General features: G+C 46.7%; 1 protein-coding gene across 1 annotated transcript; it reads left to right on the top strand.

The window, feature by feature from the left end:
* Positions 1–45693: 45693 nt before the first annotated feature.
* LOC110086718 (bactericidal permeability-increasing protein) lies at positions 45694–67271 on the top strand. Its single transcript, XM_078391743.1, has 16 exons — positions 45694–47000; positions 47980–48094; positions 48190–48318; positions 49862–49931; positions 51630–51826; positions 52382–52445; positions 54044–54104; positions 54197–54288; positions 56031–56204; positions 58484–58543; positions 60542–60709; positions 62489–62577; positions 63478–63520; positions 64943–65003; positions 65136–65212; positions 67188–67271. The coding sequence occupies exons 1-16, from the start codon at positions 46772–46774 to the stop codon at positions 67269–67271; spliced, it is 1713 nt and encodes a 570-aa protein (XP_078247869.1). The 5' UTR covers positions 45694–46771.
* Positions 67272–71414: the final 4143 nt, after the last annotated feature.

The following is a 71414-nucleotide window of genomic DNA, read 5'->3' as shown; positions in this document are numbered from 1 at the left end:
GAAAACGAAAAGAAAATGAGAGTTTAAAAAAACCCAGTTTTCCCATTTTCTGTTTCTGGAGAACGGACACCAGATCCGTTTCCTGTCTCTATGCATGAGTAATGCAACAGCCTACCTCAATGGGGGTGGAGAGGCTTGCCCTCTGTTCTTTTCTCCCCATCCTTGTTCCCTCAGGCATTTGCCCCTTTGCTGGTCTTCGCTGATAGACCTACCAGAAAGAGCAAGATGTAGAGAAAGGTCCAGCATGAATGAGAGGAAAGAAAAAATAGCTTTCCCATTTTCTTCTTCTGCAGAACAGACACCCGATCCGCTTCCTGTCTCTATGCATTTTGCTTACTTATGGAAAGCAAGCCCATAGCAGCAATGCCACAACCTACCTTCGCCTGGGCGCTGGAAAGCTGGGGTGGCCTTTCACGGGCAGCAAAGAGGCGCCTGAAGCATCTCTTGATGGAGTCACAGAGGTTTTCAAGGAATTCAGAGAGGATGAAAATCTGGTAGCAAAATGTTATGAACAAAATGATAAGAATGAAGAGGAGGTATCGGAGGAGGGTTGCAAGGGCTTCCTTGAGAGTAACCGGACGCCTGCGCTGGGTCTGCTCCATCCTTGGATCAACACCGCTGCCGGAGCGCGGGTGACCCACCAAATAGATAGCAAAGTACCTCCTCATGGATCGAAAGGTGTTCTCAAATAAAGGAAAACTCTCCAGGAGTTTCCAAAGGAGAACAAAGTGATAACATAATCTCATGAAAGCGGTAACAAGAAGAACGATGACATATCTGATCAGGGCTGTCAACATTTTCTCAAGAGCAACCAGGAGCTTGCGCCAGGTCTTGGCCATCACTGGATCAAGACAGCTGACTGAGCGCCTGTCACTCACCAGATGGAGGGTGGCTGTCCTGGACCAGAGGTTTAATTAAGGTGATGAACTGCATCACAACGTGACATCACAAAGAGGGGTCAGGGTCCTATTGCCCCTGTACCCCAAATATGGCAGGGCCTGTTGCCTCTGCGCCCCAAAAATGGCATAAAGAAAGAAAGAAAAACCAGAAGTTTATTAAGGTGATGAACTGCATCCCAACGTGACATCACAAAGAGTTGCCCCTTCACCCAAAAAATGGCAGGGCCTGTTGTCCCTGTACCCCAAAAATGCCAAGACAGGGCCTGCCTTGTTTTCCTGACTGATCCCAAGTTGGAAACAAGGACACAAGTAGAGAGAAAGCCCTTGTCTCTGCTTTGGAACCATCGTTTCTCAAAGTTCTTTGGACTCTTGCAATGGAATCCTGCCTGGGTCAGGCCAGGTTGCGAGAGACCCCGGTCAGGTGGTCTCCGAAAGAGGAGTCCAGGAAATGTTTGTAACCAAAATCACAGTAGAGACATATCTTTGTTTTTTATTTTTTAAAAAAAGTTATTTTAAATATTTAAATACTTTGCCTTCCTTCTGAAAAGGGCCGTTGGTGGCTTAGAAAATTAAAGGACTGCATGCTTGTGTTTGTGTGCGCGCGTGTGTGTGTGCATGTGATCTCACTGGATACCAAAAACCAGCATCCATACTATGGGATACCTACGAAGCTTTTTGACTTTGCAGGGATCTCAACCGGTCTCATTCTCTTCCAAATCTAATATTCAAACGATTATACTCTACCCTGGCTCAGTCAGAATTGACATATGATTCTATACCCGGAACACCTTGGCGCGTATCCTGTTGCAAAGCTATCTGGAGAACGCCGGAAGAACATCGACAGCGCCGGTAGACTGCCACTGAAAAAAAGTCCCTGCTTCCGTTTCGAGGTACCTCATTGCACACCCCCTGTGCCCATCCTAAAACCCGAGGAGCGACTCTTTTATAAATAGCCAGTGAGTCAGAAGTTGGGAGCCTGGCTCTCCACTGGGCAGGGACTGGGAGGCTACCACAAGGAGGCTTTGATGGGGTGGAAGACCAGAGAGTTGTGCCATGAAAGGTTTGATGCAAGGACAGCAGCTGCTCACGAGCATTGCAGTGGCACCTCTCCTGTATCGTTCCTGTTGCCCAACACGGGCTACGCAAGGGGAACAAAACAAAATCCCAAATCCACAAGGGCTCCCCACGGTTCTCGTTACGGCCAATTATCATTCTATGAAACAGTGCACTAATGTTTTGTGTTCCTTAGATCTACACTGATGGAGAAATCTGAAAAATTTGAAAGCTGCGACATTGCTGTGGAATGGTTGTTGCGATATGCTGTCAAGTCACACCTCCAACTCATGGCCACCGCTCCGAATGAGCGATCTCTAGCATGCGCTCTCTTCAACAGCCCTGCTCTGCGCTTCTAGACTCAAGCCTGTGGCTTCCTTTGGGGCATCACTCCATCTCGTATGGGGTCTTCCTCTTTTCCTGCTGCCTTCAACTTTTCCCAGCATGAGGGTCTTTTTCTGCCTTCTCATGATGTGCCCAAAGTAGAACCGCATCTTCCGTTTTGTCCTGTTTGCTTCCAGACCAACTTGTCAATCTTTCTGGCAGTCCAGGGCAGCAGCAAAGCTCTCTCCTGGCACCACTTTTCAAACGAATCAGTTTTTTTTCCCTGACAGCTTTATTTCCTGTCCAACTTTCACACCCGCACCTGATGAGCAGAAATACAACAGTTTGGCCTTAGTCTCCAGTGACACCTCCTCGCACTTGAGGATCCTATCTCATGTCTTCATGGCTGCCCTTCCCCTTCTAATCCTTCTTCTGCTCTCTTGGTTGCCCTCTCCCTTTGGATGGATGATTAAACCACAGATTGCCGTAAGGAATATCAACAACCTCAGATATGCAGATGATACCACTCTGATGGCAGAAAGTGAGGAGGAATTAAAGAACCTCTTAATGAGGGTGGCCGGGTAAGTGGGGCTCGTCAGCCATGGAAGGCAGCCCATCTAGGAGAAGGGAAACTCCTATTTCAAACCTCCACTGCCTTGTGGCTATATCCACTCATGGAAACAGCTTCAGGAGTTAACCTCGAGGCAAAATTCGGAGCTGGAGTCCCGAAGGCAGCTTGTGTCGTTCTGCCAACTCCTGCAACATCGCTGGATCCAGTTGTATTGGCTCTTGCCTTTCCATTGGACCATGTCAGCAATGTGGAGAGGGGGGATCTGCTGCTTGGGTAACAGCTTATTACTTTACCCAGGCTTCATGCTCTGGAGAGGACACTCCTCAATTCAGAGCATGTTACCATAGTCTCTTGACTATTTCCCATCACCTCCTGGGAAATAGAAGGGGAAGATATGGAGGCAGTGACAGATTTTATTTTCCTGGGCTCCATGATCACTGCAGATGGAGACAGCAGCCACGAAATTAAAAGACGTCTGCTTCTTGGGAGGAAAGCGATGACAAACCTTGACAGCATCTTAAAAAGCAGAGACGTTTATTTATTCATTCATTCGTTTGTTTGTTTGTTTGTTTATTATATTTCTGGCCCACCCATCCAGTCACATAGACTACTCTGGATGGCCAACAACATATCATCACCTTGCCAACAAAGTTCCGCATAGTCAAAGCTATGTTTTTTCCAGAAGGCGATGTATGGAAGTGAGAGCTGGACCATAAAGAAGGCTGACCGCCAAAGAATTGATGCTTTCGAATTGTGGTTCTGGAGGAGACTCTTGAGAGTCCACTGGTCTGCAAGGAGAACAAACATATCCATTCTGAGGGAAATCGACCCTGAGTGCTCAGTGGAAGGACAGATCCTGAAGCTGAGGCTCCAATCCTTTGGCCATCTCATGAGAAGAGAAGACTCCCCGGAAAAGACCCTGATGTTGGGAAACTGTGAAGGCAGGAGGAGAAGGGGACGACAGAGGACGAGATGGCTGGACAGGGTCATCGAAGCGACCAGCATGACTTTGACCCAACTCCGGGAGGTAGTGGAAGACAGGAGGGCCTGGCGTGCTCTGGTATTCTCCCTCAGACAATTGCAGGAGAAATGCAGGGAACAACAACAGCCACTCTTTGTGGCCTTCATAGATCTCACAAAGGCCTTTGATTTGGTTAGCAGGGACGGACTTTTTAAAATACTTCCCAAGATTGGATGTCCACCTCAACTCCTTAACATCATCAGGCGCTTTCATGAGGAAATGAAGGGCACTGTAGTTTTTGATGGCTCAACATCAGATCCCTTTGATATCCGAAGCTGAGTAAAACAAGGCTGTGTGCTCACGCCAACCCTGTTTGGGATCTTTTTTGCTGTCCGGGAAAACGAATGGAACGAAGCACAGAATTACCCAAACACAACATGTCTGACTGCAGCTCCCATTATTCCCCAGACAGAAGTCTTGTGGATGATGGAATTTATACTCCAATGTATCTCTAGGGTCACCAGGGTGCACGGGAGGCAGCTCTACCCAGTGAGCCAGCCTGCCTCATCCTTGAGGTGAGTTGGCAGGTAGCTCCCCCCTGGTCACCCGTGCAATGTCTTGTCAGGAAAGGAAGGCTGGGCGGGAAGGAGGTCACGCCTTGTCCTCACTGGCCTTTTTCTTTCTTTCTTTTTCCTGATTCCATTCCAGCTTCCATTGTTTTCCTGGAGATGCCCAAAGGAAAGAGGTGGGACGCCAGGGCTGTAGGTCGGACAAGCCGCTCCACGCGTGTTCTGGGACGAACGTGGCATGGCCTTTAGTCCACCCCGAGTTCCTCTGCAGGACTGGGAAGAGCCGATCCGGGCCGACATCCGCCATTTCTGGTCCATCCGCCAGGACGATGAGAAGTTCACCGGCAGAGCCGTGGCCAGGATCCTCCACGGCATCGATAAGAACTGCGAGCCTCTTGGGTGTGGGTGTGGGTGTGTGCGTGTGCGGTGGCTCCTTTGAAGATGTCGGCCACTCTCGTTACAGGAGTCATCCTCTCGGGCGCTCCTCTCTGCTGCGCCATCCAAGACGCAGGATCAGGTGCGGACGTGGCTCTGGAGTCCACAAGAACCATAAAAAGGGTCGTTGGCCGAGCCCCTTCCAGCGGGGCCTGTCAGAGAGGATCAGGGCCCTGTGGCCGCAAAGCCCACGAAACGGGTCAACCGGAAGAGGTCGGCCAGGCAGGGCCGGAAGAAGGGCTGAGGGAGACTTTCTGAAAGCTCTTCGAGAAATGACGGCGCTCTGGAGGTCGATTCCCGCCAACCGGACTTCTCTCTTAGTCGGCTGAAACGTTTCGCCTCTCCTCCATCAGCCGCCTCTTCAGTCTGAGGAGAGTCGGAGGGTCTCTCCGGGAATCTCCAATGGACTCTCCTCAGACTGAAGAAGCTACTCGGAAGAGGAGGAGAGAAAGGCTTCGACCTGACAAGAAAGAGGTCCAGTGGCCAGGACTCGCCTTCCAGGGAACCACACAACGTTTACATCCTTCTCCTTCCACTTAGAAAGGGACTCTGGGGTAGCTGTGTGAGGAGAATAGAATTGCTGGTTTTACTGCTAGTTTGATGTGGGTTTTAGGGTTACAGTGTTGGACTAGGGTAGGGGGAGGCCCAGGTTCACATCTCCGCTTCGGCATGAAATTCTCTGGGGGACCTCGGACACATCACTCACTCTTTCTGTCAGCCTGACCCCCTTGACAGGACGGTTGCGAACACAAAGGCAGGGGAGGAAAGCCAGGTACGTCTCTCATGGAGAGACAGGTGAGAGAGAAACGGGATTCATAAAGTAGCTTGACGGTTCATTAGTCAGACTCCATTGGACAGTGCCCAAGCCATCCCTAACCACACACCCCACACTGCCATGGTTCAACGCATCCCCTTGGCACTTCCTTCTAAAAAGGGTTCATCGTGTTTTTCTAAGGGAAGACAGCTATTGATATGTATTTTGAAAAATCTTAAGAAGGAAGCTGCTTGGAAGACTTCTCTGTGCACGAGACAGCAAACCAGGAAATACTGTGAATTAAGGCACGCCGAGTTCCTGAAAAGCAGGGAATAAGATCCCTGGACGCCGTGTGTGTTTCGGCTCTTGCTTGGGAGAGATTGGCAAAAGGACCGCAGGCTGCCCATGGATAGGCGTTCCTCAGGAATAAAGGCAGCATAAGAAAGGAAGGAAGTCAGTCCATCCGTCCATCACTCTCTGAGCGCTAGAGGTACCTGTAGGGTCTGAAGGGAAGGGAAGTGGCCGGTGCTGGTGAAGGGCAAAAGCTCAGGGCTGGGGCAGAAGAGAGGTCTGGAGGCACCCTCGGAAAGGGCGGCCCCATCCAACCTGCCTGGGGCCAGGCTCCTCCGATCCTCTGATTCGCTGCTGCCTTCTCCTTGGAGGGGAGAAGGGACCACCTGGGAGCCTTTCCGTGCGAGCAGGTCCCTCTTCCTTCCCAGATGTTGGTCCAGTGCTCGAAAAAGTTAGGTTCTTTTTGGGAACTCCAGTTTCCAGAATCCCACAGTCCGCAGGGCCCCGGGGAGCAATGCCGAGTTTGGCCTCAGGAGGGGAAGGTCTCTGTCCTTCCACCAAGGACCTTGTTTTCTCTGAAGCAGAAGAAACTGGCTGGTACCTTTAGCCCCTGAAGCCCAAGCCGCTGACCGTTTGGAAGCTCACCGGCGCGTTGTCGCTTTTCGTTGAGAAAGACCGAAACGCCTCTGTCCGGACAGGAAGCCCATGCTCCCCTGCTCAGGTTGAGGGCAGAGACCGGCGTTTCTGGAGGAAGGACCTCCGGTTTGACTTCAACCAGACTATGCGCTTAGCCACGGAGGCGATTGTCCACTGGAACTGAGTTGAGCCGCCACAGACATGACGAGAGACTAACTCCTATAGCAAAGACGACTGTCCATTGATGGAAGAGCTGTAAGGGCTGCTGTGTCTCTCCGCCGAATTTCCTTTCTTCCGCAGAGCAGATTTGAGTCAAAATGGGGAATGAAGTCAAATTCCCTTTTGCCCTGAAATAAACCGGGTTTTGTTTTTACCTACAGACTTTTCTACCGTCTGTCTCTGAAGCTTTCTTTTTAATGTTAAATATATATATTTTTAATTCATTCTAGCCTCTTCTTGACTTGGTAAAGGGTGTCAAGAGCCCTTCCTTACATTGTGAATCAGGGGCTTTATTAATTTTACTTTCGACTTGCTTGTTTGTTTTTTTACCTGTTAGGGGGATTGCAACACCTGTTCCCGAATGACAGTCCTTGGTGGGAGGACGGAGGTTTGAGGCAACCAGGAAGGCTTAGGACATGGGGAGGGATCAATTTCTATAGGGGGGGCACATGAAAAACCTGAACTGTGTTCGGGGGGGGTGAACCAACTTTAATAAAAAATAAAATGAAACAGTGATGTTATGATTGTTTTTATTTTAAACTTGTTAATCTTCACAAATACTGCACCAAAGAGATTTTTTGTGGTATGTTAAAGATAAGCAGCTGATCAGCTTTAGAGAAAAAGCTATAAATGGTTTTGATGTCCGGCGGGCCGGACAGGAGCGGCTCGCGGGCTGTATGTGGCCCTTGGGCTGCACTTTGGCCAGGCCTGGCTTGGGATGAAGCGTGACAGAGCTAATCCCCGTTTGGAAGGTGGACCGCGAGCTCTCCTCCCGCCAGAGCCGGGACGGCAGGGCTGCGTGTATTGCTGGGAGGAACCGTCACCCAGGGGGGCTGGTTGCCCAGCTCAGAGAAGGGCATCGGATGGTTTATATCCCATGGTCCTCCTCCTGCAAAGCTGAATCTTGCCCTCCTCTCTGCTCCTGACCCACATCCTCTCCCTGGATGGGTTAGTAAAATATTCAGTCTAGCCCATGTTGTAATCATTGGCCTTCCCCGTTTTTGGAGCAGGAATTGAATTGCAATCAGACTGACCAGTCAGTGGACTCGTACTAAAGCTCAGGAAAACAGAAAGGTGGGCGTGAGATGGATGGACCCCCCCTGGCAAAAGACACCGCCATTGGGGGGGGGTCTTGATTGAAGCCCCTCTCTGGCTCAGGAACGGATCCGGGCTGGGTCCTGGGGTTTCCAAGGGGAGGGTGACCCCCTCCAGCCCTGATCTCTGGGCTGACCCACAGCACGCCCCCTCTCCTCCCCCCCCCGTCTGGTCTGGACAGCTCCCGGGGGAGGGGGCAATAGAATGGGCGGAGCTACCTCCAGAGGGTTCCTCCAACCCCCCCAACAAGACTGCTTTGCTTTCCATGCCAGTTCTGGGGGTCAGGACAGATGGAAATCAAAATATATATATATATTTTTTTTTTTTGACTAGGCCACGGATTTGCTGTCATTAAGAAACATTCTGTCTTCTCGTTCCTTTCATGAAGTTTATTATTTCCCTGTGATTTCTCTTTGTCTTTTATTCCTTTTTAAAAATCGATTTTATTTTTATGGTGTTGATGCCTTATTTGGTGGTTGATCTAAAACATCAAGCCCGTTTCTGGAATCAGTTGAAATCAGTCCAATGTGGAGACTCCTGGCCTCTCTCTCACCCCCTGGGGTGCGTCTGGAAAATCCCAGGGAGTTCTTCAGCCTGATCCACCGCGATGGAAAACACGAGCGTTGCAAGGGTGGCCACAGCCAAGGAGCCTTGACTCGAGACCTGCATGTTCTGAACCTCTGGACTCCAGTGGACTCTGAGGTTTGCACTCTGTACATGCTCCAGAAAAGAGAGATACCCCCCCCCGAAAGCCACACAGATCTGCATCTTCATGAATATGGATCACAACAAAGGTTTTTATTGAAATACATCAGTGGTTAACATGTGATTACTGTTGGAAAGCAATCTCTTATCCAGTAGTAATAATAATAATAATAATAATAATAATAATAATAATAATAATAATAATAATAATAATAATTAATAATTAATAATTAATAATTAATAATTAATCATTATTAATAATAATACGATATGGATTTGGCTCAATCTTCGGAGTCATGTTTGTCCCCCTGCAAGGGAACCTCAGGGTGCAGAGGTGAGAGGCGATGGAGGGATTTCCTGATTCCTCTCTCAGTCTCTGAATGCCGACCCCACAGCAGCATCTCTTGTCGTATTGTGTGCTTGGATTACAGGGGATTGACTGTCCGAATCCTGGATGTCTCAGACAACCCAGATAATGTGGTTGCTGACCTTGAGCCAGGCATCCTGGAGAGTGAAGTCAAGTGGGCCTTAGAAAACATGGCTAACAACAAGGCCAGTGGAGGTGATGGCATTCCAGTTGTGCTATTTAAAATCTTAAAAGATGCTGCTGCGAAGGTGGTACACTTAATAAGCCAGGAAGTTTGGAAAAATCAGCAGTGGCCAGAGGATTGGAAAAGATCAGTCTACATCCCAGTCTCAAAGAAGGGTAGGGCCAAAGAATGCTCCAACTACCGTACAATTGCACTTATTTCACACGCTAGCAAGGTTATGCTCAAAATCTTACAAGATAGGCTTCAGCAGTATGTAAACTGAGAACTCCCACACGTACAAGCTGGATTTCGAAGGGGCAGAGGAACTAGAGACCAAATTGCTAACATGCATTGGATTATGGAGAAAGCCAGAGAGTACCAGAAAAAATCCACTTCTGCTTCATGGATTATGCAAAAGCTTTTGACTGTGTGGACCACGGCAAACTATGGCTTGTCATTAAAGAAATGGGAGTGTCTGATCACCTTATCCATCTCCTGAGAAACCTATATGTTGGACATGAAGCAACAGTTAGAACTGGATATGGAAGAACTGATTGGTTCAAAATTGGGAAAGGAGTACGACAAGGCTGTATATTGTCTCCCTGGTTATTTAACTTATATGCACAATACATCATGCGAAAGGCTGGACTGGATGAATCCCAAGACGGAGTTAAGATTGCCGGAAGAAATAGCAACAATTTCAGATATGCAGATGATTCCACTCTGATGGCAGAAAGTGAGGAGAAGTGCCAAAAATGGTCTGAAACTCAACATCAAAAACAAACAAACAAAAACAAAACAAAACAAAACTAAGATCATGGCCACTGGTCCCATCACCTCCTGGCAAACAGAAGGGGAAGAAATGGAGGCAGTGACAGATTTTACAGTGGTACACCGACTTAGAAAATTAATCCATATTGGAACAGTGGCCATAAGTCAAAATTTTCGTAAGTCGAAGCACCAGTTCCCTTACGAATGCATTGAAAAGCAATTAATCTGTTCCTGCCCCCCCCCCAAATACCCCTCAAAAAGTAGAAATAAAACACTGCAGGCCCCTGGGCCTCCAAAAACAAGAAAATAATAATCCAAAAATAAACATTGGAACAACTCCCACGCTGGAACTGCAAAAAACAAAAAACAAAAATATTAAGCACCACACAAACAGACACCCCCAGCGAAAACCTCCCAGCCAAAACCCACCCAGAACAACTTTTTTAAAAGAAAAAAAGGAGCAACTTACTGGTCCAAAGCCTCCCGGGGGGTCCCCCACCGCCGCGATCGGCGCCTTCGGAGACCTCCCGGGGCTTCCCCACCACCATTGGAGACCTGGCGGGGGTCCCCCGCTGTGGAGAATGGTCCCTTTGGAGGCCTCAGGAGGCTTCCGAAGGCACCTATCGCAGCGGCGGGTGACTCCTGCCAGGCCTCCGATGGCGGTGGGGAAGCCCTGGGAGGCCTCCCTACCACCATCGGAAGCCTACCCGTGGTCCCCACCGCCGCGATCGGCGCCTTCAGAGGCCTCAGGAGGCCTCCAAAGGCGGCGATCAAGGCGGTGGGGGACCCCCGGGAGGCTGAGCTCTTTGCCACCAATGGTTTGAATTTCACGCCCTCGACCTACGAACGCCCCTACTTACGGACATTTCAACCTACGGACAGCTCCGGCCACAGAATTTGCATCGCCTTACAGCTGGAGCTGTCCGTAGGTCGAAATGTCTGTAAGGACGTTTGTAGGTCGAGGTATCACTGTACTTTCTTGGGCTCCATGATCACTGCACATGGTGACAGCAGCCATGAAAATTAAAGACTCCTGCTTCTGGGGAGGAAAGTGGTGACAAACCTCGACCGCATCTTAAAAAGCAGAGACATCACCTTGCCGACAAAAGTCAGCACCACAATTCAAAAGCATCAATTCTTTGACGGCCAGCCTTCTTTATGGTCCAGCTCTCACTTCCACACATCGCTACTGGAAAACCATAGCTTTGACTATGCGGACTTTTGTTGGCAAGGTGGTGTCTCTGCTTTTTAAGATACCGTCTAGGTTTGTCACCGCTTTCCTCCCAAGAAGCAGGAGTCTTTTAATTTCATGACTCCTGCCACCATGTGCAGTGATCACGGAGCCCAAGACAGTAAAATCTGTCACTGCCTCCATATCTTCCCCTTCAATTTCCCAGGAGGTGATGGGACCAGTGGCCATGATCTTAGTTTTTTTGATGTTGAGCTTCAGACCGTTTTTGCACTCTCCTCTTTCGCCCTCATTAAGACGTTCTTTAATTCTTCCTCACTTTCTTCCATCAGAGTGGTATCATCTGCATATCCAAAGTTTTTGATATTTCTTCTGGCAAACTTCATTCCGGCTTGGAATTCCTCCAGTCCTGCCTTTTGTATGATGTATTATGGAAATAAGTTAAATAACCAGGGGGACAATATACAGCCTTGTCATACTCCTTTCCCAATTTTGAACCAATCAGTTGTTCCATATCCAGTTCTAACTGTTGCTTCCTGTCCAACGTATAGGTTTCTCAGGAGATAGATAAGGTGGTCAGACACTCCCATTTCTTTAATGACAAGCCATAGTTTGCTGTGGTCCACACAGTCAAAGGCTTTTGCATAGTCAATGAAGCAGAAGTAGATGTTTTTCTGGAACTCTCTGGCCTTCTCGGTCATCCAGCACATGTTAGCAATTTGGTCTCTAGTTCCTCTGCCCCTTCGAAATCCAGCTTGTATGTGTGGGAGTTCTCGGTTTACATACTGCTGAAGCCTATCTTGTAAGATTTTGAGCATAAGCTTGCTAGCGTGTGAAATGAGTGCAATTGTAGGGTAGTTGGAGCATTCTTTGGCACTCTCCTTCTTTGGGATTGGGACGTAGACCGATCTGTTCCAATCCCCTGGCCACCACTGAATTTTCCAAACTTGCTGGTGTATTGAGTGTAGCACCTTAACAGCATCATCTTTTAAGATTTTAAATACAGTAGTTCAACTGAAATGACATCACCTCCACTGGTCTTGTGGTTAGCCATGCTTTCTAAAGCCCAGTTGACTTCACTCTCCAGGATGTCTGGCTCAAGGTCAGCAACCACACTATCTGGGTTGTCCGAGACATCCAGACAATTCTGATATAATTCCTCTGTGTATTCTTGCCGCCTCTTCTGGATGTCTTCTGTTTCTGTGAGGTCCCATTTTTGTCCTTTACCCTGTCATTCTTTGCACAAAATGTTCTCTCTCCAATTTTCTTCAACAGATCTCTGCTTTTTCCCTTTCTCTTATTTTCCTCCATATCTTTGCACTGTTCGTTTAAGAAGGCCCTCTTGTCTGATAATACTAATGATAATGATGATACTACTACTACTAATAATAAGATGATATGGGTTTGGCCCAATCTTTTGGGTCATTTCTGTCCCCAGGGCAAGGGACCCTCATCCTGTGTGTACGCAGGGAAACTCGCCCCGTGTGCCTCTCCAACAGGAACTGAATGGGCACCAGGAGCCTGTCCTGATGTGCCGGCCTGATGGAGAGGCTTGCTCTTCCAGGGACTAGCAGCAGATGATGGAGGGAGTTTGCTCTTCTGTTACATACACAGTCCCTGTTGGGGTCTGCCTTGTGGTTCTCTCTGACCTTCTCCTCCTCCAGGGCATCTGAAAGACCCCCTTCCTTCTGGGACTTCTCCTCTCCTGATGTGACGGTTGAGGTTCACCGTTCGCCTGCTGCACGGAGGCAGAACTGCAGCAGGGAAAGCGGGCGATGAATCCCCTTTTCTTTTCTTTTCCAGCCGCCCTCCCTGCGTCCGGGGCTTGATGGCATCCCGCTGGAGTCTCCCGTCTGCGTCTCCAACAGGATCTGAATGGGCACCAGGAGTGCGCCCTGATGTGCCGGCCTGCTGGAGATGTTTGCGCTTCCAGGGACTTGCAGCAGAGACAGCAGGTGATGGATGGGGTTTCCTCTCCTGTTCCATCTGCAGTTCCTCTTGGAGTCTCCCTTGTGGAGGGCTCCCCATCCATGGGTCTCCCAGACCCTTTCTTCCTCCAGGGCAGCTGAAACCCCCGTTTCCTTCTGCCACTTCCCATCTTCCTCTCCTGATGTGAAGGGTGAGCTTCCTCGTTTGCCTGCTGCTCAGGCGCAGAACCGCAGCACAGAAAGCGGGCGATGAATCCCCTTTTCTTTTCTTTTCCGCTCACCCTCCCTGCGTCCGGGGGTTGATGGCATCCCGCTGGAGTCTCCTGTGTGGAGGGCTCTCCGACCACGGTTCCCTCCAACCCTTTCTTCCTCCAGGGCAGCTGAAACCCCCGTTTCCCTCTGCCACTTCCCATCTTCCTCTCCTCAAGCGAATGCTGAGATTCCTGCTTTACCCCTCCACTCTTGAACAGGCCTTTGACCCGCTTGCCTCTCTCGTTTTTCCTCACGGGCTCCATGAGTTGGCGTCCCTCAGAGGTAGCGATGTCTCCCCCTCCGGTGACCACAAACGATGGGGAGTGAACCTTTTTGATCATGGGGCCTTGGCCGGCAGCATTTCCTTCTGGGGATTCCTGTGTTTCCCCCAGAGGAGATTTTCGATGCTTCAGGGGAACAGCCTCCCGATGGACTTCCTCCTCTTCACTTCGCCTCTTCTGTTTTTCAATCTCAGCAGTCAGGGCCTGTGGGGACCTCGGAAGCCACATTCTGTGTCCCAAATCCGCTTCGGAAGGAGTTGCGGGAGGCAGAAAGGGTCTCAAGGACTGAAGAACCCGGCTTGTCTCAATCCTTGTTCCCTCAGGCACTTGCCCCTTTGCTGGTCTTTGCTGATTGACCTGCCAGAAAGAGAAAACGAAAAGAAAATGAGAGTTTAAAAAAACCCAGTTTTCCCATTTTCTGTTTCTGGAGAACGGACACCAGATCCGTTTCCTGTCTCTATGCATGAGTAATGCAACAACCTACCTCAATGGGGGTGGAGAGGCTTGCCCTCTGTTCTTTTCTCCCCGTCCTTGTTCCCTCAGGCATTTGCCCCTTTGCTGGTCTTCGCTGATAGACCTACCAGAAAGAGCAAGATGTAGAGAAAGACCCAGCATGAATGAGAGGAAAGAAAAAATAGCTTTCCCATTTTCTTCTTCTGCAGAACGGACACCCGATCCGCTTCCTGTCTCTATGCATTTTGCTTACTTATGGAAAGCAAGCCCATAGCAGCAATGCCACAACCTACCTTCGCCTGGGCGCTGGAAAGCTGGGGTGGCCTTTCACGGGCAGCAAAGAGGCGCCTGAAACATCTCTTGATGGAGTCACAGAGGTTTTCAAGGAATTCAGAGAGGATGAAAATCTGGTAGCAAAATGTTATGAACAAAATGATAAGAATGAAGAGGAGGTATCGGAGGAGGGTTGCAAGGGCTTCCTTGAGAGTAACCGGACGCCTGCGCTGGGTCTGCTCCATCCTTGGATCAACACCGCTGCCGGAGCGCGGGTGACCCACCAAATAGATAGCAAAGAACCTCCTCATGGATCGAAAGGTGTTCTCAAACAAAGGAAAACTCTCCAGGAATTTCCAAAGGAGAACAAAGTGATAACATAATCTCATGAAAGCGGTGACAAGAAGAACGATGAGATATCTGATCAGAGCTCTCAACATTTTCTCAAGAGCAACCAGGAGCTTGCGCCAGGTCTTGGCCATCACTGGATCAAGACAGCTGACTGAGCGCCTGTCACTCACCAGATGGAGGGTGGCTGTCCTGGACCAGAGGTTTAATTAAGGTGATGAACTGCATCACAACGTGACATCACAAAGAGGGGTCAGGGTCCTATTGCCCCTGTACCCCAAATATGGCAGGGCCTGTTGCCTCTGCGCCCCAAAAATGGCATAAAGAAAGAAAGAAAGACCAGAAGTTTATTAAGGTGATGAACTGCATCACAACGTGACATCACAAAGAGTTGCCCCTTCACCCAAAAAATGGCAGGGCCTGTTGTCCCTGTACCCCAAAAATGCCAAGACAGGGCCTGCCTTGTTTTCCTGACTGGTCCCAAGTTGGAAACAAGGACACAAGTAGAGAGAAAGCCCTTGTCTCTGCTTTGGAACCATCGTTTCTCAAAGTTCTTTGGACTCTTGCAATGGAAGCCTGCCTGGGTCAGGCCAGGTTGTGAGAGACCCCGGTCGAGTGGTCTCCGAAAGAGGAGTCCAGGAAATGTTTGTAACCAAAATCACAGTAGAGACATATCTTTGTTTTTTATTTAAAAAAAAGTTATTTTAAATATTTAAATACTTTGCCTTCCTTCTGAAAAGGGCCGTTGGTGGCTTAGAAAATTAAAGGACTGCATGCTTGTGTTTGTGTGTGCGTGTGTGTGTGTGCATGTGATCTCACTGGATACCAAAAACCAGCATCCATATTACAGGATACCTACGAAGCTTTTTGACTTTGCAGGGATCTCAACTGGTTTCATCCTCTCCCAAATCTAATATTCAAACCATTATACTCTACCCTGGCTCAGTCAGAATTTACATATGATTCTATACCCGGAACACCTTGGCGCGTATCCTGTTGCAAAGCTATCTGGAGAACGCCGGAAGAACATTGACAGCGCTGGTAGACTGCCACTGAAAAAAAGTCCCTGCTTCCGTTTCGAGGTACCTCATTGCACACCCCCTGTGCCCATCGTAAAACCCGAGGAGCGACTCTTTTATAAATAGCCAGTGAGTCAGAAGTTGGGAGCCTGGCTCTCCACTGGGCAGGGACTGGGAGGCTACCACAAGGAGGCTTTGATGGGGTGGAAGACCAGAGAGTTGTGCCATGAAAGGTTTGATGCAAGGACAGCAGCTGCTCACGAGCATTGCAGTGGCACCTCTCCTGTATCGTTCCTGTTGCCCAACACGGGCTACGCAAGGGGAACAAAACAAAATCCCAAATCCACAAGGGCTCCCCACGGCCCTCGTTACGGCCAATTATCATTCTATGAAACAGTGCACTAATGTTTTGTGTTCTTTAGATCTACACTGATGGAGAAATCTGAAAAATTTGAAAGCTGCGACATTGCTGTGGAATGGTTGTTGCGATGTGCTGTCAAGTCACACCTCCCACTCGTGGCCACCCCTCCGAATGAGCGATCTCTAGCATGTCCTCTCTTCAACAGCCCTGCTCTGCGCTTCTAGACTCCAGCCTGTGGCTTCCTTTGGGGCAGTCTTTTTCTGCCTTCTCATGATGTGCCCAAAGTAGAACCGCATCTTCCGTTTTGTCCTGTTTGCTTCCAGACCAACTTGTCAATCTTTCTGGCAGTCCAGGGCAGCAGCAAAGCTCTCTTCTGGCACCACTTTTCAAACGAATCAGTTTTTTTCCCCTGACAGCTTTTTTTCCTTTCCAACTTTCACAAAAATACAACAGTTTGGCCTTGGTCTCCAGTGACACCTCCTTGCACTTGAGGATCATATCTCATGTCTTCATGGCTGCCCTTCCGAGTCTCATCCTTCTTCTGCTCTCTTGGCTGCCCTCTCCCTTTGGATGGATGACTAAACCATAGATTGCCGGAAGAAATATCAACAACCTCTGATGTGCAGATGATCCTACTCTGATGGCAGAAAATGAGGAGGAATTAAAGAACCTCTTAATGAAGGTGAAAAAGGAGAGCGCCAAAAATAGTCTGAAGCTCAACATTAAAAAAAACCTAAGATCATGGCCACTGGTCCCATCACCTCCTGGCAAACAGAACGGGGAGATATGGAGGCAGTGACAGAGTTTACCTTCTTGGGCTCCATGATCACTGCACGTGGTGACAGCAGCCATGAAATTAAGAGATACCTGCTTCTTGGGTGGAAAGTCATGACAAACCTAGACAGTATCTTAAAAACCAAGGACATCACCTTGCCGACAATGGTCCGCATAGTGAAAGCTATAGTTTTCCCAGTAGCAATGTATGGAAGTGACAGCTGGACCATAAAGAAGGCTGACCGCCTAAGTATTGATGCTTTTGAATTGTGGTCCTGGAGGAGACTCTTGAGAGTCCCCTGGAATGCAAGGAGAACAAACCAATCCATTCTGAAGGAAATCAACCCTGAGTGCTCACTGGAAGGACAGATCCTGAAGCTGAGGCTCCAATCCTTTGGCCATCTCATGAGAAGAGAAGACTCCCTGGAAAAGACCCTGATGTTGGGAAAGTGTGAAGGCACAAGGAGAAGGGGATGACAGAGGATGCGATGGACGGACAGGGTCATTGAAGCAGCCAGCATGAATTTGACCCAACTCCTGGAGGCAGTGGAAGACAGGAGGGCCTGGCATGCTCTGGTCCATGGCGTCACAAAGAGTCTGACACAATGACTAAACAACAACAATCAGAAAGAAGAACAAAATTTGGCCAGCTGTTTCAGCTGGGAATCAGGTGCTAAACTCAGTCTGAAGATGGAGACCACAGCAATGATGGCTTTTCTGTTCTTTTGTGTTTCTTTTTGCATTTATTTTTTTCCTCCAACATCAGCGAATATTATGCCTCTGAATCCCGTTTGCTGGGGAGCAAGAGCAAGAAGGGTGTATTTGCACTCCACGGACTGCTTGTCGGCTTCCAAGAAGTGTAGCTGGTTGGTCAATGTTGGAGAAGGAAGATGACTTTTGCCTTGACCCATCCGGGCCCCGCGTCTGTTTTTCATGGGCTTCTCATGGGCCCCTGGTAGAATCAAAGCATGCACTGCCACTATAAGACCAATTTCCATTACCCCATTCTGGCGCCCACGGCATGCTGAAAGAGGTAATAATGACTTCGAAATGTGGGCGTACGTTCGGAACAGTGCAAGCTATTTAAAACAGGCAGGACCATCGCTCCTCTTGAAATGAATTTTTAAAAAAACCTATTAAGAGAATTTATGTCCTGCCTGACTGCTAAAAAAAAAATAGTCACAGCATTCAAAGCAGCAGACGATAAATTCATTTTAAGCGCTTTTTAAAATGCAATAAAACAGCAGTAATAACATTACCAAGACAAAAAGGAGTGTGACGGATAAAGAGGCGCCAAAAGTTGGGGTAAAGCTGTGCAGAGAGTGAAAAGCCAGCCAATGGAGGGGGACTGTTTTAAACCTGAGGATGGATCGTGAAACGTCAAGGTCCTCTATTCTAGACCGTCCATGGGGGAGAGACCCCAGGAATGGGGCGCAGCTGTCAAAGCTCATCAGAGTTACTTTCTGAACTACAACTCCCAAGATCTTTGTCAGCCGCTCGGGTCAATGAAAATGAATGCTGGGGGTTGTCATCAAGAAAGTAACATTTCTGAGTTACAGAGCTGGCCTTTTAAAACCCCATCACCTCCGGGGCAACTAATAACAGGATGCAAAGCCGAGTCTCCTCTCTATCAAATTTTAAGCTGCTGGTGCGACTGAGCTCCAGAGCTCCCTGGGTCTAATAGTTAAATGAAATATTGTAAATGCAATGATGCATGTTCCTGTCGGAATCTGATTTGCAACCTTGCATGCTGGCTGTAGTGGGAGTGTCTGGAAGGAACCTTTTTGGGCTGGGTGGCTGCCAGTCTATCCAGCACTAACCAATCATTTCTATCAGCCTTTGAATTAAAAAAAAAAAAAAGAGAGAGAGAGAGAGAGAGAGCCCTGCCTATCTGCTCAGAGCTTTTTCTCTTTCTTTCCTGGGTCGGTGGCAGTTGTTTGTTGGCTGTTGATCTGTTCGGTTGGCGGTTAAGTATGTGCATGATGACGAAAGAAGCATACACAGGTCTGAAATTTCAAGCAAGTAAATGCAGTACTTCTGCTCTTCTCCTATAAATGTCTCAGAGTGAGTTATTGAGACTTTTAAGTTCCAATTAATGAGAAAGGAGTGGATTCTGTGGAGCTCTCTGGGTCTCTGTACTCCATAGTGACTGCTGTTTCTCCAAACTGCTGTCTTCTTAATTTCAGGATACAGAGAATCCAGTCGTGGGAACAGATACCACTTTAAAGCCCTGGGTGGGTGGGTGGAAACAATGCTTAAGGCCCATTGCAAATAATTTGTCTTGTCATATCCTCCCGTGGTCATAAATTGCAGTCAACCAATCACCTAGATCAGTATGAGATCCAGTGTGGCAGAGAAGAATGGGCTAGGACTTTGGAGACCTGGGTTCAAATGTTGTCTTGGCCATGGAAATTCACTGGTAAAACCACTCCTTGAACAGCTCACATCCTTCAAAAACCCAGCAGGCCCACCGTAAGTTGGAAATGACTTGATGATGACAGCAGCTAAATCAGAGTGGGTAGAACTTATATTTTTGCCATCTGGAGAACGGCAACTCTGTGCCTTTCCAGGTCTCTCTTTCTAAATCAGACCCAGGAAGCCGAGGCCCCTTCTTTCAGGTTCTTCACCCACTGGGCTAAAACACTGAACTGTTAAGTCACTGAAATCCAAAAACACCAGCAGAGCTTCAACAAAAAAGAAGAAAGTCTAAAACTCCACAAAACTTGGCTCCCAGCACTGAAAATTACAGCTTGCAAAAAGTCAACGAACTCTACCCAACCACAAGGACTCGTGATCACTGCACACAAAAGACCAGCTAAGGATACCCATCAATCATAGACCATCTCTCCCCTTTATCACAACAATACACCCACGACAAAAAAAAAAAAATGCCCTGATCACCATAATCACCCAATCCCCTGAAAAGGACAAAAAGCTGATCCCACAGCTATAAATACAGTACTAAACTATTCTACACACTACACCAGAGCACAGACAGAATTCTGAATCCTGTTCTCTGAAGATGCCGGCCACAGAGACTGGTGAAACGTTAGGAAGGAAAACCTCCAGAACACAGCCAAACAGCGTGGAAAACCTACAACCACCACTAAAACACTTTATGGTGTCAATCTGGCAAAGGGTGACACGAGATGAGGTGTACCCTTTGATGCCCTGGATCTCAGCCATATAGGGCTTCATGTGTAATAACCAGAGATTTTAAATTGTTCCTGGGAATAATCTGGGGTGGTTCGTGGACCACGTAGGGGGATTTTTCTCACCCTTTGGGGATTTTTCTCACCTTGCTGCCATCACAAGTTACCAGTCCAGGTAACCAACACAGCTCTTCCAAAACAGCCATCTGTTTTGGAAACCGTGTTCCCATAAGGCTTGCAATGTGGGGCAAACTGGATGGACCCACAGTCCTTTCAAGGCTGCCGCATGTACAACACGTAATAGCGATCCAGCATCAGTTTGAGCCCGACGTGTGTGTCACGGTGGCTGGGTCAGATCTTCCAGGAAATAAACACCCGTGGTGCACGGTCAGCTTCAGTGGCCCAGAGTTTAGACAGAAGCATCTAAGCTGATCCAGCAGACCTCCGAAAAAGGAGCCCCGTGTTTTTCCCCATCCAACCCGCTGCAGAGAGATGCTTGTTGAAGCCTGAAGCGACAGATCGCAACCCTGAGAGTGCTTTCAAGGTAAGTGAGAGATTTATTGATGGCTGTGAGGTTCCCACCTCCAAAATAACAACAGGCACCACCAAATGGCCACCCCATATCTGTTTGGTTGGGAGGCTATGACGAGCCAGTCAATAAAACGGTTTTTAAAAGAAACAGTTTAAACGCATTCAAAGAGCATTAAGCATCCAAGATGCTTTATGGATTGAAACCATTCCCTCCGTGATGCTAAATTAAATCCAATTGGTAAAACAGATGAATTTCCTCGACATTGAAGACATTATATTTTCAGCCAAAAATCTTCGTGACAGACACGCCCCGCGACTGCCGAAGAAGCGAAACCTTCTTTTTTCCTCCTGGATCTTCCCCTCAATTTTCAGGAAATGAAGCCAAGTTACAGAGCAAAGCATGCCGCGGGCAGTTGGCGGAACAGAAGGAGAAAATGCGAACCATGGTTCCGGCTAGACGTGGAGGGGTTCCTGCAGGAGGTCCCGATGCCCCCTGGATCCAGAGGCGAGAGTGGTCCTAGCGAGGGATGAGGACTCGGACCACAGGGCTCACGGTCAAGTGGGACTTAAGTGGCACCAATGATTTGACTCAGATTTGACCTGTTTTTTTCTTTCTTTTTCTTTCCAGCATCTCAGGCTTGACTCATGATTAAGAACTCACCCACCTCTCTTTTTTCCTGGGGGGGGGGAGAGAAGCTTGTTTTTAACAGGGACTCAAGCTTGGGGACTTGGTATCAAAGATACCAAGCAACAGTTATAAATGGATAGGGAACAACTGATTGGTTTAAAATCAGGAAAGGAGTACGACAAGGCTGTATATTGTCCCCCGGCTTATTTAACTTATACAGTGGTGCCTTGCTTAACGATTACCTCATTAAACGACGAATCCACTTGACGATGAGGTCTTTGCAATCACAAAATGATGTTTCAAGGGGCAAAATTCACTTCCCAACGATCGGTTCCCTACTTCAGGAACCGATTCTTTGCATTACTACGTTCAAAACAGCTGATTGTCTGGTTTCAAAATGGCCGCCCGCTGTCTAAAATGGCTCCCCACTGTGGTTTAAGATGGATTTTTCGCTGCACAGGCATTGGAAAATGGCTGCCCTATGGAGGATCTTCGCAGGACGCTGAGGTATTTAGTCCATTGGAACGCACTGAGCAGTTTTCAATGTGTTTCAATGGGCTTATTTATTTCTCTTGATGAGGATTTCGCTCTACAGCGATTTCACTGGAACGGATTATCCTTGTCAAGTGAATGCAGAATGCATCATGTGAAAGGCAGGACTGGATGAATCTCAAACCAGAATTAAGCTTGCCAGAAGAAATATCAACAACCTCCGATATGCAGATGATACCACTCTGATGGCAGAAAGTGAGGAGGAATTAAAGAACCTCTTAATGAGAGTTAAAGAGGAGAGCGCCAAAAATGGTCTGAAGCTCAACATAAAAAAACCCTAAGATCATGGCCACTGGTCCCATCATCTCCTGGGAAATAGAAGGGGAAGATATGGAGGCAGTGACAGAGTTTACTTTCCTGGGCTCCATGATGACTGCAAATGGAGACAGCAGCCACAAAATTAAAAGACTCCTGCTTCTTGGGAGGAACGCAATGACAAACCTCGACAGCATCTTAAAAACCAGAGACACCACCTTGCCAACAAAAGTCCGAACAGTCAAAGCTATGGTATTTCCAGCAGTGATGTATGGAAATGAGAGCTGGACCATAAAGAGGGCTGACCGCCAAAACATTGATGCTTTTGAATTGTGGTGCTGGAGGAGACTCTTGAGAGTCCCCTGGACTGCAAGGAGAACAAACCTATCCATTCTAAAGGAAATCAACCCTGAGTGTTCCCTGGAAGGACAGATCCTGAAGCTGAGGCTCCAATACTTTGGCCACCTCATGAGAAGAGAAGAAAAGACTCCCTGGAAAAGACCCTGATGTTGGGAAAGTTTGAAGGCAAGAGGAGAAGGGGACGACAGAGGTGGAGATGGATGGACAAGGTCATTGAAGCAGCCAGCATGAATTTGACCCAACTCTGGGAGGCAGTGGGAGACAGGAGGGCATGGCATGGTCTGGTCCATGGGGTCACGAAGAGTTGGACACAACAACTAAACAACAACAAAATCAAAGAGTCAGATGCAGACTTGGGACTTGGGACTCTGACCCAAACAAAGACTTGCCCACATCCCTGATTATAACTTGTCTTTGCTCTGCTGTTTTAGCAGCTCCTCAGCGTCCCCGGCTGTGCTCTGACCTGGAATGTTGGTCAGAAAGGTTGCCACGTGTCTCCTAGGGCTTATGAAAGCTCAGGGAGATACCTTTGGGGGAGAACCCATCATTAGGGATGGAGAGAGTTTGATGATGGCGTCTGAGGTGGCTTGAAGCTCTGGGCCATCCTCTCTGCTCATCCCCAGTTGGGGCCAACGGCACAACCCAAGGGTGGATTTAGGTACGCTGGGCAAGGCTGAACCTTGTACTCTGAACAGTATTTAATGTGGGTGACCCAGAACCCTCCATTGATCCATTTTGTTCAGTTTATTGATATTAGTACATTCCCGATCTTCTTACAGCCATAAGCTTCTACAGAAAGAGAGCAACCACATTCTTCTTTCATTTGTTTGATTAAGTACTGTTTATACAAATCGGCACATGCCAATGTTTCATCTTCTGCGGTAGGGATAATTCATGCATGCCAAATGTGCATCGAAATTGTGAAATCTGTGACGAATGCATTTTTTTTTTAAATAAAGGATGGAACGCTTAGTGGAAGGAAGGAAGAACTGAAGAGGCCTCTTCTGTGGGTCGCCATTTCATATAGTGCTGGCGCTAAATCCCCAAATTGTGGGCAGACGGCCACCTGGATTCTCTGTGTGTGCCTTTGCAAAGATGAGATGCGTTAGGGAAGGCAGCCCTCTTAGGAAAAGTAAGAAGGCAGCAGGAAAAGAGGAGAACCTCATGTGCGATGCATTGACTCCATAAAGGAATCCGCCACCTTGAGCTTGCAAGGCCTGAGCAGCGCTTGGAAGGGTGGGATCTTTCAGAGGATGTCAATGCACAAAATCGCCATAAAGGGAAAGCAACTGAATGGCTTCTAACAGCCACATGTAGCCATCATTCAGAGTATGGGGTTAGTAAATTCTTTGTCTGTTCAAAGGGTTACGTAGGGAGGAAACAGTTTCTCAACGGCGTTGGTTCTTGAACAAAATGTCCCAAGCTCGGTGCGCTCTTGACATGTGCCTGCAGAAGAACACACCCGTTGTACTTTTTTTGCACACGAGCTCCAGCTTTCTAAGAACGAGGGACCTTTCCTAAGAACGCAGTCCCTTTGCTTCTGTGTGCAGCCCTTCCGGAAACCTCAGAAGCCAGAGAGGTCTTTTCGTCGTTCTCCTACTACAAGGAAGTGGATAATTTGTGCAAGATTGCATGACGCTGTGCTCTCTCTCTCTCTTTATTTATTTATTATTATTTTTCTGTGCACAGTGTGTGTGTACGTCACTGTTTCTCTTACGCTGGAGGCAGAGTGTTCATCCACCACCCCATATGTTCAAAGCAAACCAGAAGGGCCCTGGTGTTGTGTGGGTCTCTAGACGGCCAACATAATCAATGTTCGGGAGACCCGCAGATGCCGTTCTTGGTGGGGCTGGCCTCTCTGCTTTGAGCTGGCAGGAGATCGGCAGCGGAAGACGGTCCTGCTGCTCCGGAGCATCAGGTCTGAATGGCGAGCAGGGCTTGAAAAAGCCTGCCTGTTTGATAGGTTACCTTCCTCCCAACAACAGGATTCAAGGCAGCTCCCAAACTTAAAAGAAATAGAAGTAAAAACATAATAAGTCAAGGATTCAAAAAGAAATTAAACTATGCACTAGTTAAAATAATGACTGAATAATTAAAAGCAAGTAAACATAAAAGTTATCTTAATGTGCCAACCACGTGATGTGGCTGCAAAAAAGGCCAATGCTATTTTAGGCTGCATTAATAGAAATATAGTTTCCAAATCCCGTGAGGTGTTGCTCCCCGTCTGTTCAGCACTGGTTAGGCCTCACCTTGAGGATTGTGTCCAGTTCTGGACACCACACTTCAAAAAGGATGCTAACAAATAGGAGCGAGTTCAGGGGAGGGCAGGAAGGATGATGAACAGGGGCCTGGAAACCAAGCCTTATGAGGAAAAGCTGAAAGAACTGGGCATGTTTAGCTTTGAGGAAAAGAAGACTGGCAGGAGATAGGATAGCATTTTTCAGATATCTGAAAAGCTGTTGTACAGAGAGTGCAGGACACGCAACCATGGGCTCAAGTTACAGGAAGCCCAATTTCCAGCTGAATATCAGGAAAATCTTCCTAACTGTTAGAGAGCAGTACGACAGTGGAACCCATGACTTCGAGAGGTGGCTGCCATGCTGGAGGCCTTGAAGAGAATATTGGGGAATCCTCTGTCCGATCTGCTTGGATTTGGATTCCTGCCTTGAGCAGGGGGGGTTGGACTTGATGGCCTTCGAGGCCCCCCTTTCGATTCCAGCCTTCTAGGATTCTGTAATTCTATCATAACCCTAAGAAGGCAGTCCTGATTGTTAAAAGTCAGCCTGAAAAGATGGGTCTTCAACTGTCAGCAAAGGATAAAAGGGAAGGGGCCAGCTTCCTCTCCTGTGTTGGATTGCAATTCAGTGGAGAGTGCAATTCTAGATGAAGAGGGAAGTCTCACATGTATTGCCAGAACTGGCCACTAGAGGGAGCCAGAGATTGTGCTATGAATTCTTGTTCGTGAAGACTCCTGTATTTTTCTGTGTATAAAATGACACTTTTTTCTTAAATAATTTGAGAATAAATTGAGGATTGTTTTATACATGGAAGGCAGCTCTTTACCGCTGCCTTTTGCGAAAGCACAGGGCTTAGCTAAAAGGAAGGGGAGTTGTTACTCCCTTCCTTTTTGCTAAGCTCCGTGCCTTCTCAAAAAGCAAGGAAAAGTGGCAGTCACTTTGACAGCCGCTTGCTTTGCCTTTTGCCAAGGCATGGGGCTTAGCAAAAAGGGAGCCCTTTGATCCTTGCTTGTAATTTGGGGTTAGAAAAGGGGGGGAGCCATCTTATACTTTGGGTCGTCTTATAAACAGAAAAATATGGTACATAGCGCTTTAGTGGCTAGTTCTGGTAATGCATGTGAAAATAATTTGTTTTTTCCCTTTTACCACGATTTCTCTCTCTCTCTTGTGTGCTATTATCTGTAGTTTTCAGTATCCACAGCGGGGCCTGGAACCAACCAGCTGAGCACTTCCTAACTTTTCTATAAGTCAAGTTTAAAGAATAAATGCACATAACCTATTTCCCCCCCGTTTCTCCAAATGCATATCTGTTTCCACCTGCACCGTTATTTTTTCGAACTTCTAATTTTACGTCCAATTGCATGCAGGAAAAAAAACACGCCTGCCTTAAAGTCACTTGTGGTTGACTAGAAAACAGCTTATCAAGCAGTCTCCCCCACCCTCCAGCGTGTTTCTAATTCAGTGGAGGGTGCAATTCTCTGGATGAAGAGGAAGGTCTTAATACCCCTTTCAAAAGCCACCTACATATCTTGATGTTGTTCTTGTCTCACAGCCACCTCATAAGAGTTCCTCCGGGCCATAAAACTTATGAGGATCACCTCCTTCCTTTTGGGCATGGATGACTCAGTCCTGGAGAAAATGGTTGTCAAGAATAGGAAGGCCACTATTAATGGTGACTTACTGGTCCAACGAGCAGTTGGGGCTCATCAGCCTTGGAAGGCAGCCCATCTAGGAGAAGGAAAACTCCAATTCCAAACCCCCACTGCCTTGTGCATTTATCCAATGATGGAAAAGGCTTCAGGAGTTAACCTAGAGGCAAAATCTGGAACCAGGGTCCTGGAGACAGTTCGTGTCGTTCTGGCAACTCCTGTGACTTTGCTGGAACCAGTTGTATTGGCTCTTGCCTTTCCATTGGACCATTTCAGCAACGTGGAAAGGAGGGATTTGCTGCTTGGGTAACAGCCTATCCTGCATATTATTCTACCCAGGCTTCGTGCCCTGGAGAGGATGCTCCAGGTTCGCATACAGCGTCGAAACAACACAGGAAGTAGCAGTTACCTGTTCAAAACGAGGGAGCTGGACCAGGGGATAGATGGTATTGGTCTTCAGGGTGGAAGGGACGGTCACTCTTGAATTGGCCTTCTCAGCCACACTAGATGCTGTTCCAAGACCTCCATACAGAGCACGTGACCATCATCTCTCGAGACTGAAGGATGCCTAATCTAATCTAAGGTCCAACCAGATTGGGGAAGGAACTCGAGCATCTTCCCAGCCTTTTAGGGAGGTGTGTCTGCCAGGATGAGGTTCCCTGGAGGGCAGAGCTGATTTGTAGGCACCTTTCCCAACGTTGATGTCCTCAGAAGCTCACAAGCAGGTGGTGCCGAGGCAGGGCTGGTTGACGGTCGCAACTCCCAAGGAGTTTACTTTATTGATTTATTTGATTTATATCCCACCCATTTGGTATATTCTACCACTCTGAGTTCGGGGAACATATTGGGGTCTTACCTCTGGTTCTTCTCCTGCATTTGGCCATGTGGCTCCAGCGGGCTAGTCGGAAAGCAGTGAGTGGCTGTTCTGATTGATTGATTGATTTATTTATTTATTTATTTATTTATTTATTTATTTATTTATTTATTTATTCATTCATTCATTCATTCATTCATTCATTCATTCATTCATTCATTCATTCATTTATTTATTTATTTATTTATTTATTTATTTATTTATCTATCCTCACTTATAAGCTGCTTTTCTTGCCAAAAGAGGACCAAAGGGAGCTGACAAGGTTAAAACAAGTAAAATTAAAACACAATAAACAACACATTAAAAAACCCCACAAATTAAACTATCCTAATAATTAAATATGTCAAGGCATTAAAAGCACTGACTAAGTCGAAGATTAAAAAACAATTAAATGATGCACTAGTTAAAATAATGGCTGAATAATTAAAAGCAAGTAAACATAAAAGTTATCTTAATGTGCCAACCGTGTGACGTGGCTGCAAAAAAGGCCAATGCTATTTTAGGCTGCATTAATAGAAATGCAGTTTCCAAATCCCGCAAGGTGCTGGTCCCCCTCTATTCATCACTGGTTAGGCCTCACCTTGAGGATTGTGTCCGGTTCTGGACACCACACTTCAAAAAGGATGCTAACAAATAGGAGCGAGTTCAGGGGAGGGCAGGAAGGATGATGATCAGGAGGCTGGAAACCAAGCCTTATGAGGAAAAGCTGAAAGAACTGGGTCTTCAACTGTCAGCAGAAGGATAAAAGAGAAGGGGCCAGCTTGCTCTCCTGTGTTGGACTGCAACTGCCAGAATTCCTTCCCCAGTGTTACCGGGGGGGGGGCATACATGTTAGGGGATTCTGGGAGTTGTAGTCCAAAAGGATAAATGTTGTCCAGCAACGTTGGGCTTCTGCTTTGGAGGCTCCTAATCCCGACATGTGGGAGCTTGTCTTCTGATTTCCTCAGTTTCCACAGTTGGTGTCTACAACTGTTAGATAACTGCATTAGGACCCATGTATCCACAAGATCAGTATCTGCGGTTTCACTTATCCACAGTCTGAAAATATTAAAAATATTAATAGGAAAAAAATCCAGAAAAATGGTTTTCATGTGTATTGCCAGAACTGGCCAGTAGAGGGAGCCAGAGATTGTGCCATGAATATTTGTTCAGGAAGAATACATAGCGCTCTAGTGGCTAGTTCTGGTAATGCATGTGAAAATATTTTTTTCTGTTTTTCCCCTTTTACCACGATCTCTCTCTCACTCACTCATTTGTTTGCTATTATCTGCGGTTTTCAGTATCCACAGTGGGGCCTGGAACCAATCAACTGAGCACTTCTTGACTTTTATACAAGTTAAGCTTAAAGAACAAATGCACATAGCCTATTTCCCCCTGTTTCTCCAAATGTATTTCTATCTGTTTCCACTGGTATCATTTATGTCCATTTCCATGCAGGGGAAAAAAACGCCTGCCTTAAAGTCACTTGTGGTTGACTAGAAAACAGCTTATTAAGCAGTCCCCCCACTTGCTCTCCAGCGTGTTTCTAATTCAGTGGAGGGTGCAATTCTCTGGATGAAGAGAGAGGTCTTAATACCCCTTTCAAAAGCCACCTACATATCTTGATGTTGTTCTTGTCTCACAGCCACCTCATAAGAGTTCCTCCGGGCCATAAAGCTTATGAGGATCACCTCCTTCCTTTTGGGCACGGATGACTCAGTCCTGGAGAAAATGGTTGTCAAGAATAGGAAGGCCACTATTAATGGTGACTTACTGGTCCAACGAGCAGTTGGGGCTCATCAGCCTTGGAAGGCAGCCCATCTAGGAGAAGGAAAACTCCAATTCCAAACCCCCACTGCCTTGTGCATTTATCCAATGATGGAAAAGGCTTCAGGAGTTAACCTAGAGGCAAAATCTGGAACCAGGGTCCTGGAGACAGTTCGTGTCGTTCTGGCAACTCCTGTGACTTTGCTGGAACCAGTTGTATTGGCTCTTGCCTTTCCATTGGACCATTTCAGCAACGTGGAAAGGAGGGATTTGCTGCTTGGGTAACAGCCTATCCTGCATATTATTCTACCCAGGCTTCGTGCCCTGGAGAGGATGCTCCAGGTTCGCATACAGCGTCGAAACAACACAGGAAGTAGCAGTTACCTGTTCAAAACGAGGGAGCTGGACCAGGGGATAGATGGTATTGGTCTTCAGGGTGGAAGGGACGGTCACTCTTGAATTGGCCTTCTCAGCCACACTAGATGCTGTTCCAAGACCTCCATACAGAGCACGTGACCATCATCTCTCGAGACTGAAGGATGCCTAATCTAATCTAAGGTCCAACCAGATTGGGGAAGGAACTCGAGCATCTTCCCAGCCTTTTAGGGAGGTGTGTCTGCCAGGATGAGGTTCCCTGGAGGGCAGAGCTGATTTGTAGGCACCTTTCCCAACGTTGATGTCCTCAGAAGCTCACAAGCAGGTGGTGCCGAGGCAGGGCTGGTTGACGGTCGCAACTCCCAAGGAGTTTACTTTATTGATTTATTTGATTTATATCCCACCCATTTGGTATATTCTACCACTCTGAGTTCGGGGAACATATTGGGGTCTTACCTCTGGTTCTTCTCCTGCATTTGGCCATGTGGCTCCAGCGGGCTAGTCGGAAAGCAGTGAGTGGCTGTTCTGATTGATTGATTGATTGATTTATTTATTTATTTATTTATTTATTTATTTATTTATTCATTCATTCATTCATTCATTCATTCATTCATTCATTTATTTATTTATTTATTTATTTATTTATTTATTTATTTATTTATTTATTTATTTATCTATCCTCACTTATAAGCTGCTTTTCTTGCCAAAAGAGGACCAAAGGGAGCTGACAAGGTTAAAACAAGTAAAATTAAAACACAATAAACAACACATTAAAAAACCCCACAAATTAAACTATCCTAATAATTAAATATGTCAAGGCATTAAAAGCACTGACTAAGTCGAAGATTAAAAAACAATTAAATGATGCACTAGTTAAAATAATGGCTGAATAATTAAAAGCAAGTAAACATAAAAGTTATCTTAATGTGCCAACCGTGTGACGTGGCTGCAAAAAAGGCCAATGCTATTTTAGGCTGCATTAATAGAAATGCAGTTTCCAAATCCCGCAAGGTGCTGGTCCCCCTCTATTCATCACTGGTTAGGCCTCACCTTGAGGATTGTGTCCGGTTCTGGACACCACACTTCAAAAAGGATGCTAACAAATAGGAGCGAGTTCAGGGGAGGGCAGGAAGGATGATGATCAGGAGGCTGGAAACCAAGCCTTATGAGGAAAAGCTGAAAGAACTGGGTCTTCAACTGTCAGCAGAAGGATAAAAGAGAAGGGGCCAGCTTGCTCTCCTGTGTTGGACTGCAACTGCCAGAATTCCTTCCCCAGTGTTACCGGGGGGGAGCATACATGTTAGGGGATTCTGGGAGTTGTAGTCCAAAAGGATAAATGTTGTCCAGCAACGTTGGGCTTCTGCTTTGGAGGCTCCTAATCCCGACATGTGGGAGCTTGTCTTCTGATTTCCTCAGTTTCCACAGTTGGTGTCTACAACTGTTAGATAACTGCATTAGGACCCATGTATCCACAAGATCAGTATCTGCGGTTTCACTTATCCACAGTCTGAAAATATTAAAAATATTAATAGGAAAAAAATCCAGAAAAATGGTTTTCATGTGTATTGCCAGAACTGGCCAGTAGAGGGAGCCAGAGATCGTGCCATGAATATTTGTTCAGGAAGAATACATAGCGCTCTAGTGGCTAGTTCTGGTAATGCATGTGAAAATATTTTTTTCTGTTTTTTCCCCTTTTACCATGATCTCTCTCTCACTCACTCATTTGTTTGCTATTATCTGCGGTTTTCAGTATCCACAGTGGGGCCTGGAACCAATCAACTGAGCACTTCTTGACTTTTATACAAGTTAAGCTTAAAGAACAAATGCACATAGCCTATTTCCCCCTGTTTCTCCAAATGTATTTCTATCTGTTTCCACTGGTAGCATTTGTTTTCCAACTGAAAATTTTATGTCCATTTCCATGCACGGGAAAAAAACGCCTGCCTTAAAGTCACTTGTGGTTGACTAGAAAACAGCTTATTAAGCAGTCCCCCCCCTCGCTCTCCAGCGTGTTTCTAATTCAGTGGAGGGTGCAATTCTCTGGATGAAGAGAGAGGTCTTAATACCCCTTTCAAAAGCCACCTACATATCTTGATGTTGTTCTTGTCTCACAGCCACCTCATAAGAGTTCCTCCGGGCCATAAAGCTTATGAGGATCACCTCCTTCCTTTTGGGCACGGATGACTCAGTCCTGGAGGAAATGGTTGTCAAGAATAGGCAGGCCACTATGAATGGTGACTTACTGGTCCAACCAGATTGGGGAAGCAACTCAAGCATCTTCACGGCCTTTTAGGGAGGTGTGTCTGCCAGGATGAGGTTCCCTGGAGGGCAGAGCTGATTTGTAGGCACCTTTCCCAACGTTGATGTCCTCAGAAGCTCACAAGCAGGTGGTGCCGAGGCAGGGCTGGTTGACGGTGGCTGCCATTCTCCCAAGGAGTTGGGGGAAACATATTGGGGTCTCACCTCTGGTTCTTCTCCTGCATTTGGCCCAGCGGGCAAGTCGGAAAACGGTGAGTGGCTCTTCTAATATTTATTTATTTGTTCATTCATTTATTTAGCTAAGCTCATAAGCTGCTTTTCTTCCCATAAGAGGACAAAAGGTAGCTGACAAGGTTAAAACAAGTAAAATTAAAACGCAATAAACAACACATTAAAAACACACACACACAAATTAAACTATCCTAATAATCTAAAACGTCAAGGCATTAAAAGCTCTGACTTTTAAAACAAACAAAAAAGCTGCATCCAGTGAATTGCTTTAAATGCTAAGTGTTACACTTGGAGTTATCAGATAACAGCCCATCTGAAAAGGTGGGGTGTTCAGCTGTTGGAAGAATGATAAAAGGGAGGAGGAGCAAACTGACTTCCAGAGGGAGAGCGTTCCAGAATTCGGGAGCTGCCCCAGGCAATGGGACCGAGAGGAGGGCTTCCTCTCAGGATCTTAGTAGTAGGCTCCAGTCTCGAGAGACTCTGGTCACGTGCTCTGCATGGAGGTCTTGGAACAGCGTCTAGTGTGGCTGAGAAGGCCAATTGCAGAGTGACCATCCTTTCCACACTGAAGACAAATACAGTCTGTCCCTTGTCCAGCTCCCTGATTTTGCTTCTTTCGTGATGGCCTCTTCACCTCAGCCTGCTGGACAAGGGTCTCTTCAAATTGGGAGAGGCCGTGATGCACCACCTGCCTCCAGGCTGAATGGTCAGATGTCAAGGTTTCCCATCTGTTGAGGTCCGTTCCCAAGGCCTTCAGATCCCGCTTGCAGATGTCCTTGTATCACAGCTGTGGTCTCCCTCTGGAGCGATTTCCCTGCACTCATTTTTAAAGGATCTTAAGAGCTTAATAATATGGCAGATCAACATGAGACACTCCTGCTTCATCCTAAAAATATAACTCAAGAGTTTATTGATTTATGTATTTGTGGCAACGGTGACCTTTGAGAAACCTGGCTGAGACTACAACAGGACCCCCGTATCCACTGTTTCAATTATCTGTGGTTTCCCGCAACCTTGCGTACAACCTGCAAGAAGACAGACCGTGTAGCTTTAGTCCAGTCTCCTTGAACATTGTACATAGGGTTAACTACTCTTGGGTAAACTGCCCAAAGTGGTGCATTTGCACTAACGGGGCAGTATACACATTAAATCAAGCACTCAATCAATCAATAGTGTCAGGCATTCACACGAGATTATGGAACAGATTGTCTGCAGATACAGTGGGGTCTCTACTTAAGAACGTCTCTACTTAAGAACAATCCAACTTAAGAACAGCTCCATTTGCTAAATTTTGCTTCTACTTGAGAACAGAAATCCAAGATAAGAACAGGAAAAAAAAAACCTTTCCTGCTCTTTTTTTAACCTTAGGTCATCTTAGGTTAAAAAAAATTTCTCCCCCTAGTGGTAGAGTACGTATTAGCCAGCTTTGCATTAGTTCCTATGGGAACTAATGCTTCAATGTACGAACACACCTCTACATAACAAAAAAACAGCCAGAACGGATTAATTGGTTTTCAGTCCATTCCTATGGGAAATTTTGCTTCAACTTAAGAACGTTTCAACTTAAGAACACCATTCCAAAATGGATTAAGTTCTTAAGTAGAGGTTCCACTGTAGTTTCTATGGACGGAAAAGAGCAGATACGGATTAAATGGTTTTCAATGCATTCCTATGGGAAATGCAGATTCAACATAAGAACTTTTCAACTTGAGAACCACCTTCCAATACGGATTAAGTTCTTAAGTAGAGACCCCACTGTACAGGAATCCTTCTGTATTATGTAGCAGCTCAAGGAGTGTGGAAAGCAATATGAATCATAGCTTTTTCAGTATATCAGCTGTGAAGCCACAAACCGACACAAAATGTGCAGTAAAGCACACTGACTTAAGGGCTTAACTGTGCCTGCCCTGGCACCTATATCCAGGAGGCTGTTCTGATATTCAGGTCGCTCTGCATGTGATCACAGCCTCTGTCCGCTACAGATTGTATCCCAAAAGCTCACCAAAAGACGACAAACAATATAAGGGGGTTCTTAGTGGGCTGGTAAAGAGGGAAACCGCTTGTTTTTTCTTAGGAATATGTGTGCCACATTTCAACCCTATGACAAAGCATAAAAAATCAAACCGCATCAGTATTTGATATTATTAAAAACTAAAATAGCAGAGTTAACCAGACCCATTTCGCTGTATATTTGTACCCCACCCACTTTATAATATCAAAGTTTGATGTTCTTACCAGAACATATGTGTGTGAGAGAGAACATGTGTATATATATGGAGAGAAAGTCCCAAATCCACTCTGGTGACATAAATTCCCTTTTTTTTTTTTTTTTTTTTTTTTTGGATTACAAGCTCATTTGGGGCCACACACTGAAAAAGGCAGGGTAAAATATTTTGAATAAAACCAATAAGATTCCCAGAATTTCCTCTCTTTTTTTGGTCCACCAATGTTGCAAACAGCTGGAATCCTAAAAGACCAGACAAAGCACGGAGATCAGTGAAAGGGCAATGCTTTGTTATGTTTCTTTAGCCCCTCCGTGTTCTCACTCCGGGCTCCTTCCTAGTCCTCACACATGGGGATGCCTTAGTAGGCTCTTAAGAGCGCCTCGGAGTGCAAGAGGACAGATGTACCTGCAAAACACCCTTCCTCTCCATTTCATGTTGTGGCCATCGCTGTCAAGCATGATTCTGCTTTTCATGCAGATCATCCCTTTGTGGGATCAACCCTAACCCTAAAGTCAAATCTGAAAAGTGGCTGAGTTTTGAATTTGTCGGAAAAGGTCATTTTTGGATCTGCCTGAACTTCGATTGCAAGGAAGACTCGGAGGAGCTCAGCCGTAACCCTCTTTTCAGGCGGTCATGAGGATGAGGGGCGCTGGACGATGAAGAAAGCCAGCGATCTTAACAGCCACCCTGAGGAAGCACAAGGAGCGGCAGGATCATACTCAGTGGCCTTAATCAGCCCCTTCCAACGCCGTTGTGCTGTGATGGCCACCACGAGCCACCCGAACCATCCCTCACAAAGAGCTACGGCTAACAAGGTCTAGCGGTCATAGCTCTTCCCTCCGGTTACTCCGGAGAACTGGGTCGGAATCCCTGCCCAGCCATGGAAACGCACTGGAGGGGTAGAATCACTCCTTCCGTACTGCACCCATCGTGAAAAACTCATTAGGGTTGCTGTAAATCTGGTGCATCTTGACATCACTGAAGAAGAACAACGAGGGTGAAGGCAAATGGAGATCACAAGGGGTTGAAATCCCTGAGACCCAACAGATCTGTGCCAAATTTATGCAAAAGCCTTCCTGAAGCAAACAGGGAGACTCCAAAAGGACTCAAATGCTGGTGGGATGAAGAAGTACTCTAAGCATGATTTTCATCCCATGATGTTATGGAGCAAACTTCACTCTTTCCTTCCTTTTATTTATATCCTGCATTGGATCCAGTGAGTTCAAGAAGGCTGAAGATGCTGGCCACAGAGACTGGTGAAACGTTAGGAAGAACAACCTTCAGAACACGGCCTAAGAGCCCGAAAAACCCACAACAACCATTAGATCCCGGCCGTGAAAGCCTTCGCGAATACATCAAGAAGGCTTCCTTCTTTTACCCTCACCACAAACCTGCGAGGTAGATCAAGCTGCGTGGGAATAAATTTCATGGCCCACTGGGGATTTGAACCCAGGCCTCCGGAGTCCTAACCTAACACTCTCTCGCTCCTGTGCCTTCTACAAACTTGCAGTGCAATCAGCAGGGTTAAGGAAGGTTACGGACCATTGCTTTGGAAGACAAGAAAGGGAGGCTGCTAGAGCAGGGTGCAGGAGTAACCAAAGGGTTGGAAAACATGTGGGCTTCCAGATGTTGTCGAGCCCCACACAGCGTGGCCAAGAAGCCCCCGCTCCCACAAGACCCGCACAGCATGGCCAGTGGCTGGGATCAAACCCAGAGCTTGGGGTGTGTGTGTGTGAAATCTCTGCTTTTTTTGGACTACAACTCCCAGAATCCCCTAGTTAGCATTGCACTTGTGGATTTCGGGGAGGGTTGTTCCCCCCAAAAGTAACATTCTCAAACTCTGGGGCACATTTTCCGAAATTTCTCATTGCTGGCGTATGGTGATTTGGTGCCAGAAGCAGAAAGCGAAACCCAAATGAAACTACTCTGTCCTCCTCCTGGAGATAATCTGAGTAGAGTTTTGAATACAGCTCCAAACAGATTATTCATCCCACTGACTTTGGAGTACCCCTGCCTCTGCTGCTTGTCATTGTTGTTGTTGTTATTGCTGTCAAGTGACCTCACAGTTATGAATCGGTGATCTCGGAGATGTTCTATCCTCAACTGCCCTGCTCAGCTCTTGCAAAATCAACCCTGCAATTTCCTTCAAGGAGCTAGTCCATCTTGTGTTGGGTCTTCCTCTTTTCCTGCTGCTTTCCACTTTTCCCAGCATTCTGGTCTTCTCCAGAGAATCCTGCCTTCTCATGAGGTGCCCAAACTGTGACAATCTCAGTTGCATCATTCTTGAGTTCAGAGATAGTTTCAGACTTGATTTGATCTAAGACCCACCTGTTTATCTTTCTGGCCGTCCAGGGTATTCACAAAACTCTCCTTCGGCACCACATTTGAAACAAATCCAGTTTTTTTTCCCTCTCAGCCTTCTTTCCGGTCTAGCTTTCACACCCATACATGATGATCTGGATTATAAGAGTGTGGGTGATCTTGACCTTGATTTTCAGTAACACGTCTTTACGCTTGAACTTTTGTTGTTGCTGCCCTTCCGAGTCAAAGGCTTCTTCTGATTTCTTGGCTGAATTCTCCATCTGGACTGATGATTGAAACAAGGTATAAAAAAACCTTGAACAACGGCAGTTTCTTTATTGTCACACAGATTGAACAGATAAAAACATAAAGGCACCGTTGTCTGACTCCTTTGCCTTCTGTCTTTCTGTATTCTCTCTTAATACAGGTTACATATCAGGACAATCAAGTGCTGATTGCTGGTTTCTTTCAGGATTTTTCTGCATAAAGGAACCTCATGGCACAGTGGTTAAACTGACATGTTGTTGTTTAGTCGTTAAGTCATGTCCGACTCTTTGTGACCCCATGGACCAGAGCACACACCAGGCCCTCCTGTCTTCCACTGCCTCCCGGAGTTGGGTCAAATTCATGTTGGTCGCTTCGATGACCCTGTCCATCCATCTCATCCTCTGTCATCCCCTTCTCCTCTTGCCTTCACTCTTTCCCAACATCAGGGTCTTTTCCAGGGAGTCTTCTCTTCTCATGAGATGGCCAAAGTACTGGAGCCTCAACTTCAGGACACAACTCAGTCGGACATGACTTAATGACCAAACAACAGCAAACAGCAGCAAGCTCTCCCAAGCTGATGTGAATCCCAACCAGGTTTCAATCATGGCGGAAGAAAGGCCAGCATCCTCCGCTCTCAGGCACCGTGCCCTTGCATCGTGGCCATGAGCCCGCAGGCAACTTGTGCAGCCGAGAGGATGAGGGGAGTTGCAGTCCCACAAGATTTGGAAAGTCGCGAGCCCAGTCCTGTAGAATTGAGGCTTCAAAGGAGGCGAAATCCTTCTGTTAGGCAAGACGGAAACGGGAGGGTGATTTTCTTTTTTAAAAAAAGCACAGTGTGTGGATCCCCCCGGCTCAGAAAGACATCCTTTCAGTGCCAATTTGAAGACGTGTGAATGCAGAACTCTGGCGGGTGCCCAACCCTGGCAAGGGGGAATGGTTGTAGAAAGCCTTCTGCGTTCGTGAAATGCAAACACACACACACACACACACACATACAGAGAGAGGAAGAGGGTTGGCAGGTATTTCCACCATCGGCTGAGGTATTGGGGAACAGCTGTAGCCTTTTGGATTCTTGGAGGTGAAGTGGCTTTAAGGCCCTGGCCAGCCATTGCTACCCATTCCCAGTTAACGCCAGGGCTCACTTGTTGTTTAGTCGTTAAGTCGTGTCCGACTCTTCGTGACCCCATGGACCAGAGCACGCCAGGCCCTCCTGTCTTCCACTGCCTCCCGGAGTTGGGTCAAAGTCATGTTGGTCACTTCGATGACCCTGTCCATCCATCTCATCCTCTGTCGTCCCCTTCTCCTCTTGCCTTCACACTTTCCCAACATCAGGGTCTTTTCCAGGGAGTCTTCTCTTCTCATGAGATGGCCAAAGGATTGGAGCCTCAGCTTCAGGATCTGACCTTCCAGTGAGCACTCAGGGTTGATTTCCTTCAGAATGGATAGGTTTGTTCTCCTTGCAGTCCAGGGGACTCTCAAGAGTCTCCTCCAGCACCACACTTCAAAAGCATCAATTATTCGGCTCAGGGTTCACTCAGCCTCCCCTCCTTCTGAGGTTAACAAATTGAGTACTCAGCTTGTTACGGGTGGGGGCGGGAGCAAGGTGTAGCCTCATAATTAAATGGCAAAACATCCAGAGGGTGCTTTAAGCACTATGGGGTGCCATATAAACAGCGCACTTTGGTTTTTTGCTTTAATCCATAACTCGTCATGATCCATAGTCAAAGGTTTTGCTGCAGTCTATAAAGCATAGTCTGATTTGAAATTCTTTGGTGCGTTCCAGTAGCCAGTGAATATTTGCAACCCTGAGTGCTCACTGGAAGGGCAGATCCTGAAGCTGAGGCTCCAGTACTTTGGCCATCTCATGAGAAGAGAAGACTCGCTGGAAAAGACCCTGATGTTGGGAAAGAGTGAAGGCAAGAGGAGAAGAGGACGACAGAGGACGAGATGGATGGACTGGGTCACCGAAGCTACCAAAAATGAATTTGACCCAACTCCAGGAGGCAGTGGAAGACAGGAGGGCCTGGCGTGCTCTGGTCTGTGGGGTCAGGAAGAGTTGGACACGACTAAACGACGATTTGCAATGTGATCTCGAATGCCTCTTTCTGTTCATAATCCACCTTGGGCATCAAGCATTTCTGACTCCATATAAGGTAAAAGCCTTTATCGCAACAGCTTGAGCATCACTTTGCTTGCATGGGAAATTCATGCAATGGTCTAATTGCTCTAATTACAGCTCTCCGTAGCATCTTCTTTTGGGGAGACTAGAATGTATATTGAGCATTGATTACCATTGATAAACTGTGCATACTATTTATAATATTTGTCATTCTGGTACCCAAGAGGAAGACATACGACTGAGAGCTTAGCTTTTAGGCAAAGACTGGTGTTTTTCTCTCTCTTTCAGCAGGGGAATCCTGACAGTGTGGTGCTGTTGCCCGTTTCCCTTGCTAATTACACAGCACGTTTCACATACTTGATGCCCTCTCCAGAAATCTCCACTCATCGGCATTGCACAAACTCAGAGTTTAATTTTTCTTTTGCTTGTTGGAGATCACGTTTCTGGTCCTGAACACTCCTGAAGAAAGTCATGGGGGGCAGTTCTGGACTAAAACTAAAAAATCTGCCAAGGAATTGAGAAAGTGACTGTCGGGACATCTCGCTCCTCCTTCCATCATCCTCTTGCTCAGATTTTCTGATACCCTGGAAGCACACTTCGATTCCCTCTCCCCACCAAAACAGTCTACACATGTAAACCTGACCGTTGACTCTTTCCGCGTGAGTCATTATTTTATAATCAGATCTCCTGATGGGAAGGAAGTGCGTCCGGAGCAGAGACTTACACAACCAAGCCACAGAGGTTTTCCCTCTCCCAGAATGGGTAACCCCAAACTCTACTGGTGTCAACATAGGAGGGCAAATGGGTTTGGCTCTTTTGGCCCAGTATGGTCTCTTCTGCCCAGTTGGAAAAGTTACTAGCCAGCATTCTGGGAATTGGAGTTTTTTTTAAAAAAAAAACTTTCCCCACGTTTTCTTGTTCTCAGTGGTACCAGCTGTCCAGGATGTCAGGCAGAAAGTACCAGAAGCATTTTCTGTTAAAGATGCCAAAATTGTAGCTTTGTCGGCCTGCATGCAACGTCCCCCTCCCAAAAAGGTGATGGGTTCTCATGTTCTCTTTTTTGAGGAAGAGGGTCAAGACACATCTCTTCAATTAAGCTTTGGGTAACTTCCCCCCCTCCACATCTTATGTTTCAATGTCATTATACCTTTTGTTCTTAATTTTTATTTTTATTTTTGCATACTCTCTTGGGTTTTTTTTGGACATGTAGCACGGAAACAGCTTACCCAATGCACAAGCAATGGACGGACACCGAGCCATGGCGATTCTTGTTATCTTTAGAAGAAGCATCGTTCTGAAGACATGATGAAGTTTCAAGCGGTTGGCCCCTATTGCTAGGATTGTTGCCCGGGGATCGAACCCGTGACCTTGGCGTTATCACCATGTCTTTGCTGCTACCTTTCTAACAATTCTTCGTTGAGCAGCATGCTTCTAGTATTAAAAAAAAAAAAGCAAAAACAGCCGTTTCAAAATTCATGCTAAATAGGGCAGCCGTATCTCTGGTTTTAGGGAGGCTGGTCCTCTCTCGGTTAGTATTTAAAGAAGGCCGTTCTCTCTTTGCGTGTCTTGTGGCAAATAGTAACACTGAGTCACAATCTCCTCCGCCCAAGTAAATCACCTTGTAATTCTATTGAAATTTTACAAAATTTTCCATTTCTGCGCATAACGGCTTCTTGACAGGACTTGCCAACCTTGTTTCTGTATCTTTGGGGGTCATATTGAGCTCGTTAATGACCTGAGTGTCTCTGTCCGTTTGCTACTGGCGAAACTTAAGCAATCACTTCTCTTTTTTCCCCCACAAATGGTGAATCTCCCCCCACCCCAATAAAGGGTGAATCTTATTTTCAAAAAACAAAGGATGAGCTAATATTATCTGGCCAAACTCACGCTCCCTTCCCTCTCACCTACATACCACAATAACGAAATGACTGGCAGAATTGCATGACAATCTAAAAAGTATTTTTAAAAGGTATTGAAAAAACAAAGCCCTTCCCTAATAATCCCAGGCATGGAATTTGGCTTTTTTCCCCACAGTTGGCAAACCCCAAGCCGGCATCTTAATTGCGAGACACCCCAGGTGCAGGATCTGATTTTCCGGGTTATCCACCTCCAGGTCCAATCCCGTCAATAGAGGCGTGAAATTGGGAAATATATATATATTTATTTTCTGATTTGTATATATTTGCCTAAGGTGTATATCCTGTTGCACATCTTTCTGGCTGAAAATCACTTGCTGTCATATTATCAGCAAACCTGGAGTGTTGCCTGCATCCTTCTTGGGCCTTATCAGTGTGAACTCTTGTTAATCATCTAGTCGGAGTTCCCTTGATGAAACGTCAGGGGTGGGATTTTCTCACGAGAGTACACAAAGCTACACACGCACTGTATGTACATTCACTGGGCTCTGATTAATATTCTCTGCTTCCCTTCTGCTCTTCTGATTGTGTGACCGGGAATGGGGAAGCCGTGGGGTTTTCCACCACAAGCCTAGATTGACAGTTTACGGCCAGTGGTTTGCAAGACAGGGAAGTCTCGGGAGACTTATAAATGCTCCAAGAGGTGGTGGGTGGGATACCTAAGACCTTTGGAAGCTGTCCGGTGAAGAAGGCATGCCAGATTTTTCCTTCGCGATCAAGTCACTTGTAAGTAACCCAGAGATGTATTCGCGAAGGCTTTCACGGCCGGGATCTGATGGTTGTTGTGGGTTTTTCAGGCTCTTTGGCCGGTGTTCTGAAGGTTGTGCTTCCTGACATTTCGCCAGTCTCTGTGGCCATGGGCATCTTCAGAGGACTGGAGTTAGAACTCTGTCCATGCTCTGTTGCTGTTTGTTGGATACTTGAGTATTTATAGCAGTGACAGATAATCTCTCCCCCTTATCACAACAAAAACACGCTGAACACCCTATCTCCTGAAAAGGACAAAAGCTGTTCCCACAGCTAGAAATACTCAACTATCCAACAAACAGCAACAGAGCATGGACAGAGTTCCTACGCCAGTCTTCTGAAGATGCCGGCCACAGAGACTGGCGAAACGTCAGGAAGAACAACCTTCAGAACAACCTTCACAACCACCATCTAACCCAGAGATGTTCAGACAATGTCTTTTGCCAGGGCTGTAATTGAGGTGGAGCAACGGGGACTTTACCTAAGGCACCGAAATTTGGAAGACCCTGAAATCTCTGGAGGCTGTTAGGAAAATGCATGGCGACGCTTTCCGTCCCTAGTCACTTCCCTCGTTTGGAAAGCACAAACCTTCATTTTCTTTGGGGGAGATACTCCAGTCTCTTCCTCTTTCATCATGGGGCAACTCGAGGACACAGGAACTTGTCAGTTGCTAAGGGTGCCAAAAGGGCTAGTTTCATTTACAGCCGAGCGGTCCTCCACCTGGCTGCATGAACAACCCATGTGGTCTCTTAGGAGGGTGGGATTTCTCAAGGAAATTGACTTTCCTTGCTACGGCAAGCACTCAGAGCAGGGAGCGCCCGGATTTCTTCAAGAGGGGGCAGGAGCTAGCATGGGACCGCCAGCTCTCAGACGGTACACCAGCCAAGTCTCAGAGGTTGCCAGGCAAACGGTGGGGACAGTTAAGCATCCAACTTGCTAGGCCACCTGTGACTCCTCTGAAAGGGGTGGTAGCCATTGGAGTAGCCCGCAAAGGCCACCTTCCTTTCTACCCCAAGCAGTATTTCAGGCCTTCCGCGGAATTTTCTGTTCTCTCTTGGGAAGCTCAATCTCTGGCCTCTCGCATGATGGGGTGAAAGACACCAGCCAAAAAGTGCAGGAAAGTCTCAAGCGAAGAAGCTTCTCTCTGTGTGTTTGTGTGTTTTGCAGATCACGTGCCTGTTCATGCTGGTCTCTCCTTTTTGCACCTTCTCCAGCTGTTTGATATTGCTTCTGGGAGGGGTGGTGGCTGATGGGACCTGAGAACTTGCTTTCTCCATCGGAAAGAGCAGGGAGGGGAAAAATGAGTAAAGAGAAGACCAACTCACAGGTGGGTTTTCTGGCTGATCTCCCAAGCTAGGAGCGGAAAGCAGGTGGACTGGGATCACCCAGTGGATGACAGCTTGTTCTGAGGATAGTGATGATCCCAGATCAACCTGGGTCTGATCTTCTGGCTGCAGAGGAACTCCCCCACCCGGTTCTTAAGCACTAGCACAGGCTCAGGAAAGATTGCTTGATTTGTTGTCATGTGCTGCTGTCAAACAGCTTCCGATTTACGGCGACTTGGGGAGGGTTTTCAAGGGATAGAAGAGTTCAAGGAGTGGGTGAGTCCTCAGTGCATCTTTCCTTGGCCAAGCCAGGATTTGAACCCAGGTCAAATCCAACCCGAAACTCCATCTGCTACAGATAATCACTTCATAGAGATCTGCGGTGCCTTATCAGTTAGATTAAAGGACGGCATCCTGGAAAAGATACCCTTTTGGACTACAGTTCCCAGATTTCCCTGGCTGGGGGATTCTGGGAACTGTAGTCCCCAAAAACAACCTTCCCAAGCTCAGTCAGAAGATGAGACCATGATGAATATGCATTTTTACTTTGTAAATTATACACATGGTGAGCTTTGGCTAGTCGAGGTACAGAAAAAAGGGATAGACCCCCATATTGGAAGATATTTAATATCTTGAATGCTGAGATGTTTTTAGAAGTGTCCATTCAGTTAATTGTCTGATGGGTTCGCCGCTTATAGGGGATTTTTTTTCCACTTCTCCTTTAAATGTTATTTTTATTATGTAATTTCTTTGTTTTATACATTTACCCTAAACCATTCTGCGATTTTGGGCGAGGAAGCAGCTGTACAGAGATTTGTAAAATAAATAAAGAGAGAAATTAGACTAAAGACAGCTACGCCAGCTTCAAAGACCTTCTCCGATCGCTTCTTGTCTTCCTTACTCCTTGTAATAAGTACATTATAATGTCACATTTCCAGAACTGTGTCATTGGCTCTGAAAACAAAGCAAACCCTTCTCTTTGTTCATATAATTATAAATGTTAATTCCTTTAATTTTCAAGAAGATGCGGCTGGGGGGTTGAGAGGAGTAAGTGCCTAAAACAGCACAGCGACAAGAAGAAAAGGAACACACTTTTGACTTAGCTTGTTTTTTTTTTAAAAAAAAAACATTAACTCGACTGATTTTCACATGCCTTGTGGGAAGCTCTGTCGGAATGCAACTTATGGGGCTGCAAGTACATTGCAATTTACCCCACCATTTTTGCTGGAGTTGTCACAGTTCAATTTGGTGTATTTTTGTTGACCGCACCCTGGCTCCCAATGTGGTGTGTAGTGGATAGAGTGGTGAACTAGGACTCTGGAGAACAGGGTTCAAATCCCCGCTCAGATCCAAACTCACTAGGGGAATGGAATTGGTAAAACCACACCTTAAATATCTTACCTTAAAAGCCCTATTAGGACCGTAATTCCCCATATGAACTTTCTTGGTGTGTTTGAGATCATGCTATTGCTCCCATTGCTAGCGCAGGAACAGTTGATGGGGACACGGGAGAGGGTCTTCTCAGTGACAGCTCCCAGGTTATGGGATGCTCTCCCTCAGGAGGTCCGCTTGGCCCCCTCCTTTTTATCCTTCTGCCGACAGCTGAAGACACGCCTTTTTTAGGCAGGTTTTTAACCATCACGACTGAGTCCCTGAACGCCTTCTTAGAGTTAAGATAGTTTTTAATGTTTACTTGCTTTTAATTATTCAATTGCATTTTAATTAGTATAGAGTTTAATTTAAAAAAAGTTTTAAACTTGTTATGTTTTTAATTCTGTTCCTTCTAATATTTTTGAGCTGCCTTGGGTCCCCTTATTGGGAGAGAGGTGACATTTTTTTAAAAAAGGATCGCTCTACGTCTGTTCTGACTTGATGGCACAGAACACACACACAAGGTAGAGCTAATTGTGAGTAATAATAATAATAATAATAATAATAATAATAATAATTTATTGTCATTGTAAGTATATACACATACAACGAAATTCACAGACACCCAGAGACCAGACACATGCACACACATAACATTCCCCAAACACTCCCCACCCACTAGAAGTCCCCCACTAAAAATACAAAGATCTACACCGCAGGCCAAGTTACACAGTCCAACTAATTATTCACTACTGGTGGTCTTTAAGCTCATTATTAATTGCAATTATAGCTCTGGGATAAAAACTATTGAGAAAACGTGTGGTCCGAGTCTTAATTGTTCTATATCTTCTGCCAGATGGTAACAGTTCAAAAAAGTTATAAGCAGGATGGGAAGAGTCTCTCAGGATGCTATGTGATTTCCTTAGACAGCGGGATGTGAAGATGTCATCCAGGGTTGGTAGCTGGAGCCCGATGATATTCTGGGCAATTTTAATGGTTCTCTGTAGAGCTTTTTTGTCCGCTACAGAGCTACTTCCAAACCATGCCAGAATGCCATAGGCTAGGACACTCTCAATGGTGCTACGATAGTATGACAGAAGCAAATGCTGAGATAAATTTAACTTGCCGAGCATTCTCAGGAAATACAGCCTCTTCTGTGCCTTCTTCATTAGCATGTTGGCATTTATAGTCCATGAGAGGTCCTCTGAGATGTAAGTACCCAGAAATTTAAAACTACCAACTCTCTCCACTTCCTCACCGTTTATGTACAGTGGTAAATGTACATATCTTTTCCTCCTAAAATCAATTATGAGTTCTTTAGTTTTTTTGATGTTAAGTGTGAGATGATTTTCTTTACACCAAAGTATCAACCTTTGTACTTCCTTTCTATAAGCAGACTCATTGTTCTTATTTATGAGTCCCACCACTGTGGTATCATCCGCAAATTTAATAATTGCATTGGTGTTATATAGTGGGGTGCAATCATGTGTGTACAGGGAATAGAGGAAGGGACTTAGCACGCAGCCCTGGGGAGCTCCTGTACTTAGTACCAGGGTAGAAGAATGGTGGGATCCCATCCTTACTGACTGTGGCCTATCTGTCAGAAAATCCTTTATCCACATGCAGATCTCCTGAGGTAATCCCAGGTTGATCATTTTAAAAAACAACCTATTTGGTAGAATGGTATTAAAAGCAGAGCTATAATCCACAAACAACAGCCTCGCATAAGTTCCCTGATGTTCTAAGTGGCTCAATACAGTATGGAGTACAATGGACACAGCATCATCAGTAGATCTATTTTTCCTGTATGCAAATTGCCATGGGTCCAAAGAAGGTGGAAGACTAGCCTTAATGTAATCCAGCACCAATCTGTAAGCCAGGTCTGTTTTGATGAGCACTTGTTGCTTAAACAATTCTTGTCCAGTGTAGCGCTGCATCAGACAAGCACTGTAGTACAACAATGTGTTATATCAACTGAGCGCTATATCATTCCCCCAGCACCAGCACCCTAAAAATAAAGGTGGCAAAGGGAGGGGTATTAATGACAGAGGAGGGAGGACAGCTGTGATTATGGGGAGAGTGTGATCAGTGGATCAATGTGGACTCTTTCCTTGGCACTTCCTGGGATAATTCAAATATTCTTGCAAAAGAAAACAGGTGGCCTTTTCCCACGTCTTGTCCTCCAGATATGTTGGGCTAGTTTTCCCAACCTGCCTGCCTGCCTGCAGGTCAGAGAAGCTTTTGAACAGGTACATCCACAGAAGTCCAGATTATAAATGAGACGAAGTCTCAGGATGTAGAAAATAGAAACAAGCTCTTTATTCTGTATTTCTTTAAATGAGTCGTTAAAAAGCTCTGGCTCAACGCGTTTCGGCAAAGCCTTCTCCAAAACCACACATTAGATATTGAATCATTCATATTTTCTTTTTTTAAAAAAAATTATATGTATACACCTGGCTTGGGACTGTCAGCTCTGTATAAATACATGCATTTATACTAAGCACATTAGGCATGATAAAAGCTCATTGATACAATTTTGTGGGTGGCTAGATACTCTGTACAATAACATCAAACCTGATACCAAATACAACTTTAATGAAATTCATTTTTTTCATTTGAGCCAGAGCTTTTTAACGACTCATTGAAAGAAATACAAAAGAAAGAGCTTGTTTCCATTTTTCTACATCCTGAGAGTTCGTGTCTCATTTATAATCCGGAGAAGCTTTTCCTAAGGAGACGCTAACTTTTCAGTGCGTGGGCAGTGCTTTCTCCGCACGGATTTGCACAGAAAGGAGTGGAGATGAGAAATTTACTCTGGAGAAGATGCAGAAAGGGGCCTTTCAAAGGATTAATTCACATGGCAATAAACATAAAAATAAATGTACACGCCAGCTGAACCAGCTGAATGGAGTGGAGAAGGAATGCAACGGTCTTTTGAGCATAAATGTGGGCACACATGAATGGGTTCACTTGGGAGGTTGATTTTTTTTCATCTCTGTTCCTCTGTGTGGTTGTGCCAACTTCCTGTCTTCTGGCTTCAGGTGCTACACATGTCAGCCGCACACCAACCCCAGCTACAGAAGGGACTCTGGGGTTTCTCACTGCTCCTCCTGGCCTCTTTTACACAACCGGTGAAAGGCGAGGATGGAGGCCTGAAAGTCCAGGTCACCCAGAAGGGCCTGGAATATGGTATGTAGCACATAGGTTGCCACAACCTCCATGCTTTCTGCGTGGCGCCAAATCTTGCATCTCGGGAAGGGTCCGTTCAGCCATCCCAGCGCTATCGCCCAAACACTGGCGCTGACCTCGCAGGTGTAATAGGTGCAGCCACAGGCCAAAGAATGATGCAAAGCCTAGAAAGGAGCTTCACTGAATACGACGTGCCATTTTTATAAGGCCAGTCTGAAAGGGCTGTTCTGTTAGGACACTTCCCCTCTCCCTGCCCTTATTGAGTGTTTTCCCAGAAGTATTTTCCTACACACATCCATTTGTGGGATAGTTGGGCTCTTCCTTTAAAGCTGCCATCCTACACCCACTTCCTAAATAAGTAATTCTAGTGGGAATGAAGGTGCTTTTGGTTGATGGCATTTATTATTTACTGTGATCCTGTTGCCTTGCATCATTCACAAACGTGTCCAAGCATCTCCAGAGTCTCTGCGGTTTCCTTCCATTTATAACCATCCGGTGTTTCCCAGTGTGGTGTAAGAGACCAAGTGGCAGGCTAGGACTCTGGAGACCTGCGTTCAAATTGTGGCTTGGCCATAGAAACTGAATGAAGGTGGTGGAAATGGTAAAACGTTGCACCTTAATGGTCACCTTGAAAGTCCTGTTGAGTTGGTTCCAACTTGATGGCACATAATGGATAACAAAATGGCGAAGATCCTTTTGCTTTGTGTTGCACGTTGCAGGTAGAGTAGGCCCATTGAATCAGTGGGCATTTGGTAAATCAACTCCTCCATCAGTTCCACTGATTCAATGGGCCTACTCTACCCACTGGCTCCCTGCTGTTTCCTTAATCCCTTTTCTTACCAGAAGGTTTTGCTCCTGGGTCTTGTGGCCCATCTGATCTTGCTGTGACCCCACTGTTGTTGCTGTCTGGAGACTCTTGGACAAGTTTGTGAACGATGCGAGGCAATAGGATAATACTGCCCTTCTTCCCTCTTTGCAGCCAAGGACTTTGGTCTAGAGATGCTGAAGGTATTTGCAAAGAAGGAGCAGATCCAGGACATCAGTGGCTCCTACAATGTACCCCTTCTTGGGGCCGTCAGTTATACTATGTCGGGGTAAGTCTCCATCCTGTCCTTCAGCCTAAGAGAAGGGTCCACCTAGCAAAACGTCTCACTGGCCTGTCTCTACAATCTGTGCTTCCTTTTTTTAGGATCCGGGTCGCGCAGTTTGAGGTGACCCACTCCACGGCTGCCTTCTTGGAAGGGACTGGTCTCAACCTGACCATCCACAACGCCCAGGTCTCGCTCAGCAGCCGATGGTCCTTGTCGTCTTGGCTTGCGTAAGGCAATTCGTTTCAACTAGCTGATGAGGAGGGAGGGGTGAGAGGTGAAGCGACCCTCGCGGTGGCCACCAAATGATGTATTTGGTTGGAGGTGACTGGAGGCAACTCAGCTTACCCTGGAGAAAATGCACACCTTTACATGGAGTGGTCAACAGAGAGAGAAGGGCCTCCTTTGGTTTCTGGACTGTCCTTTACTTGCTGCGACCTAAACTGACCTTCGTTCAACTTAGACCAACACTCTTAGGGCTGCTGGTGCTACTCCCTTTCCTTCCTGACCTTTTCTGGGGGAGGACCAAGGGGCACATCAGCCCCCCCCAGCTGTTTCTCAACCTGAGTAGTCTAGTTTGGGGTTTCTGTTGTCTTCCCTGTTCTCAGTGTTTTTCTCTATAAAATCTAGCTTTGTTACTTTTCCTAGAATAAGACACGTGAATGTGATTTTTATTTTCCAAAAGGAGGAAGCACACTCCATTCACCGTTCTGGTTCTTCAGCAGTTGAATCTAGCTGATGCGTTCTACGCCTTTCTCCTCCAACGCATTTCAAACTCGCTTCTGCTCATCAGGAGTAGCCAATTCTTGCTCTTTAAATGAAGAACGCCATGACGTTTCCCTTCCTAACCCCAAGAGACTCATTGGGCATGGTGAGGGGAGGTCGGGTGGGAATCCCATCAGCTGTTTTTATAGGATTGTAACCTTTCTTGATCTGGCTACAGGAGGCATCCCCCGGAAGGCCTTTTGACTCAGAATCCTGCCCCTTTTGGCTCAGTGAACTTAGCCGGCTCAGAAACAATTTCATTTTCTCCGAATTAACTTCCAAAAGAGGGAAAACGTTCCATCTATCTTTCTCCTACCTGGTAGTGAACAATCACATGGCTTAATGAGATGAGCACCCAGACCTCAGGCTAATAATAATTACGTGCCGTTAAGTCAAGGGACGTGGTGGCGCTGTCAGGGACGTGGTGGTGCTGTGGGCTAAACCACAGAAGCCTGTGCTGCAGGGTCAGAAGACCAGCAGTCGTAAGATCGAATCCACGTGACGGAGTGAGCTCCCGTTGTTTTGTCGCAGCTCCCACCAACCTAGCGGTTCGAAAGCATGCAAATGCGAGTAGATAAATAGGGACCACCTCATCCGTGTCTAAGTCGCACTGGCCATGTGACCACAGAAGATTATCTTCGGACAAAAATGCTGGCTCTATGGCTTGGAAACGGGGATGAGCGCCGCCCCCTAGAGTCGAACACGACTGGACAAAAATTGTCAAGGGGAACCTTTACCTTTCCCTTAAGTCAATTCCTTCTCTACCTTTTCCAGGTAGAGAAGTTCTCAGCAGTGGTTTCCCCTTCTTCCCTTCTTCTGGGGGCATTGCTGGGACGGTGCAGCTTGCCCAAAGCCACCAAGGCTGGTTCTTCTTCCCCAGCGAGGAATCAAACTCCCAACCTTTGGCTCTGCAGCCAAATCCGCTGTCCAGCCCGCTGCCTCTAGCAAAACACAAATCCAAGGTTTGGAACATTGGGAAGTTGAGTTTTTGAGAGCATTTACAACTAGCAGCAGCAACGACAGCAACCATTTCAACTGCAGCTTCGACTCCTTCTTTGGCTCCTTCAGCCTCATTCCAGTCCGTAGACTCTTCCCTCCCTGCTGGCACTCTTAGGGGTACCGACAGGAAGAGATGCTGGCAGATGTTTAAGTCAGCTGCTAAGGCTTTTTGGGTGCAGATGGAAGCATGGAGGCAGGGCAGGAAAGAAGGACCGATGGCCTTAAAAATGTGTGTTTAGTCGTTTAGTCGTGTCCGACTCTTCGTGACCCCATGGACCAGAGCACGCCAGGCCCTCCTGTCTTCTACTGCCTCCCGGAGTTGTGTCAGGTTCATGTTGGTTGCTTCGCAGACACTGTCCAGCCATCTCATCCTCGGTCGTCCCCTTCTCCTCTTGCCATCACACCTTCCTAACATCAAGGTTTTTTCCAAGGACTCTTTTCTTCTCATGAGATGGCCAAAGTACTGGAGCCTCAGCTTCAGGATCTGTCCTTCAAGTGAGCATTCAGGGTTGATTTCCTTTAGAACTGATAGGTTTGTTCTCCTTGCAGTCCAGGGGATTCTCAAGAGCCTCCTCCAGCACCACAGTTCAAAGGCATCAATTCTTCGGTGGTCTGCTTTCTTTATGGTCCAGCTCTCACTTCCATACATCACGACAGGAAAAACCATAGCTTTGACTATTCGGACTTTTGTTGGCAAGGTGATGTCTCTGCTTTTCAAGATGCTGTCAAGATTTGTCATCGCTTTCCTCCCAAGAAGAAGGCGCCTTTTAATTTCAGGGCTGCTGTCTCCATCTGCAGTGATCATGGAGCCCAGGAAGATAAAATTTGACACTGCCTCCATATCTTCCCCTTCTATTTCCCAGGAGGTGATGGGACCAGTGGCCATGATCTTAGTTTTTTTGATGTTGAGTTTCAGACCGTTTTTTGCACTCTCCTCTTTCACTCTCATTACAAGGTTCTTTAATTCCTCCTCACTTTCTGCCATCAGAGTGGTATCATCTGCATATCGGAGGTTGTTGATATTTCTTCCGGCAATCTTAATTCCAGCTTGGGTTTCTTCCAGTCCAGCCTTCCGCATGATGTATTCTGCATATAAGTTAAATAAGCTGGGGGACAATATACAGCCTTGTCGTACTCCTTTCCCAATTTTGAACCACTCAGTTGTTCCATGACCAGTTCTAACTGTTGCTTCCTGTCCCACATATAGGTTTCTCAGGAGACAGATAAAGTGGTCAGGCACTCCCATTTCTTGAAGAACTTGCCATAGTTTGCTGTGGTCCACAGAGTCAAAGGCTTTCGCATAGTCAATGAAGCAGAAGTAGATATTTTTCTGGAACTCTCTGGCTTTCTCCATAATCCAGCGCAAGTTAGCAATTTGGTCTCGAGTTCCTCTGCCTCTTCGGAAACCAGCTTGTACTTCTGGGAGTTCTCGGTCCACAAAATGTGACACTTAGGAAGCACGAAAAAAGCTTGCTTGTAAAATGTGTTCCTCTCCCTCCCTCTTCTATCTTTGTGTCATCTGGAGGGTGGGGAAAAGACAGGTTCTTGCAGGGACATTTCAGAGGACAAATGCTGCCTCCAGAAGAGGACAGGGCTTGGAAAAGTTCCTTTTTAGAACAACGCCTTCTGGAAATTCTCAGGCAGGACGGCTCCTGGCCATGTGGTTGAGAGTACGGGGGGGGGGGAAGTCTCCTCCAAAAAAAGAGGCCAGTTTTCCAGGGGGGGTGCTAAGCAGGATGCTCTGTTTGCTGGGTCCTTTTGGGTTCTGTGATCACAGGTGGGTTTCAATGCCACGTCTTCTTCCCTCTCTCCCTCAAGAAGCGAGGATGGCACCGTGGACATCAGCCTGAACCGTCTCTTCCTCTCCAGTCTCCTTGGGTTGGGCAAAGATGCCAGAGGACGCCCTCGGGTCTCGTACGCTGGCTGCCATTCTGCCCTGGGGGACGTGGAGTTGAAATTCCATGGGGGAAAGAGGTAGGCTGCCATCCTTCTGATCCTTGACTCTCTCTGTGTGTGTGTGTGTCTGTGCGTGTGTGTGCGTGCGTGTGTGCACGTGCATGTGTGTGTGTGTGTGCCTGTGCATGTGTGTGTTTGGTAGTGTTTCCAGTTGCATTGTTTCTTCCTGGCTTGTGTGATTCCATATATGGGTCCTTTTGGCTGATGGCTGGGCATATCTGGATGTTGCACAAAATAGGGGATGGTCTGGAAGTGAAGCCTTTCCCTTTCCCCTGCCTTCTGCTTGCACGGATGAGGGCTACAGTGGCGGACCAGTTTGCAACATGTGTTCTTCGGGCCTCACCGAGAAGTGTTTCCACCAGGACATCTCCTCCCGCCTGAAGCACCTGCAAGAACCTTCTTCTGTGTGGGAAGAACATTATCCACCCTTGGTGGAAAGAGGGAGAGAAAGAGAGAGAGAATGATAGCTTTTGTTTTGCAAATATGTGCTTAGATGGGCTACTGTAAAACATGGCAAGTGGGGGAGGCTGAACTGTGGATCTTCCTGATGGCTCCTCTTCTCTTTCCTACAAGTTGGCTGTACAATCTCCTGGCAGCTGCTCTAAAGGGGATTCTGCAGACGGAAGTCAACAAGCAGGTGAGATTTGAAGCCTTAGATGTCCATTCTTCCCCTGGAAACATGATATGAATGGAGGCTGCTGGCTCTTATTACCGACTCCTGCAATGTATACATTCCATGTATTTTGTTCATCAAACCCCCAATGCATTAAATGTCTATATTTCTGGAATCATTCCCTAATACAGGGTCCCTGGCAGAGTTCCTCCATGGCCACTGCATTTATAGGGCAGCTTCCTTTGGCAAGCCCATGAAAAGATTTAGCTGCCGAAGGTGAAGGAATGTCCGGAGACAAAGGAAGGGGGGCTGAAGAATTCCCAGAGAGAGTTTGTAGTGCCATCCAGCTGGTGCAAAACCCACTTCTTCCTCCTTAGCTGAGGAAGGCATCTGCCAGTTCAGTGGCCCCCCCCCTTATGCAAAAGAGGAGCCAGCGGTCCATAAAATGGGCACATGCTGATTTTTATTATTATTATTATTATTATTATTATTATTATTATTATTATTATTATTATTATTATTATTATTATTATTATTATTATTATTATTATTATTATTATTATTATTATTATTATTATTATTATTATTATTATTATTATTTATTTATTTATTTATTTATTTATTTATTTATTTATTTATTTATTTATTTATTTATTTATTTATTTATTTATTTATTTATTTATTTACTGGCCAGGTATGTAAACCATACCTGGAATTTAATATGGCTACCGGCCACACTTAAAAACACTACACGCATACACACACACCATAAACAGAAAAATTCACACAAGACGATTAAGAGCAAATTCTACAAAAACCGATTGCCTCAACTCCCAGTTGCGTCAGATGGTTACAAATTCAGCAGTTTGATGGCACAGGGAAAAAAGCTATTTTTGTGCCTCAATGTTTTAGTATACAGCGTCTTGTATCGCCGACCAGAGGGGAGGAGATTAAACAAGTTGTGACCAGGATGCCGTGGATCTGCCGCGATCTTTTCCGCTCTCTTTTTAACCCGTGCAATGTACAACTCTTCCAATGATGGCAAATCAGCTCTGATTATAGGTATAGGTGCAGTATATAGAGATGTAGAAACAATAGTTGCAATTTAAATAGATGTCCTGATCATTCTGGAGTGCAGGACACATGCAACCCTGGGCTCAAGGGACAGGAAGCCAGATTTCGGTTGAATGTCAAGGAAAACTTCTTAACTGTTAGAGAGCAGTACGACAGTGGAAGCCGTGGCCTCTGGAGTGGGTGAGCACTCCAATGCTGGAGGCATTCACGGGGAAATTTAGACAACCACCTGGCAGATATCCTTTGATCTGTACTCCTGCCTTGAGCAGGGGGTTGGACTTGATGGCCTTATAGACCCCTTTCAACCTCATTATTCTTTGATTCAGCAACAATACATCTCCTCTCCCCTTAATGAGGAAGAATGACCAGGAGGGCCGTGTAGCTCCTTGGGTTGCCCCCCCCCCCAGGTCTACCTGTTGTTTTGGCTCCTCCTGGCTCCTTGATCTTCAGACCGGGCTCAGAGCCCTTCGAATAGAGGGTAGCCTCCTTTCCCTACATCCTCCTTACTGTCTCCCTTCCTCAAAGTTCTGGTTTCTGTTTGTTTCCAGCTGTGCCCTGAGGTCAAGAAAGGAATTGGCGAGCTGGATCACCTCCTGAGCAGCCTGAACGGTAAGCGGATCCTGAAGATCTTTCGTTCCTCTCTAGGAATCCAGACAGTCTGGTTTGTGATTGAGTTTGGCGTTCTCTCTCTCCTTTTCCAGTCTCTGCTCAGATCGACTCCTTCGTAGGCCTCGATTATTCTCTAGTGAACGAACCATCCGTCGGTGTGGATCAATGCACTGTGGACCTCAAGGTAGAACCTTTTGGCTGCTAGGATCCGGCCGGCCTGTTCTGCTTGTGTGCGGGTCTTTTGAGACAAATCTCTCAGCCCAAAAAACCCACAACAACCATCAAATCCCTCAGGCTTTCTGGAATGAGGACTTCCTTGCAAGTCGAAGTTGGGCAGCTGGGAATTACTTGGCTTCGAATAATTCCCAGCTCAACGCTGCTGATTCTCCATTTCTTGTGAAAACTTGAGGCAGTTTGACAACATAGGCCGAAACCTGTTGCGATTTTACTCTGAAGTGTGTGAAATTGCATAAATTGTGGGAGCAAACTCCAGTTAATTAATGAGGTGCTACGGGCACGCTGGGTCATGTGCCACACCCGTGTACAGCCAGGCATGCAACTGGCACCACGTGGGATGGTTGTAATTCACGGCCACGAGGTATGCGATTTCACATTGGTCCCTTCCAACCCATGTTTCAAGTGGGATTTCAGAATTTCATAGCCCATAAAAGGAACTTTTCCAAGCCCACGAGCAGGAAGTGAGCAGAACTCTCTTAGCTTGATCTTGATCTTGCAGGAGCCATTACATATCTGATCACAAATGGGTACATCAAGTTCCAGGCCCCTTTGATGGCTCTCGCGACCTGTCCTTTTAAGCAATCCTAGACTATCAGAGGCAACCTCAATCTGCATTCCAAGTCACACCTGCTTCCATTGTCTTGCTGGGGCCTAATTGCTCCAACTGGCCTTATTTTTCTCAGACTGGCCAGTTTTACCCTCTAGAGCAGTGCCTTCCAACCTTGGGCTTCCAGATGTTCTTAGACTACAACTCCCAGCAGCCTTCACCTCCACCTCTGCTGGCCAGGATTTCTGGGAGTTGAAGTCCAGGAACATCTGGAGGCCCAAGGTTGGGGGACCACTGCTCTAGTGTCCTTGATTATCCCCCTCGCCTTTTGTTTAGGCGCCCCAGACCTGATTTCCGCTTACAGGAGCTTTTCTTCGGAAACAAAATGTCACTCGCAGTTTGGAAAAGAACTCGCTGCCTAAACGTAGCTGGAATGCCCCAAGTCAGGGCAAAATTGCTGATTGCAGCCATTGGAGAGTGTGGTGTTGTGGTGTTCCATCAAGTCCCTTTCTTGTTATAAATGACCTCCAAAAATTCCTGCCATTTGTAGTCCTACTCAGGTTCTTGTAAAGTTAAGGCCACGGCTTCCTTTTTGAGTCAACCCATCTCATGTTCAGCCTTCCTCTTGTCCTGCGGCCTTCCACTTTTCCTGCCATGATTGTCTTCTCCTGATTGTGCAACAGCCTCAACGGAGACCCTTAAGGTCCTGCGGAGAATTCTGGCCTGATTGGCCCTGGAAGCCATTTATTTCTTTTTCCTGGCTCAGGGCATTTTGAATTTTAAAAATGGGATGTGGCAGTGGAGCAGGGGAGTCCTAGGGGTTGGGCCAAATGTTAAACTTTGCCCCCTGCCTTATCAGGAAGAAAGGGGGCGGGGGGGAAGAAAGCACACCAAAAGGTTTGAACGTCAATCATTGTATCCTATTTGGGGCTTGTCTGTGTGGAGACCCCTCTTAAGGGATGCGTTGGAGGGTTTCCAAAAGAGCCTGGGAGGACTTCTTGCTTGCACCAGGATGGTCTTTAGACTAGAGGGGCCCACAGGGGGTCTGCAGCACCGGCTTTGTGTCCCTTCACATGACCCGGTTTTCCTAGCCGGTGATCCAAGCATGTGAGTTAAGCGTTCTCTCTCGTCTTGCTTCTCAGGGTGAGTTTTTCCAGGTCAGAGGGCGCCCTGGCCCTCTCCTCCCTGCCCCCTTCCACCTTCCCCATCAGCCCGACTCCATGGTCCTCCTGGGCATCTCTGAGTTCTTCGCCAACTCGGCCGCCTTCGCTTACTTCACGTCCGGAGCGCTGCGGGTGAACTACACAGGGCAGATGGTAAGGCCGTGGGGTGGGAGGGAGGGAGGGCATCGGAAGGGCCATGTGGGGTCAGAACTAAGATCAGTCTGGTCCAGCATCCTTCTTGCTCCGAGGAGGAAGACCTGATGTGGGCCAGGGCCCTTCACGACAGACATTCAGAGGATCTGCTGGGCCCCTTTCAGCGAGACCCTGGCCAAGTCTCCTTTCTGCCGCTTGGACACGTCAGACTTTTACTGAGTGTGTGTATGTGTCAGGAAGCGTCCACTGCCACCTTCCACGAGGGCAAGCCTCGCCCATTTCAATAGGGCGATTTCCAGCTTGCATCATGTCAGCTTGGAGCAGACACAGAACGCTGTGCCAGAAGGGCGTTCTGTTCTGCTGTCTCAGAAGCCATGCGGAAAGAGCAGATCATATCACAACCAGCCAACTGGCCATGCAAATGTGTTCTCTCCCCTCTTGGGAGTTTCCCATCAGGGCATTTGACAAGCACAACACCAAAATTATTCAGCAGTGTCCCAACCGTACACCTCTGGGCCAGAAATCTTCTCCTTGAAACCCCTTCCACCTTCTTCTCAAGGCGAGATTCTGAAAGCCCTCGTTTTGGCCTAAATGACAGAAGATTTCTATGATTCTGTGATTCTTCTGGGTGCTTACACTCCCTGGTGCCACTTCTCTGCCGGTTCAGAGCTGTCCATGGTACTGCAGGTTTGATTCCCAGCCTGCTTTCATTCCCTGGATCCTGCATTCTAATTCCCTGAGCTTCACCCTGCTGACTTTTTTCAGATCCTGTGATTACAGTAGAGTGTGTGAGGCAGCTTCCCCTCCAGGTTAAAAAAAGGGGGGGAATTAAGGGCAAGTGGAAAGAAACTGGCATACTGTTTAGGGACAGCCATATATGTAGGGCGGGCCATTCTATCTGGGCGATTATGGGAGTTATAATAATAAAAAGGAACTTTTGCAAGCAAACAAACAACAAATGTCTTGGCCAGCCTTGATGTATTTTAAAAAGTTGGTTTGACGATCCATGTCTTCAAGTGGATGGCAAGGTCAGGCTGTAATCATGTATGTAGCTTTAAAGGTAAAGGTTCCCCTTGACATTTAGTCCAGCCGTGTCCGACTCGATGGCGCAGTGCTCATCCCTGTCTCCAAGGCGTAGAGCCAGCATTTGTCCGTAGACAGTTTCCATGGTCATGTGGCCAGCGTGACTAGACACGGAACAATGTGACCTTCCCACTGAGGTGGTCCCTATTTATCTACTTGCATTTGCATGCTTTTGAACAGCTAGGTTGGCAGGAATGTAGCTTTACTTCACACCAAACTTCACAATGCTCAGCAGTGCCTGGAACTAACCATGAGGGCTATCAGTTTCAGGGACAGTATGCCCCTCAGTATGGAGAACCCGGGATGGGGGAGAGGGGGAAAATGTTTGCTATTTGCACTCCTGTCCTGCTTCTAGGCAGAACAAAGCAGGCCCCTTATAGTCCAAAGTTTTTATGTCCTCGTCAGTGGAAACGTCATCAAGACGGCATGGAAAACATTGTCTTCCCCACTGATTCCTGCAACCAGAACTAAGCGACAAATCTTGATAGAAGGCATAGGTGTAACGTCTAGGTTGGCACTCATAGCCCTGGGCGTAGCAGAGAGGCTAAGCAGTGCTTCCCAACCTTAGGTCCCCAGGTGTTCTTGGACTACAACTCCCAGAAATCTTGGTCAGCACAGCTAGTGAGTGAAGGCTTCTGGGAGTTTTAGTCCAAGAACATCTGGAGACCCCAGGTTGGGAATCACTGGATCAAGGTTGGGATCAAAAAGTCCCCAATTTGTTTGTTTGTTTATCTCTATCGGAAGGAGGGCCCAGTTCAAACATCCTCCATGCCACGAATCTTTCAGGTGACCGTGGGCAAGCCACTTTCTCTCAGCCTCATTCACCCTGCTTCCCTCAGCAATATGGACAATGGATGCTGGCCTCTCTTGCAAGAGTGTAAGGATTTCCCTTAAAGAAACATTTTGTACTGTTCAAAGCCCTGCAGAAACGGTGCCTACAAAAATGAGGATAAACGGTCTCCTCCTGTTCGAGGCGTCAGCAGTTCTGACCTCTCCAAAGGCTGCCGGGAGCGTGTCTCGACCTGTCTGCCTGCAAACCAGTTCCCGGAAATGATATTGGCACTATATTGTTTCTGTTTGATGGAAATAGTGCTTTTTCCTCACGTAGAATTCCGAAGGGGGAAAATAAATATTAGACTGGAGGGCCCCCCCGGTTCATGGAAGTCAGCCAACATTGATATGTTTGTTTGTTCCAGATTCCAAAAACGGTTCCCTTCCGCCTCAACACGAAGAATTTGGGAGTGTTCATTCCAGAGGTGAGTCGGGAAACAGGGAGACTTAAAGGAATCATGGATAAATTTAAGGGGTGAAGAAGGAATCCCTCTGTCTCTCCCCCCCCCCCCCCCCCGGCCACTACCTCTCTCTCTCTCTCTTCAGGGCCTAAAATGAAAATAGGGCATATTAATATACTATTTTCCTTTTATGAATGCCAAGGGAAGTACTTTTTCCCATGGAAGATTTTAGAAATAATATTGTGACAGGCCTTTCACGCGGATGCACATCCTGCCTCCAATATTGCTCTGTTGCAACCTTCGCGATGTTTCTGCAGATGACAAGAACGGTCATCAAGAAATATTTTCAAGGCCCTGGAGAAGGATTTTCAAACGAAGCGGAAAACGGGATGTCGCTCTTCCGATGTTCTTTCAGAGGGAGGTCTGGACGGCTGGTCCGTTACAGACTAACTAGCTTCGGCGCCTCTGGCTTCTCCGTTTATTTTTGTTGATTTATTTATTTTCCTCCAATGAGTGATGTACATGTACATGGTTTTCATTCTCACAAATAAACCTGTGAAGTAGGTCAGACAAAGGATCCCCGGGCCCAAATTACCCGTTGAGTGTCATGCCAGAGTGGGGATTTGAACCCAGGTCTCCTGGTTCAACACTCTAACATCTGTGTTACACTGCCCTTCTGGTTGATTCTTCCTCTACTGATGCTCTTGACTACAAACCTCGTTATCCCTAAATATTGACTGTACCGGCTACAGTGACAGTTGTGGGAGTTCAGAAACACCTTTCCTACCAGAGGGGGGAAATGATGAATATATGGCAATATAATACGACATGAATACGTGCTTTCAACTTAATTCTGATTTATGGTGACTCTTTCCACGGTTTTTCTAGCGATAAAGTGGATTATTTTTATTTATATGTCACCTTTCGCCCCATAGGGGACCCAAAACTCTACAGCGATCATGGGTTTAAAATATTACACAGAAGACGCCGTTTCTTACTTTTTCTGCCTCCGACTCACATGAGTGGAGGCTTCAGTGTTTGAAAGCACAGCGATCCAGAAATAGTCGCAAGGCATGGAGAGGCCCTGGGACCATGTCCGTCTTCCACCAGGCGGAGCGGGGAATTGAACTCTCAGCCCCTCACGCCTCAACTCCCTGAACCCAATACCTGCACACAATCCCAGGGAGATGGGCTGGGAATCTCATTGCAATTCATTCAGGCTGCCTTTTTTGAGGGAAGGAGGAGCTCCTGAAATGAAATTCAGATATATACAGTATATATATTTCCAAACGGTGGTTCTGATTAGAAAAATAAATTTACTGTGCATTTCCCTGGATATATTATTTATCAGGATGGAGCAATAAACCCATAAATACTGATTCAGAGTAGCTGCTCTTTGTATGTCACAATGATAAACGGTTAAAGAGTTCAAATTCACTTTAACTGACTATTGAGATGTATGGATCGTCCTTACTTACATTATAAGGGGGTTTATTGTCTCATCAAATCTGCCTCTGAAATGATGACTTTCCCCCCCTGCTTTTGTTTCTCTTTTGCCTTTGTTTTCAGCGGGCTTATCACAGCCTTTTGTACCATTTCCTTTGGCACCCTCCTCTCACAGTCTTGCGGAGAGGATGGCTGTCCTCTTAGATTTCAGCCAGTAAGAGTTGGGTTAAATCCGTGGTTCCATCTTGAGCAATCCAGGGGTTCTTGGACTACAATTCCCAGACGCCTTCACCACCCGCTGGGCTGGCTGGGGTTACTGGAAGTTGCAGTCTGAGAACACCTGGATGACCCCAGGTTGGGAACCATGGGTCTATCCAGCAGTTCACCTTAGAGGACCCCACCCCCACCCCCGCTCTGGATTTTGTGCAAATACCATGGGACTTTTCCCCTTCTCCCTTGATAAAACAAAGCAAACGGTGCAGCTACAGAAAGGCCAGACAGCTCCCTTGTGTCGGCTCTGTGAAGAATGCATGCATTCCCTCCCTGACGCCTCTCTCTCTCTCTCCATCTTTCCAGCTGAATAAAGAGTTCCCGGACATGGAGATGGAGATCCACATCGCTGCCCGGAAGCCGCCGGTCCTGAGCATCCATCCGGGCAGCCTCGAGGGAGCAGCCTTTGCCTCTGTGGAGGCCTTCGCTGTCTTGCCCAATGCCAACCTGGCTTCTGCCTTTCTGCTTAATATTGTAAGTGCCAAAGCCTGGGGAAGGGGCTTGGAGGGGAGGGCCCCGAATCGGAGGCTGTTGGCTTTCTGTCACTCCTAACCTATGGCAAACTTATGCATGACTGACCTCCAAACGTTTCTGCCAATAACTGGCCTGCTCAGGTTCTTCCAAACGCAGGGCTGTGGTTTGCTTCACCGAGTCAATACATTTCATGTTTCAGCCTTCCTTTTTCCCCACTGCCTTCCACTTTTCTGATAACTTCCTTTTAGACTTGAGGATCTTTTCGAATTCCTTCATGGCTGCCCTTTGTGGGTCTGAGTCTTCTTCTGATTTCTTGGCTGCCGTCTCCCTTCGGACGGCTGGTGTAACCAAAGTGCAGTAAACTTTAAACAGCTTTGTTCCCCACATTGCCAACAGTTGTGTCATTCTTCCATGATGATGTTTTTTCTGTCTTCTTAATGTTCAACTGTAACCCTGCTTTTCTGCTTTCTGTTTCCACCTTCTTCAAGAGTTGCTTCAATAGGTTGTCGTCTTCATAGCTTATATTACCGATGCTTCCTCCACCAGTTTTTATTTCTCCTTCTTCTGGAATCACCTTTTTAAAAACTCTTCCGTTATTTCTCCTTCTTCTGAATCAAATACAGCTTTTTTTATACGTTCTGTTTACAGATGTGATGGAGGGAAATGTGTTGAATCAGGACGTTTTATTTTTTAAAAGGAGCTCAACACAAGCAGGCTGTGGAGAGATGCATAACAACAGACCTTCTGTTACAGTTGTTTACAATTTAAAAGCACAAGCTAGGCAAGGCACTAGATGAGTCCTATTAGAGAATGGAAACCCATCGTCCACAACCCCCAGCCAGCTTGGCTGGAAACCCTCCCACACCACTGCCAGGGACCACCCTGACCTGTGTGAGCTTTGCAACTTGTAGTTTCAAAAAGGAATTACTTGAAGCTTGTAAAGCCAATGTGGGCAACGCTTGACAAAGGGAGAAAAACCAAAAGAGTTTGTGGGAGAAATGAGTCAGTGAGTTCCTGGAAGAAGCTCCTTCTTCCACAGATGAATGGGATAGCAGAAGGTCCCACAGCACAGGAAAACCTTAGAACCACATCATCCTAAAACTGGAGCGCTTCCCATGCGGTCCCTTCCACTGTTCAACGGTGCTCCCTCTTTCCCCAAAGGCTTGGGCAGTGGCCTTAATAGCTCCTGGTCTCACCTGGAGCCTTCATGACCCTCCTTGTCAGATCAAAGAGAACGCACCCTTCTGTTGGTACCGTACGGAGTTTGGAAATCAAGTGCATGTTCAGAAGACGTGGTGATGACTGCTGTTTTAGGTCACTTCCAAAAAAAGAGAACTCCCCCATTGGCACATCATGGTCTAAATGCAATCCATCAATTAGTCAACCAGTCCTCAGAGGATGGGGAAAGTGGAATGGCTTCTGGTTGGGGAAATATGCAGCCAGTTAGCCAAAAAAAGAGAAAACTTCGAAGTTCGGTTGGTAATAATCCAAGATCGATTCACCCAGGAGACGAGGGCACGGCTGATGGTTATTATGAGCCATGCTGGCTCTATGCCACTTGCGGGATGAGAGGCAGCTGGTCCCCGAATCCTGTTTTCTGGGAAGCCAACAAGGGGGGGGGGAAGGTGCCATTTCTGTTGTGTGACAGTCTTGCCGGCTTCTGGCTGGCCACTGCAGGGAGAAGGATGTTGCAGGAGAGGAACTTTTGTTCCGATCTGGCAGGGCTGTTCTTCTTCAGAGAAATGCATGCGGGGCTAAACGTCTCCCTTGGCCCAACAGGAGGCCAACCTCACAGGACAAGTTTTCCTCAAACCGGTCCAAAGCGGGACGTCCATCGGGAACGTTGCCGGCTCGTTGGCCTTGAAAAGGTGAGTCCCCCTAAGTCTTGAGGGGTGTTTGTGGGGAGACGTATCCTTCCTTTCCCAAGGAATCCTTCAGGAGAAAAGTGCCGTGGATTGCTTCCACATGAAGGGTTGGGCCCTTCGTATATCTCCTGCCCCCAAGGTTATTTTTCCAAGGTGAAAGGTCTTGCCACCGCCCTGACGGGACCATCAGACCGTTCTGCCTCTGCATTTTTACCAGGACTCTTTCATCTCTTGTCTTGTCCAACTTTTGGTGAGAGGAGAGGGAGAAAAGTAAGAGGAATGTCACCAAGCTGTGCATGAATGTGGAGCTTCGGGGGGGGGGGGAAATGATTTTGCAGGTAGCTACAACTCCCGGAATCCATGTTTTCTGTGCTTCGTAGTCCATAATGTAACTTTTCCACCCTCTGGACAAATGCGTCTAGCTCTACTCTCTTTTTCTTTCTCTCTTTTCTTTGGGGGAGATGGAGGTGGCTTTCTTTTTTACATAGGCAGTGATATTTGGGAGCATGGCTTTCTTGCTTCCCTACTTGGGAACCTAGCAGTTTGACATGTGAGTAGATAAATAGGTACCACCTCGGTGGGAAGGTAACAGCGTTCCATGTCTAGTCGCGCTGGCCACGTGACCACGGAAACTGTCTACGGACAAAACACTAGCTCTACGGCTTGGAAACGGGGATGAGCACCGCCCCCTAGAGTCGGACATGATTTGACTAAATGTCAAGGAGAACCTTTACCTTACTTGGGTGTACCTTCATTTCTGCTAGCCCCAATTTATCGCAGGTGTCTGGCTGAAATTCTGGGTGCATCAGAAAGCGAGACTCCACCTCTTAGGTAGGGCTCATGGCAGCCTATCTGAAAGCACCCTATAACTTGGCATTTTCTCTCTCTCTCTCTCTCCCACAGCTTCCACCTGTCTGTGGAAAGGTCCAGCATTGGTGAGATCAAGGTGAGTGAATGGAGGCCCCTCAAGGAGGAGTGGAGGGGAAACAAACTGGGTGGGATTGGAACCTGGAGACACTTTTGTGGGCAGAAAGGGATTGAGAACGGCATTCCTGCCTCTTCCCTCTTGGCGATTTGGCTCGCTTTGAGAACCAGAGGTGATGTCTTCTCAGCCACGGTCATTAACCTAGGCCTATCCATGGCGAGTCCTGTGTTCGTCCAGACAGCTTTCCAGGGAGAACACTCTTGGGCATGCAACATGCATGTCTTGGCAAAAACGAGGCTCTGCAGATGGGTGTCACAGAGGCCTGTTCAGTTTGGTAACACCGGAGTCTGATGTGACATTGGTGAGGTACAGTGGTGCCTCGCTAGACGATGATAATCTGTTCCACTGAAATCGCTGTTTAGCGAAATCATTGTCTGTTTAATGCATTCCAATGGGGAAGAATCGTCGTTGTCTAGCGAAGATTGGCCATAGGAAAGCCGCTTTGCGAACTGCCAATCGGCTGTTTAAATTGCTGTCTTGCGAAGCTTAGGTCCCAAAAACACACGTTTTGCGAGCGCGGAGGAAGCTGTCAAAATTGTCATCTAGCGAAAATCGGTTTGCAAAGCAGGGACCAAACATTATCCAGCGAAATTCCCCCATAGGAATCACTGTTTTGCAAATCGCTATAGTGATCACAAAAAGTCAATGTCTAGCGAAAAAACTGTCATGCGGGGTGACTGTTTAGCGAGGCACCACTGTACAGGCTGAGCTCCTCTGAGTGAACAAGGATGAGCTCGTTAGGCTGCTGCAGAAGAAGTATTATTATTTTTTCCAGAAATAGGAGAGAGACCCTCATAAGAGGCTCCCAGAGACGTACAAGCTGCTCATAGTAGACATGAAAAGCAGGGAATGGAAAAGAACCCAAACACATTCATTGTTATACCAGCAAAGCGGAACTGAACCCCCTGTCCTGTTCTAACGCCATGGCTTCAGTTGGCTTGGTGCCGAGACTCTATTCTGGCAACACGGGCGCAGCCAGAGAGACTCGAATCAGTGGTTCCCAAACTTTTTCCACTCTTGGCTCCCTTGACTTACTGGCCACTGGCCACGTCTCCCCAAATACAATACTTGGGGTGAGTGGGGAGAAAGGAAGGGTGAGACCCAGACAGAGATGTACAGAGATGTACAGATTTCATGAAGCCCCTGGTTGGGTTTGGTGTCACGACACACAGTTTGGGAACCCTAAGATTAAAGATGCTCTAATCCTGGAGACATTCAAGAGAAAATGGGACCACCCTCAGTCAGATCTGCTTGGATCTGGATTCCTGCCTTGAGCAGGAGGGTTGGACGCGATGGCCTTCGAGGCCTCTTCATTCTCCACGATTCTCCAGGACGGTCCCTATTTGCAACTTACATTTTGGGTTTCCTTGGGTTGCTGTGCAGGTGGCAGTTCTGGAATCGTTCCTGAAGATGGCCGGACAGATGGCGTTACTCAGAGCCAACAGTGAGTCCAGACCCCTTTCCTTGTGTTCAAAATCATCCTCTGCCTTCGTTTCCTGTTCCTTCCTGGGCAAGGCGGCTCTGTTTTCCTATGCCTCATTCTCTCCTCTCATGGTCACCCTTTGTATTTCATTAGGGTACCTTAAGAAAGGGTTCGCTCTTCCCAGTGCCAACGGTCTTGGTGTGCTGAATCCCAAAGTCACGATGGAGCAGGTATGTGGCCAGTGAGAGAGAGAGAGAGATGGGTTTGGTGGTGTGTGAAAACTGGGAAGCAAGAAGGGCTGGAATGAGGTCCTAGAGGTTGGCCATATCTGGCCTATGGGCAGCTGGTTGACTTGGCATATAGAATCATAAAACCATACAATCATGAAGTTGGAAGGGGCTTACTATAAGGCCATTGAGTCCAACCCCTTGCTCAGTGCAGGAATCCAAATCAAAGGAGATCTGCCAGGTGGTGGTCTGAATTTCTCTTGAATTACCTCCAGCATTGGGAGTGCTCACCACCTCCCAAGGGAATTGATTCCATTGTTGTACTGCTCTAACAGTTAGGAAGTTTTTCCTGATATCATCAGGAAAACATATACGTAGTCCCTCGCCTGCCCTAGATCCTGTGTTCTTAGCAATAATGGTTTGAAGAGCTGGAAATAAACACAGGGCTTTTAAAATATATTATTATTATTATTATTATTATTATTTTGGAGAAACGTAGCTGTCCCAAGAAGAAACACAATGTAGGGATAAGGTTGGGATTATTGTGGGATGAGGTCCAAGGACGTAAACCCAAGAGCCATGCAGGGGGTAATTTCAGCTACAGGGTGGTCTTCTACAGTGTTTGGAAGTGACAAATCAAAATTAACATAATTGCTTATAACAAATCATGTTAGGGTTGTCGGCGCAATGAGATTTGTGAAGTTAATTTTCAACAGCAACAAAACGAATAAAAGTCTTTCTTTAGGGGTATAAAGAATACAATAGATTTTAATTACTTTTTCTAATGAGTTTAAAGGGCATTTTGGGGACAGGTTTAGAGCATTTCGATGAGATCTTTCTATGCCATTTTTGAATCCGAAGATGCTTTCGTAAAAGGGGTCACAAAATAATAGGGAAACAACAGCAAAACATTACTTGTTGAACACGTCATGGAGAAAACTACATTTTAGAAGTAACTGTCTAAGATCTGATTTTTATGATCTTCACTTTGTATTGAGGAATCGGGAGAGAAGTTCAGGCATCAATAAATTTCGCAGCCTGGAAACTGTCATTTTATTGCTGATTTACACGGCAACCCCACCAATGCAACAAAAATCCTGGACCGAGACCATTTTTTTAAATTTAAAATTTTTAATTTTTTTATAACACATAAAAACATATTTCCATTGTCTTTCGTCATGTTCACTGGATATACATCAAATTGTTCATATCCTATCATGTCTCGTTTGTCTCTATACCTTATTTCTTGGCTCTAGCCACTCATACATTTTATTCCAGTTTTGATAATATTCCGAATCCTCTTTCCCTTTAATTGTCCTTGCCAATCTATCCATCTCTGCACAATCTAATATTTTTTGTACAATTATTTCTTCCATCGGAGATTTCTTGTTTTTCCAATATTGAGCCCATACTATTCTTGCTGCCGTCAATATAGGTAATATAATATAGCTATCTTGTTTGTTGATGTTCTCTGGAATAATACCCAGTAAAAACAACTCTGGTTTGAGTTCTATATTCAGTTTCCTTATTTTTTTTTATTCCAAGAGTGTATTTTAACCTCTCTTTTTTTGCTTTTTGCTTTTTCACGAGTCCACCATACATGATAATAGGTCCCCTCATGTTTTTTACATTTCCAACACCTTTCGGAAACATTTGGGATCATTTTCGCTATTCTAGTCAGTGGTAAATGCCATCTGTAAAACATTTTGTATAAATTTTCTTTATAGGCAGCTGCTAAGGTAATTAATTTACAGTTATCACTCCTTAACTTTTGCCACTTTTCTAGCTGAATTGTTTGACCAAGGATTTTTAGCCCAATTGTTTCTTCCACTTGTTCATCTTCCATTTTCACTTCCAAGAGGAATTTTTCAGGCTGTCTGCCTGTGTTCCGAAGCTTGGGAACATTGCAAAGCGATCAAGGAGAGGGTGAGAAGGCCAGTTCCAATCCTCCAATCCTCTCTTCTTTCTGTCTTTCCAGGGATACATACTCATTGCAACAGATCTGAGCATGGAGCCAGAAAGGCTGAGAGAAAGCATCTTTGCCCCTGGCTCATCGCAGTAACAGATCCAGCATGGCTCCCCTCTGGAATAGATGCCCTCGGATTTTTGGGGTCCTCCTGGGCAGTGATTGTATGAGCTGCCGCGGGGTTGGAGTTGCGGCTGCGAGTTCTTCCTTGGGCCTTTTCAGGAAGCATGGAGTCATTTGCTGAAGAGGGCAGAAGAATTCACAGCAAGCCTCCCCGGGGATGGCACAACTTTTGCTATGAACCAGCACTTCCCTTACCCTTCACACCACCAGAGGGAGATGCTAGAGAAATGCAACGTCTCTCCGCTTGGTTTTAGAATGAAAAGGCGGAATGGAATTAGTGTCTGAAAGGCGGCTGTGCTGGTTTCACAGCCGCGTATTGGCAGGTGCCAGGGACGTCAACACGGCCCATGCTGCATTGAGTGAATGCCACAAAACTTCCTCCCCCTCCCCACATTACTGTTGCCATTATCCTCCAGTGTCGAGACGGATGTAGGTCCAGCCTGATTTTAGAAGAGGGTGAAGGGATTGCATCTCATTGCCCTCAAACTTTCAAACTCGGCTTCTCTTCTAAATATTCAGCCTTGCTTGGGCTTTCTCTGGCCCAGGATGGTGGTCTGTATGGGTCTTTTTTGTGTAGCCCACTGGTTGATTTTTAAAAAAATCTGGACATTCTATTACTTGAATATGACATTAGAAAACGTTGTGTGTGGACTGGACTTCTTCAGGGTGCCAGCCAGCCAGCCGTGACCTCTTCCTGTAAACTCCATTCCACTCTCCACCTCATTTCCTGCCTTCCTCTCCAACAGCTAGTCCACATTCTAGGATAAATTCATCAATATATATAATCAATATATATATATATCAATATCGATCTATCGACCTATCGACCTATCGATCTATCGATCTATCGATCTATCGATCTATCGATCTATCGATAGATAGATAGATAGATAGATAGATAGATAGATAGATAGATAGATAGATAGATAGATAGATAGATAGATAGATAGATAGATAGATAGATAGATAGATAGATAGATAGATAGATAGATAGATAGATAGATAGATAGATAGATAGATAGAAAAATGCCCTCTAGCCCATCCCCTGAGGTTTTCCTTCACATCAAGATATTTTATACATAGCCATAATTTGTGGTTTCTTCCAATTTGCTGATGCCTTCTTTCTGTCTATGGATTTTGCTTATTTGACTGTGTAACGATCCATGTTGAAAGAACAAGCTCACTATTAAGGATAAAATAATTAGATTTATCCAGCCATGTCCTGGAAGAAAACTCTCTAACAGAAACATGGACGCGTGTGGAAAATGTTGGTACATCGCCATCTTCACAGAGGCATGCCTTCCAATACATGGCTGTAATTCAGACTTTCCCAGTGGATAATGCTGGACTCCAGTTCCCATCATTGCTGACCAGAACACCAGTGGTATGATGGGAGTCGTAGTGAAGTACCAAGTTGGGGAAAGTGACCAGAACAAATGTCTTGGACTACAAATTCCATTAATCACAGTTGGTGTGATATCTGGTTTCCAAACTCATCTTGCACTAAGATTCCGGGCTGATATCTATCACTGTCATGTGGGGTAGAGGCATTTGTGGGTGGAACAGCCCGTTGTAGGTCACCAGCATCAATACACCACACATAGCTATAGATGGATGGCAGGAGGGGGTTGGGGTGGGTTCTAAAAGAAAAACCTCTTCCTTTTTCTTGCAAGAGAGTCCATGAACTAAACCCAACTGGCCTTCACTACCTGGGCCTCCTGCGAACTTGGGTTTTCAAGAATATAGTAGGACCCCCTTATTCACGGGATCAGTATCTACTGATTCACTTGTCTGGGGTCTGAAAATATTAAAAATATTAAAAGAAAAAATCCATTAAAAACGATTTTCATGTGTATTACCAGAACCAGTCACTAGAAGGAGCCAGAGACCATGCTTTGAATACAGTACTTGTTAGTGAACGATACGTAGTATGGTCTCTGGCACCCTCTAGTAGCTAGTTCTGGTAATGCATGTGAAAATAATTGTTCCCTTTTACCATGCTTTTCTTTCTTTCTTTCTTTCTTTCTTTCTTTCTTTCTTTCTTTCTTTCTATCTATCTATCTATCTATCTATCTATCTATCTATCTATCTATCTATCTATCTATCTATCTATCTATCTATCTATCTATCTATCTATCTATCTATCGAGAGAAAGTGCTCGCTATTGTCCAAAGTTTTCAGTATCCATGGAGTCCTGGAATCAATCCCCAGCAGATATGCGGCCCCTACTGTACAAGGATCTTTCTGTTGTGTTCAATAAAGCTTACTTTTTAAAGGATGGCCTTTCCTTTCTTTTTGTCCTTTGTGCCCCTTCAGACCTTCTTCTCCAGAATGTCTTGGACTACAACTCCCATCAGCACCAACCAGCCAGGCAGTGGCTGGCTGGGGTTGATGGTAGTCTCAGCCCTTCTATAACTGGGGCTCTTGCCTAGGTTTGTCTTCATTTACTCTGCACACACTCTCCCTCCTGTAGCTTGACAGGAATTCTTTCCTCTTTTCTGTACATACGGATAACCAGTCGAAAAAAAGCTGAAAGGTGTTACACATAGGGTACCATTTGTAGGGAAGTGAGGTATAAACAAATTGAAACAAGTTCAGAGGAGGGCGACGAGGAGGATCAGGGGATGAAAAATAAGCCTTAGGAGGAAAGGCTGAAAGAACTGGGGATGTTTAGTCTTGAGAAATGAAGGCGGAGGGGTGAAACGATGACACTTTTCAAATATTTGAAAGGCTGTCCTACAGAGGAGGGTCTAGATCTGTTCTCGATCATCCCAAAATGCAGGACACGCAACAATGGGCTCAAGTTAAAGGAAGCCAGATTTAGGCTGAATATCAGGAAAAACTTCTTAACTGTTAGAGCAGTACGACAGTGGAACTGGTTACCTCGGGAGCTGGTGAGTGCTCAAACACTGGAGGCATTCAAGAAAAACTTTGATAATCACCTGGCAGATCTCCTTTGATCTGGATTCCTGCCTTGAGCAGGGGGTTGGACTGGATGTCCTTGTAGGCTCCTCCCAACCTCACTTTTCTCTGATGTCTGTGATTCTGTAACTCTCTTCCCTGCCAACCCCCGGGCGTTAGACTGCGCCGGTTCTGTGCCAGTTGCCTGTCTTGGCTCTGGAAACCACCGCAGACGGTCAGATGTAAGAAGAGTCCTGCTGGACCAAGTTCCTTTTTAAACTACAGTTCCCAGAGTCCTCTACTCCTCTGGCCAAGGGTCCTGGGCAGAGGTATCCTGGGAACTGCCATTCAAAAAGTAACTTTTCCAAGCGCGGGTGACCCTCGGTGTAAGGCTGGCACAAGAGGTCCGGCATCCCATCCCTGGAAGCAAGGTCCAAGTTGGCCAGGAAAGCAAGCCAAGAGTTTGCATTATAAGAGCGCCTTTCGGGGGCCGAAACGGGTTCCCTTCCCTGTCCGTGTGCAAGGCTGCGGCCCCTCTCGGCTGGAAGGCGCCCAGTTAGGCAAGAGGGGAGGTTGCCAAGGGCTCCTTGTTCTGTCCGAGACTCTGGCTGAAAGCCTACTTCTTAGCGTAGGATGTGGTGTCATCCGCCCCTGCTGGCCGAGTGCCACATCAAGCACGCCTCCCCTTCCAGGTCGGCGAGACGCTTGCAGCTTCTGGAACAGCTTGCCTTCTCCAACTGCAGCCCAGTATATCTGGAGCGGATGGGGGAGAGGGCAAACTTCAATCAGCTGTCCTACGGCCTCAGTTGCCTGAAGCCCCCCCCCCAGGCAGAACCTGGTTGGAAGCTGGGCTGTAACTCCGAGAATCTCCAGGCGTTCCTGAGTGATGGGCCATGGAGTGAAGGCTGGGCCTGGGGCCCACCACGGAGGAGGCCACCCCCTCCGCCGTTCGACTGGGTCATGTCTTTGCTTTGACCTTTGCCGGTGTTGTTGGGGCCTCCCCTACCTGTTGGGCATCATGGCCTGAGGAGGGGCCATAGGTGCCAGGACCACCCGAGCCATCAGCAGGCACCGTGATGCGGCTTCCTCTCTTGGGTCGGAAGAAAAGAGGCCCTCCCTTCGGGGGTCCTCATGCAGCTTCCCCACATCCAGAGGAGCAAGACTACAAGTCCCATCATTCCAGCCAGAAGCCCAAGTCTCTCTTTCAGAGTTCTC

This window comes from Pogona vitticeps, chromosome 4 (genome assembly GCF_051106095.1).
Source record: "Pogona vitticeps strain Pit_001003342236 chromosome 4, PviZW2.1, whole genome shotgun sequence".
NCBI classification, from domain to species: Eukaryota; Metazoa; Chordata; class Lepidosauria; order Squamata; family Agamidae; genus Pogona; species Pogona vitticeps.
This window is presented reverse-complemented; position numbering and strand designations above follow the sequence as displayed.

What these genes read in the sequence shown, in the direction of transcription:
- LOC110086718 (XM_078391743.1), top strand. Translation starts at nt 46,772, where the DNA reads ATGGGTTCACTTGGGAGGTTGATTTTTTTTCATCTCTGTTCCTCTGTG. An exon ending in GCTCCTTCAGCCTCATTCCA is followed by an intron (nt 49,932 to 51,629) that starts GTCCGTAGACTC and finishes CTGTGATCACAG; the next exon opens with GTGGGTTTCAATGCCACGTC. An exon ending in CCAGCATTGGTGAGATCAAG is followed by an intron (nt 63,521 to 64,942) that starts GTGAGTGAATGG and finishes GTTGCTGTGCAG; the next exon opens with GTGGCAGTTCTGGAATCGTT.